At 37.7% G+C, this 63,802-nt stretch overlaps 1 protein-coding gene and 1 non-coding gene across 2 annotated transcripts; both read right to left on the bottom strand.

Annotated features, from left to right (window-relative positions):
* Positions 1 to 8,024: 8,024 nt before the first annotated feature.
* Positions 8,025 to 8,132, bottom strand: LOC130964796 (small nucleolar RNA R71). The gene has a single exon (XR_009080869.1). It is a non-coding gene; the product is annotated as a small nucleolar RNA R71 (small nucleolar RNA).
* A 15,106-nt stretch (positions 8,133 to 23,238) lies between these two features.
* LOC130961691 (histone H4) lies at positions 23,239 to 23,899 on the bottom strand. The gene has a single exon (XM_057887675.1). The coding sequence runs from the start codon at positions 23,812 to 23,814 to the stop codon at positions 23,503 to 23,505; it is 312 nt and encodes a 103-aa protein (XP_057743658.1). The 5' UTR covers positions 23,815 to 23,899; the 3' UTR covers positions 23,239 to 23,502.
* Positions 23,900 to 63,802: the final 39,903 nt, after the last annotated feature.

Raw genomic sequence — 63,802 nt, 5'->3', positions numbered from 1 at the left:
TTAAAAATATTTTTGGATTTTTAATAATCAAAGTGCAAAAGGATCAATTAACAATGCATGCAAGACACCAAACTTAGCAGTTTGTATACTACTGACACTAACAATATGAGAATGCATATGAGACACAAAATGCTTCAAGTCAATAGAATTCAAGATTAGAACACAAAAGTCATCAAGAATTACTTGGATCCTTAAGACATATGAATGAATGCATGCAATGACACCAAACTTAAGATGAAACACTAGACTTAAGCAGGAAACATCAAATATTTTTGGTTTTTTATGATTTTGCAAATTTTTTTTTGTGTTTTTTTCGAAATTAAGTGGGAAAAGGTATCAAAATCCTTGATGAGAATTCCAGGAATCAGTGCAATGCTAGTCTAAGACTCCGGTCCAGGAATTAGACATGGCTTCACAGCCAGCCAAGCTCTTAAAGAAAGCTTCGGTCCAAAACACTAGACATGACCAAGGTCAGCCAAATCTTAGCAGATCACTGCTCCAAGAGCAAAATTGATGAGAATCAACAAGCTCTTGTGGTGATAAGTTGAAACCTCGGTCCAATCGGATTAGACATGGCTTCTCAGCCAGCCAATTTCACAAATCATCATGAAACTCTAGAATTCATCTTCAAGAATTTCGAAAAAAATAATACCTAATCTAAGCAACAAGATGAACCGTCATTGTCCAAACTAGAACAATCCCAGGCATTGTTACCAAAAGCTTGCTCAAACTTGAACAATCCCCGGCAACGGCGCCAAAAACTTGGTGCGCGAAATTGTGAACAATACTTTTCACAACTCTCATAATCCCTGGTCATGAACTCCAAAAACTTGGTGGTTCAATTCCATGGCATTACACAACTTCGCACAACTAACCAGCAAGTGCACTGGTCGTCCAAGTAATACCTTACGTGAGTAAGGGTCGATCCCACGGAGATTGTTAGCATTGAAGCAAGCTATGGTCATCTTGTAAATCTTAGTCAGGCAGACTCGAATGTATATGATGATGAACGAAAAACATAGAAGATAAAGATAGTGATACTTATGTATATCATTGGTGTAGAGCTTCAGACAAGTGTATGAAGATGCCTTCCCTTCCGTCTCTCTGCTTTCCTAATGCCTTCATCCAATCCTTTCTTACTCCTTTCCATGGCAAGCTCGTGTAGAGTTTCACTGTTGTCAGCAGCTACCTCCCATCCGCGCAGTGAAAGCTAATGCACACACTCTGTCACAGTGCTGCCAATCACCGGTTTGTTCCCTCCCCTACCGGAATAGAATCACTCTTTTGCGTCTGTCACTAACGCCCAGTAGGTTACAGGTTTGAAGCACGTCACAGTCATCCAATCATTGAATCCTACTCAGAATACCACAGACAAGGTTAGACCTTCCGGATTCTCTTGAATGCTGCCATCAGGTCCTGCCTATACCACGAAGACTCTGACCTCACGGAATGGTTGGCTCGTTTGTCAGGCGAGCACTCGGTTGTCAGGCGATCAACCATGCATCGTGCAATCAGGAATCCAAGAGATATTCACTAAGCCTCAGATGCTTGTAGAACAAGAATGGTTGTCAGTCACCTTGTTCATAGGTGAGAATGGTGATGGGCGTCAATCATCACCTTCATCATGTTGAAGAACAAGTGATATCTTGGATAAAGAACAAGCGGAATTGAATGGAAGAACAATAGTAATTGCATTAATACTCGAGGTACAGCAGAGCTCCACACCTTAATCTATGGTGTGTAGAAACTCCACCGTTGAAAATACATAAGCATAAGGTCTAGGCATGGCCGAATGGCCAGCCTCCCAAAGGTCTAAGATAGCATAAAACAAAGATAGCTACCAAAAGTCCTCGATGTCTGAAGATGAAAATACAATAGTAAAAGGTCCTACTTATAGAAAACTAGTAGCCTAGGGTGTACAGAGATGAGTAAATGACATAAAATCCACTTCCGGGCCCACTTGGTGTGTGCTTGGGCTGAGCAATGAAGCAATTTCGTGTAGAGACTCTCCTTGGAGTTAAACGCCAGCTTTAGTGCCAGTTTGGGCGTTTAACTCCCAATTAGGTGCCAGTTCCGGCGTTTAACGCTGGAATTTCTTGAGGTGACTTTGAACGCCGGTTTGGGCCATCAAATCTTGGGCAAAGTATGGACTATTATATATTGCTGGAAAGCCCAGGATGTCTACTTTCCAACGCCGTTGAGAGCGCGCCAATTGGGCTTTTGTAGCTCCAGAAAATCCACTTCGAGTGCAGGGAGGTCAGAATCCAACAGCATCTGCAGTCCTTTTGAGTCTCTGGATCAGATTTTTGCTCAGGTCCCTCAATTTCAGCCAGAAAATACCTGAAATCACAGAAAAACACACAAACTCATAGTAAAGTCCAGAAAAGTGAATTTTAACTAAAAACTAATAAAAATATACTAAAAACTAACTAGATCATACTAAAAATATACTAAAAACAATGCCAAAAAGTATACAAATTATCCGCTCATCAATGGCCATGTGCCTTAAACACAAGGTAGTCCCCATTCAATTGAAGGACTAACTCACCTCTGTTGACATCTATCACAGCTCCTGCTGTGGCTAGGAAAGGTCTTCCTAGGATGATGCATTCATCATCTTCCTTCCTAGTGTCTAGGATTATGAAATCAGTAGGGATGTAAAGGCCTTCAACCTTTACTAGCACATCCTCTACTATTCCATAAGCTTGTCTCATTGACTTGTCTGCCAATTGTAATGAGAACAAGGCAGGTTGTACCTCAATGATCCCCAGCTTCTCCATTACAGATAGTGGCATAAGATTTATTCCTGACCCCAGATCACATAGAGCTTTTTCAAAACTCATGGTGCCAATGGTACAGAGTATTGAGAACTTGCCAGGATCTTGCTTCTTTTGAGGTAGAGTTCTCTGAATCCAAGTATCTAGTTCACTAATGAGCAAGGGAGGTTCACTTTCCCAAGTCTCATTACCAAACAGCTTGGCATTCAGCTTCATGATAGCTCCTAAATATTGAGCAACTTGCTCTCCAGTCACATCTTCATCCTCTTCAGAGGAAGAATAGTCTTCAGAGCTCATGAATGGCAGAAGGAGGTTAAATGGAATCTCTATGGTCTCTAGATGAGCCTCAGATTCCTCTGGATCCTTAATAGGAAACTCCTTCTTGCTTGAGGGACGTCCCAGGAGGTCTTCCTCACTGGGATTTTCGTCCTCCTCCTCCCTTGTGCATTCGGCCACATTGACTATGTCAATGGCCTTGCACTCTCCTTTTGGATTCTCTTCTGTATTGCTTGGGAGAATACTGGGAGGAGTTTCAATGACTTTCTTACTCAGCTGGCCCACTTGTGCCTCCAGATTTCTGATGGAAGATCTGGTTTCATTCATGAAACTGAAAGTGGCCTTTGACAGATCAGAGACTATATTGGCTAAATTAGAATTGTTTTGTTTAGAGTTCTCTGTCTGTTGCTGAGAAGATGATGGATATGGCTTGCTATTGCCCAGCCTAGTACGTCCACCATTGTTAAAACCTTGTTGAGGTTTTTGTTGATCCTTCCATGAGAAATTTGGATGATTTCTCCATGATGAGTTATAGGTGTTTCCATAAGGTTCACCCATGTAATTAACCTCTGCCATGGCAGGGTTCTCAGGATCATAAGCTTCTTCAGAAGCTGCCTCTCTAGTACTGTTGGATGCATGTTGCAATCCATTCAGATTTTGAGAGATTATGTTGACCTGTTGAGTCAACATTTTGTTCTGAGCCAATATGGCATTCAGAGCATCAATTTCAAGAACTCCTTTCTTCTGAGGTACCCCATTATTCACGGAATTCCTCTCAGAGGTGTACATGAACTGGTTGTTTGCAACCATGTCAATGAGTTCTTGAGCCTCTTCAGGCGTTTTCTTCAGGTGAATAGATCCACCTGCAGAATGGTCCAATGACATTTTCGAAAATTCAGAGAGACCATAATAGAATATATCTAATATGGTCCATTCTGAAAACATGTCAGATGGACATCTTTTGGTCAGCTGCTTATATCTTTCCCAAGCTTCATAGAGGGATTCACCATCTTTTTGTTTGAAGGTTTGAACATCCACTCTCAGCTTGCTCAGCTTTTGAGGAGGAAAGAATTTATCCAAGAAGGCAGTGACAAGCTTATCCCATGAGTCCAGGCTATCCTTGGGTTGTGAATCCAACCATACTCTAGCTCTGTCTCTTACAGCAAAAGGGAAAAGCATGAGTCTGTAGACTTCAGGATCAACTCCATTCGTCTTTACAGTCTCACAGATCTGCAAGAACTTAGTTAAAAACTGATAAGGATCTTCAGATGGAAGTCCATAAAACTTGCAGTTTTGTTGTATTAAAGCAACTAGTTGAGGCTTAAGCTCAAAGTTATTGGCTCCAATGGCAGGAATGGAGATGCTTCTTCCATCAAACTTGGACGTTGGCTTTGTGAAGTCACCAAGCACTCTCCTTGCATTATTATTATTTTCGGCCATCTCCTTCTCTTGTTCTAATGTTTCTGAAAGGTTGCCTTTAGAATAATTTAATTTAGCTTCTCTTAATTTTCTCTTCAGAGTCCTTTCAGGTTCTGGATCAATTTTAACAAGAGTGCCTTTATCCTTGTTCCTGCTCATATGAAAGAGAAGAAAACAAGAAAAGAGAGAGGAATCCTCTATGTCACAGTATAGAGATTCCTTTATGTTAGTAGAAAAAGAGGGGGGTAGAAGAATGAAGAAGGAGGTTCGGATTTTTGGATGAAGAGAGGTGAAGAGAAGTGTTAGTAATTAAATAATTAAATAGAAGAAGAAAAGAGAAGAGGGATTTCGAAAATAATTTTGAAAAGGGGTTAGTGATTTTCGAAAAAAAATAAATTGTAATTAAAATTAAAACATGAAACAATTAATTAATTAAAAAGAATGTTTGAAAAACGGATGAGATATTTTCGAAAATTAGAGAGGGAAAAGTAGATAGGTGGTTTGAAAAAAGATAAGAAACAAACAAGAAATTAGTTAGTTGATTGAAAAAGATTTGAAATCAAAATTAAAAAAGATAGGAAGATAGTAAGTTAGATAAGATATTTTTGAAATCAAATTTTGAAAAAGATAAAATTTTTGAAAAAGATCAAATAAAAGATAAAAAAGATTTAATTCAAAAATTTTGAAATTATTTACTTCACTAACAAGAAACTACAAGATAAGATTCTAGAACTTAAAGATTGAACCTTTCTTAACAAGAAAGTAACAAACTTCAAATTTTTGAACCAATCACATTAATTGTTAGCTAATTTTCGAAAATTAGATATAAAGATAAGAAAAATATTTTGAAAAATAATTTTTAAAAATTTTCGAAAATAATAAAAGAAATGAAAAAGATATGATTTTTGAAAAAGATTTTGAAAAGATAAGATTTTTAAAATTGAAATTTTGACTTGACTTGTAAGAAACAACTAATTTTAAAAATTTTTGACCAAGTCAATCCCAAAATTTCGAAATTTTGGAGGGAAATAAGGAAAAGATATATTTTTTATTTTTGAATTTTTAATTATGAGAGAGAAAAACAATAAAAATACTTTATGCATGAAATTTTTAGATCAAAACCATGAATGCATGCAAGAATGCTATGAATGTCAAGATGAACACCAAGAACACTTTGAAGATCATGATGAACATCAAGAACATAATTTTGAAAAATTTTTGATGCAAAGAAAACATGCAAGACACCAAACTTAAAAATCTTTAATGCATGGAAAATATGAATGCAAAAATGCACATGAAAAACAACAAAAGACACAAAATAAGAAATCATCAAGATCAAACAAGAAGACTTATCAAGAACAACTTGAAGATCATGAAGAACACTTTGAATGCATAAATTTTCGAAAAATGCAAGAAAAAATTTTTAAAGCATGCAATTGACACCAAACTTAAAATTTGACTCAAGACTCAAACAAGAAACACAAAATATTTTTGGTTTTTATGATTTTCTATTTTTTTTTTGAATTTTTATTAATTTTTTCGAAAATAAAGTTTAGAAAACGAAAAAGAAAAGAAAAATTTTGAAAAAGATTTTTGAAAAGAAAATTACCTAATCTGAGCAACAAGATGAACCGTCAGTTGTCCATACTCGAACAATCCCCGGCAACGGCGCCAAAAACTTGGTGGACGAAATTGTGATCCATGTTCTAATTATTTTGAGATGAAGGCTTCTAAGGGGCAACAGCTGAATTCACAACTCCGTTCAACTAACCAGCAAGTGTACTGGGTCGTCCAAGCAATAAACCTTACGTGAGTAAGGGTCGAATCCACAGAGATTGTTGGTATGAAGCAAGCTATGGTCACCTTGCAAATCTCAGTTAGGCAGATTAAAAAGTTATGGGTTTCGAAAATAGAAATAATAAAATAGAAATACTAAAAGGGATAGAATACTTATGTAGATTCATTGGTAGGAATTTCAGTTAAGTATATGAAGATGCTGTATGGCTCAAGGACGCCTGCCCTCCTACTGCTTCTACTCAATCCTTCTTAATCCTTTCCATGGCAAGCTGTGTATAGGGGTTCACCATCAGCGGTGGCTACTTTCAATCCTCTCGGGAAAATGGTCCTCTGCGGCTGTCACTCGCATGGCTAATCGTCTGGAGGCATCACCCATGGTTGATGGCTACATCCCATCCTCGCAGTGAAAACTACGCTCACGCACTCTGTCACAGCACGGCTAATCACTGGTTGGTTCCTGCGCCTACTGGAATCGAATCCCTTGATTCTTTTGCGTTTGTCACTAACGCCCAGCACTTGCAAGTCTGAAGCACGTCACAGTCATTCATTACCGGAATCCTACTCGGAATACCACAGACAAGGTTAGACTTTCCGGATTCCCAGGATCCTACTCGGAATACCACAGACAAGGTGAGACTTTCCGGATCCTCATAAATGCCGCCATCTATCTAGCTTATACCACGAAGATTCTGTTGGGGAATCTAAGAGATACACATTCAAGCTTGGTTGCATGTAGAACGGAAGTGGTTGTCAATCACGCGCATTCATAAGTGAGAAAGATAATGAGGGTTATTTACTCATCACATTCATCATGTTCTTGGGTGCGAATGAATATCTTGGAATAAGAATAAGAGAGATTTGAATAAAAGAAAATAGAACTTCATTAATACTTGAGGTACAGCAGAGCTCCACACCCTTAATCTATGGTGTGCAGAAACTCCACCGTTAAAAATACATAAGCAAAAGGTTCAGGCATGGCCGAATGGCCAGCCCCCTAAAACGTGATCAATAGCCTCTTAGGATGAAGAATAAAACAAAACTGAGACCAAAGATGTAACGTGGTCAAAAGACATCTAATACAATAGTTAAATGTTCTATTTATAATAAACTAGCTCCTAGGGTTTACATGAGTAAGTAATTGATGCATAAATCCACTTCCGGGGCCCACTTGGTGTATGTTTTGGCTGAGCTTGATCAATCCACGAGCTGAGGCTTCTCTTGGAGTTGAACTCCGAGTTATGACGTGTTTTGGGCGTTCAACTCCGGATCATGACGTTTTTCTGGCGTTTAACTCCAGACAGCAGCATGTACTTGGCGTTCAACGCCAAGTTACATCGTCATTATTCGAATAAAGTATGGACTATTATATATTGCTGGAAAGCTCTGGATGTCTACTTTCCAACGCCGTTGAGAGCGCGCCAATTGGAGTTCTGTAGCTCCAGAAAATCCATTTCGAGTGCAGGGAGGTCAGATTCCAACAGCATCAGCAGTCCTTTTGTCAGCCTTTTTCAGAGTTTTGCTCAAATCCCTCAATTTCAGCCAGAATTTACCTGAAATCACAGAAAAACACACAAACTCATAGTAAAGTCCAGAAATGTGAATTTAACATAAAAACTAATGAAAACATCCCTAAAAGTAGCTTAATCTTATTAAAAACTATCTAAAAACAATGCCAAAAAGCGTATAAATTATCCGCTCATCAAAAAGCTAGTCAATGCCTTCTTGGCAAAGTTCTTTCCACCTCAAAAATTGAGTAAGCTTAGAGTGGAAGTCCAAACCTTCAGACAGAAGGATGGTGAATCCCTCTATGAAGCTTGGGAAAGATACAAACAATTAATCAGAAAGTGTCCTTCTGACATGCTTTCTGAATGGAGCATCATAGGTATTTTCTATGATGGTCTCTCTGAACTATCCAAGATGTCTTTGGATAGCTCTGCTGGAGGATCTCTTCATCTGAAGAAGACGCCTACAGAAGCTCAAGAGCTCATTGAAATGGTTGCAAATAACCAATTCATGTACACTTCTGAAAGGAATCCTGTGAACAATGGGACTAATCAGAAGAAAGGAGTTCTTGAGATTGATACTCTGAATGCCATATTGGCTCAGAATAAAATATTGACTCAACAAGTCAATTTGATTTCTCAAAGTCTGTCTGGAATGCAAAATGCACCAAGCAGTACTAAGGATGCTTCATCTGAGGAAGAAGCTTATGATCCTGAGAATCCTTCAATGGAAGAGGTGAATTACTTATGAGAACCCTATGGAAACGCCTATAATTCTTCATGGAGAAATCACCCAAATTTCTCATGGAAGAATCAAGAGAAACCTCAACAAGGTTTCAACAACAATAATGGTGGAAGAAACAGGTTTAGCAATGGCAAACCTTTTCCATCATCTTCTTAGCAACAGACAGAGAATTCTAAGCAGAACCCCTCTGACTTAGCAACCATGGTCTTTGATCTAATCAAAACCACTCAAAGTTTCATGACTGAAACAAGGTCCTCCATTAGGAATTTGGAGGCACAAGTGGGACAGCTGAGCAAGAAAGTTACTGAACTCCCTCCTAGTACTCTCCCAAGCAATACAGAAGAAAATCCAAAAGGAGAGTGCAAGGCCATAAACATGGCCGAATCTGGAGAGGAAAGAGAGGAAGTGGACGCCACTGAGGAAGACCTCAATGGGCATGCACTGACCTCCTCTGAGTTCCCCAATGAGGAACCATGGGAATCTGAGGCTCAAAATGAGACCATAGAGATTCCATTGGACTTACTTCTGCCTTTCATGAGCTCTGATGAGTATTCTTCCTCTGAAGAGGATGAGTATGTCACTGAAGAGCAAGTTGCTAAATACCTTGGAGCAATCATGAAGCTAAATGACAAGTTATTTGGAAATGAGACTTGGGAGGATGAATCTCCCTTGCTCACCAAAGAACTGGATGACTTGTTTAGGCAGAAATTACCTCAAAAGAGACAAGATCCTGGGAAGTTTTCCATACCTTGTACCATAGGCACCATGACCTTCAAGAAGGCTCTGTGTGACTTAGGGTCCAGTGTAAACCTCATGCCTCTCTCTGTAATGGAGAAGCTAGGGATCTTTGAGGTACAAGCTGCAAGAATCTCACTAGAGATGGCAGACAACTCAAGAAAACAAGCTCATGGACTTGTAGAGAATGTTTTGGTAAAGGTTGAAGATCATTACATCCCCACTGATTTCATAGTCCTAGAGACTGGGAAGTGCATGGATGAATCTATCATCCTTGGCAGACCTTTCCTAGCCACAGCAAAGGCTGTGATTGATGTTGATGGAGGTGAACTGATCATTCAAGTGAATGAAGAATCCTTTGTGTTTAAGGCTCAAGGATATCCCTCTGTCACCATGGAGAGGAAGCATGAAGAGCTTCTTTCAAATCAGAGACAAACAGAGCCCCCACAGTCAAACTCTAAGTTTGGTGTTGGGAGGCCACAACCAAACTCTAAGTTTGGTGTTGAACCCCCACATTCAAACTCTAAGTTTGGTGTTGGGAGGTTCCAACATTGCTCTGAGTATCTATGAGGCTCCATGAGAGCCCTCTGTCAAGCTACTGACATTAAAGAAGCGCTTGTTGGGAGGCAACCCAATGTTATATTTTATCTATTTTCCTTTGTTATTTTATTTTTTTTTTTGTAGGTTGATGATCATAAAAAGTCACAAAAACAATTGAAAAAGCAAAAACAGAATGAAAAACAGGAAAAAAAATAGCACACCCTGGAGGAAGAACCCACTGGCGTTTAAACGCCAGTAAAGCTAGCAGTTGGGCGTTTAACGCCCAGTCTGGCACCATTCTGGGCGTTTAACGCCAGAAAGAGGCACCAGACTGGCGTTAAACGCCAGAAAAGGGCAAGAACCTGGCGTTAAACGCCAGGAATGGGCATCAGCCCGGCGTTTAACGCCAGAAATGGCTCAAAACGTGATTTTGAATGCCATTTGGTGCAGGGATGACTTTTCCTTGACACCACAGGATCTGTGGACCCCACAGGATCCCCACCAACCCACCACTCTCTCTCTTCTTCTTCACCCATTCACCAATCACCTCAATACTTCTTCCCCAAAAACCCTTCACCTATCAACACCCATCTTTCTCTTCACCACTCACATCCATCCTTCATAAAACCCCACCTACCTCACCCTTCAAATTCAAACCACTTTCCCTCCCAATCCCACCCATAATGGCCGAACCCTATTCCCCCCTCTCTCCTATAAATACCCTTCTTCACTCCTTCATTTTTACATAACCTAAACACCACTTCTCCCCCTCCTTGGCCGAATACATAAGCCACTCCCTTCTTCCTCATTTCTTCTTCTTCTACTCTCTTCTTTCTTCTTTTGCTCGAGGACGAGCAAACCTTTTAAGTTTGGTGTGGTAAAAGCGTTGCTTTTTCGTTTTTCCATAACCATTTATGGCATCCAAGGCCGGAGAAACCTCTAGAAAGAAGAAAGGGACGGCAAAAGCTTCCACCTCCGAGTCATGGGAGATGGATAGATTCATCTCAAGGGTGCATCAAGACCACTTCTATGATGTTGTGGCCTTGAAGAAGGTGATCCCCGAGGTCCCTTTTTCACTCAAAAAGGGTGAATATTCGGAGATCCGCCATGAGATCCGAAGAAGAGGTTGGGAAGTGCTTACCAACCCCATTCAACAAGTCGGAATCTTGATGGTTCAAGAGTTCTATGCCAATGCATGGATCACCAAGAACCATGATCAAAGTGTGAACCCGGATCCAAAGAATTATCTTACAATGGTTCGGGGGAAATACTTGGATTTTAGTCCGGAAAATGTAAGGTTAGCATTCAACTTGCCCATGATGCAAGGAGATGAACATCCTTACACTAGAAGGGTCAACTTTGATCAAAGGTTGGACCAAGTCCTCACAGTCATATGTGAAGAGGGCGCACAATGGAAGAGAGATTCAAGAGGGAAGCCAGTTCAATTGAGAAGGCATGACCTCAAACCCGTGGCTAGAGGATGGTTAGAGTTCATCCAACGCTCAATCATTCCCACTAGCAACCGGTCTGAAGTTACTCTAGACCGGGCCATCATGATTCATAGCATCATGATTGGAGAAGAAGTGGAAGTTCATGAGGTCATAGCCCAAGAACTCTACAAGGTGGCGGACAAGTCCTCTACCTTAGCAAGGTTAGCCTTCCCTCACCTCATTTGTCACCTCTGTTATTCAGTTGGAGTTGACATAGAGGGAGACATCTCCATTGATGAGGACAAGCCCATCACCAAGAAAAGGATGGAGCAAACAAGAGATCCCTCTCATCATGAGATCCCTGAGATACCTCAAGGGATGCACTTTCCTCCACAAGACTATTGGGAGCAAATTAACACCTCCTTAGGAGAATTGAGTTCCAACATGGGACAACTAAGGGTGGAGCACCAAGAACATTCCATCCTCCTCCATGAAATTAGAGAAGATCAAAGAATCATGAGAGAGGAGCAACAAAGACAAGGAAGAGATATTGAGGAGCTCAAGCACTCCATAAGACCTTCAAGAAGAAGAACAAGCCGCCATCACTAAGGTGGACCCGTTCTTTAATCTCCTTGTTCTTTATTTTCATGTTTTTCGAAAATTGTGCTTTATGTTTATCTATGTTTGTGTCTTATGATCATTAGTGTCTTAGTGTCTATGCCTTAAAGTTATGAATGTCCTATGAATTCATCACCTTTCTTAAAATAAACAATGTTCTTAATTGAAAAAGAAAAGAATTGCATGAATTTTGAATTTTATAACAGTTTAATTATTTTGATGTGGTGGCAACACTTTTTGTTCTCTGAATGTATGCTTGAACAGTGCATATGTCTTTTGAATTTGTGGTTCATGAATGTTGGCTCTTGAAAGAATGATGAAAAAGGAGACATGTTACTGAGGATCTGAAAAATCATAAAAATGATTCTTGAAGCAAGAAAAAGCAGTGAATACAAATAAAAAAAAGAAGCAAGCGAAAAAAAAAACCGAAAAAAAAAGAAAGAAAAAGAAAGAAAAAGAAAGAAATAAAGTTGTGATCCAAGGCAATAAGAGTGTGCTTAAGAACCCTGGACACCTCTAATTGGGGACTTTAGCAAAACTGAGTCACAATCTGAAAAGGTTCACCCAATTATGTGTCTGTGGCATGTATGTATCCGGTGGTAATACTGGAAGACAGAGTGCTTTGGGCCACAGCCAAGACTCAATAAGTAGCTGTGTTCAAGAATCATCATACTTAACTAGGAGAATCAATAACACTATCTGGATTCTGAGTTCCTAAAGAAGCCAATCATTCTGAGTTCCAAAGGATAAAGTGAGATGCCAAAACTGTTCAGAGGCAAAAAGCTAAAAGCCCCGCTCATCTAATTAATACTGATCTTCATAGATGTTTTTGGAGTTCATAGCATATTCTCTTCTTTTTATCCTATTTGATCTTCAGTTGCTTGGGGACAAGCAACAATTTAAGTTTGGTGTTGTGATGAGCGGATAATTTGTACGCTTTTTGGCATTGTTTTTAGTATGTTTTTAGTATCTTTTAGTTAGTTTTTAGTATATTTTTATTAGTTTTTAGTTAAAATTCACTTTTCTGGACTTTACTATGAGTTTGTGTGTTTTTCTGTGATTTCAGGTATTTTCTGGCTGAAATTGAGGGATCTGAGCAAAAATCTGATCCAGAGACTCAAAAGGACTGCAGATGCTGTTGGATTCTGACCTCCCTGCACTCGAAGTGGATTTTCTGGAGCTACAGAAGCCCAATTGGCGCGCTCTCAACGGCGTTGGAAAGTAGACATCCTGGGCTTTCCAGCAATATATGATAGTCCATACTTTGCCCAAGATTTGATGGCCCAAACCGGCGTTCAAAGTCACCTATAGAAATTCCAGCGTTAAACGCCGGAACTGGCACCTAAATGGGAGTTAAACGCCCAAACTGGCACCAAAGCTGGTGTTTAACTCCAAGAGGAGTCTCTACACGAAAATGCTTCATTTTCTCAGCCCAAGCACACACCAAGTGGGCCCGGAAGTGGATTTTTATGTCATTTACTCATCTTTGTACACCTTAGACTACTAGTTTTCTATAAGTAGGACCTTTTACTATTGTATTAGAGAGCTTTGGATCATGTTTTTATGATTGAACTCACTTTGGGAGGCTGGCCATTCGGCCATGCCTAGACCTTGTTCTTATGTATTTTCAACGGTGGAGTTTCTACACACCATAGATTAAGGTGTGGAGCTCTGCTGTACCTCGAGTATTAATGCAATTACTATTGTTCTTCTATTCAATTCCGCTTGTTCTTGTTCCAAGATATCACCTGTTCTTCAACTTGATGAATGTGATGATCCGTGACACTCATCATCATTCTCACTTATGAACAAAGTGACTGACAACCACTCTTGTTCTACAAGCATACGAGGCTTAGTGAATATCTCTTGGATTCCTGATACACGATGCATGGTTGATCGCCTGACAACCGAGTGCTCGCCTGACAAACGAGCCAGCCATTCCGTGAGATCAGAGTCTTCGTGGTATAGGCGAGAACTAATGGCGGCATTCAAGAGAATCCGGAAGGTCTAACCTTGTCTGTGGTATTCTGAGTAGGATTCAATGATTGAATGACTGTGACGTGCTTCAAACTCCTGAAGGCGGGGCGTTAGTGACAGACGCAAAAGAATCACTGGATTCTATTCCGGCCTGATTGAGAACCGACAGATGGATAGCCGTGCCGTGACAGGGTGCGTTGAACATTTCCAATGAGAGGATGGGAGGTAGCCACTGACAACGGTGAAACCCGTGCATAAGCTTGCCATGGAAAGGAGTAAGAAGGATTGGATGAAGACAGTAAGAAAGCAGAGAGACGGAAGGGAAGGCATCTTCATACGCTTATCTGAAGCTCTCACCAATGATATACATAAGTATCTCTATCTTTATCTTTATGTTTTATTCGTTTATCACTATACCCATTTGAGTCTGCCTGACTGAGATTTACAAGGTGACCATAGCTTGCTTCATAGCAACAATCTCCGTGGGATCGACCCTTACTCACGTAAGGTATTACTTGGACGACCCAGTGCACTTGTTGGTTAGTTGTGCGAAGTTGTGTTTATGCCATGGTATTGAGCACCAAGTTTTTGGATTCATTACCGGGGATTGTTTTGTGTAAAAGTAGTGATCACAATTTCGTGCACCACTATCCCGGGTTTTGTCAAAACAAAAAGATAAAGAAAGAGAGTTTGAGAAGGTCGGACATCCAATTCTTGACAGAACAGTTGGAAGATTTTTAAGAAGCCCCACGAGTTTGGGTGAAGCTGAGAAGGAGCTACGTTGCAGGTCCACAAGAAGTCGGTCTCAAAGGAATTAAAAGGAATGGTGATGTTCATTTGGATAAAAAAGTAGTCATACGCATAAAACAAGGGACGTTCCCCCTGAGTTAGAGAAGGAAAACAAACCCTCTCCTCGGGGTCAGGCACTATCAACTCGTAATTTTTCTCCTGATCTCTATTACCACAGATCCTATGATGCCTTCTAAGTCGCACGCAGTACTCTGAATCAACCACACTGACACACATCAGGACAAGAGAATCCAGCCAATCAGACATGCCCTCTAGGACCTTAATAGACATCTCGACAATATTTTTGCGGGAAGACATGGGCCAACTAGTCCTACAATGAGAAAAAGGAAAATGGGTTACTAATCAAACAGCTCAGACAAGTATGGATATAACTCGGACAAAAGCATACAAATGTTAGAAGTCAGATACAGTAGTGAAAGGAAACCCCAGGACTCACACCAAGGTCCAAGGGCATCCTTTGGAGGTAATAACAAAGTAAAAGCCCAGAAAAAGATGAAATCTACAGTCTATACCCCGACATCTCTCAAACAAGAAAACAACCCTCCTTTGACAGTCACACTCCACAAAGAAAGTCATAATTCACAAAAGAAGTCATCAAAAGTCATGATCTTTTTACAAATTTATCAGCAAAGGGATTTCGTCACATCTAAAGGAAATCATCCATACAAAACAGCAAACCATCTACATCAAACAGACCACGCAGAAATCATCAAGAAAAATCCAACCTTTTTGAAAGAAACAGTTCACTACTTCAAGCTACAAACAGAAAAAGATCAAATCATTCTCTGACAAAATGGCAATTCATGCAAATCAAAGAAACCCTCAGAGCACACATTCTAGAATAAACACAGAGAAAGATTCAAACTTTCCAACATAAATTCGAGCAAGATCAAAACTTTTCAGAATCAGAACAATGCAAAGCATGAAAAGAACGGCGTGGGAAGTAAAAAAGAAGAAGAAAGATAAGAAGAAAAATCAACCTGCAGTGGAGTAGGGACGGTAACTGGTCAAAAACTGAAAGCAACAAACGCCAACGATCACCTCTTCAAAGCAAGAGAGAACGCGAAAGTACCGAAATAGAAAGAGCAAGAGAAAGGGAAAAGTCGCAGTAAGCAAAGAAAAGAGAAACTAAAAAAAGAGACTTTGAAATTCAAATGAAGATACAAAGAGGGAAATAAAAGGAAACGGAGAAGAGTTTAATGAGCCTTTAAAGCTTTGCACGTTTCCAAAGGAATGCAAAACACCTATCGCAGTTAAAAAGGGGGTGAGACAAAAATGCTCTGCAACCTATTAGGAGCTCTACAAAATGGATCGACAGAACAACAAATGCTCGAGCTCGACTTTTCCAAAATGGGTCAAAGCCTAGCAAAGACACGACCTCGAAAGAAAGACCGAGCTCAAGCAAGGGCACTGTTCATGCCTTGGGTCGAGCTGTATGACCCGGGCTAATTAACGACAAAGTCGACCGACCTCTGCAGGTCAGGATTACCCGACCTCTTCTCAAAGAGCTCGGCCAAATCGCCAGAGAAGCCCAAAGAAGGCCCAAACAAAGGAACCCAGCCCAAATCTAAAGGCAACTAAAGCCTAGAAAGATAAAGGCAGTTTCCCTAGAAAGATAAGATGACTTCACTCAAAGATAAGATAAGATAACTATCTTATCTCCAGAAAGGTCACTCCACACTATTATAAATACACTGGAGCACCCAGGTATAACTCATACTCTGATTCTACAAAAAAATTGCCTAAAGCACGTGCTAACTTAAGCATCGGAGTCTCTTGCAGGTACCACCACCCTCCGGTGACGAAGGTTCAGCAGCACCTCCAAGTCCAACAAGTCGGACACAACAGTTCCGACCACCACCGCAGATCTCGTCTGAGATCGACCTACAGTTTCAGGTAACCCTCGAAACAATATTCCAACATCAGAATTATATGTTATAAATAAACCATGGTCGTTTAGAGGTTGGACTTTAGATTTGGTTGGGCATATTCATCCATCTTCTTCTAAAAGTCATAAGTTTATTTTTGGTTAGTATTGATCATTTTTTAAATGGATATAAGCTATCCCTTTGAGGGAGATAACTCACACTAAAATAATAATTTCATTGAGGAGCATAATGTGTTTAGATTTGGAATTTCTTAATTTATTACTGTTGATTAAGAAACTATGATCATTGAAAAAAAGTTCATAGAATATGTCAAATTTAGGAATATAAAAAAACTTTTTTCTACACCTTGTTATGCCCAAGTTAATACACAGGTAGAGATAGCGAATTAGATTTTGATCGCATTAATTCAAAAGTACATTGCAAGTGCTAGAAGAACACCATTACAAGTGAGTGTTGTAAGAGAGAAGAGCATTAGGTCAAAGAATGAGTTCTTCTTTTTTTTTCCAAAGGTAAGTTAAATTTTATTTCTTCAAAAAAGAAATAACAGTGTCCAAAAAGGGATAAACAAAAAGCAATTGAAAATTCCCACTAGAGATGACACAACAAAAATAGATGGCTAATGAGGAAAGGAACGAAACATAAAGATATGTGCCGAACCCTTAGTTTCATCTCATTGGTACCGCGATACTGCCTCAGTTATCTCCTCCACCGTTGTCTTCCTTCCTTCAAAATCTTCTCTATTTCGAGCTTTCCAGAGTTCCCAGCATACAATCACAACTCGAGCAAGTGTCTCAACGCCACCCTGGTTTTTGGTGGTGACCCGCAGCCACCACGATGCGAAATCAGGAGACCCATTTCGAGCAACAGTGTCAGCAGAGAAGAGGGCGTTCCAAGTCGCTACAGCAGGGCCACAGTGATGGAGGCAGTGGGTGATTGTTTCATCTTCTACTCTGCATCTTAGGCAAAGGGGCAAGGTGTTTTCAAATCTGTGGTGGATGACATGCATCACAGGTAACCTTTCATGAATAGCCCTCCATAGAAAAATCTGTAGCTTAGTTTGAATCTTTAATCCCCAAACCTGCTTCCAAATTACTTGATTTTGCAACAAAAGGGGAAACTGTGCTGTTGGAACATGATAGAAATTGTAGGCTATTGTATGCCCAGTAAAGACATCATATTACTTTCTTTTGTTCCAGATCCACTGTAGCTTGTTGATGAGCGGATAATTTGTACGCTTTTTGGCATTGTTTTTAGTATGTTTTTAGTATGATCTAGTTAGTTTTTAGTATATTTTTATTAGTTTTTAGTTAAAATTCACTTTTCTGGATTTTACTATGAGTTTGTGTGTTTTTCTGTGATTTCAGGTATTTTCTGGCTGAAATTGAGGGACCTGAGCAAAAATCTGATTCAGAGACTAAAAAGGACTGCAGATGCTGTTGGATTCTGACCTCCCTGCACTCGAAGTGGATTTTCTGGAGCTACAGAAGCCCAATTGGCGCGCTCTCAACAGCGTTGGAAAGTAGACATCCTGGGCTTTCCAGCAATATATGATAGTTCATACTTTGCCCAAGATTTGATGGCCCAAACCGGCGTTCAAAGTCACCCTCAGAATTCCCAGCGTTAAACGCCGGAACTGGCACAAGAATGGGAGTTAAACGCCCAAACTGGCACCAAAGCTGGCGTTTAACTCCAAGAAGAGTCTCTACAGGAAAATGCTTCAATGCTCAGTCTAAGCACACACCAAGTGGGCCCGGAAGTGGATTTTTATGTCATTTACTCATCTCTGTACACCCTAGGCTACTAGTTTTCTATAAGTAGGACCTTTTACTATTGTATTTGTATCTTCTGATCTTTGGAACCTTTTTCTTTAGATCTTTTGATCACTTTGGGAGGCTGGCCATTTCGGCCATGCCTAGACCTTGTTCTTATGTATTTTCAACGGTGGAGTTTCTACACACCATAGATTAAGGTGTGGAGCTCTGCTGTACCTCGAGTATTAATGCAATTACTATTGTTCTTCTATTCAATTCCGCTTGTTCTTTGTCCAAGATATCACTTGTTCTTCAACTTGATGAATGTGATGATCCGTGACACTCATCATCATTCTCACTTATGAACAAAGTGACTGACAACCACTTCTGTTCTACAAGCAAACAAGGCTCTAGTGTTTATCTCTTGGATTCCTGATACACGATGCATGGTTGATCGCCTGACAACCGAGTGCTCGCCTGACAACCAAGCCAGCCATTCCGTGAGATCAGAGTCTTCGTGGTATAGGCGAGAACTGATGGCGGCATTCAAGAGAATCCGGAAGGTCTAACCTTGTCTGTGGTATTCTGAGTAGGATTCAATGATTGAATGACTGTGACGTGCTTCAAACTCCTAGCAGGCAGGGCGTTAGTGACAGACGCAAAAGAATCACTGGATTCTATTCCGGCCTGACCGAGAACCGACAGATGATTAGCCATATGCTGTGACAGAGCATAGGAACGTTTTCACTGAGAGGATGGGAGGTAGCCACTGACAACGATGAAACCCTTGCATAAGCTTGCCATGGAAAGGAGTAAGAAGGATTGGATGAAGACAGTAGGAAAGCAGAGAGACGGAAGGGAAGGCATCTTCATACGCTTATCTGAAGCTCTCACCAATGATATACATAAGTATCTCTATCTTTATCTTTATGTTTTATTCGTTTATCACTATACCCATTTGAGTCTGCCTGACTAAGATTTACAAGGTGACCATAGCTTGCTTCATACCAACAATCTCCGTGGGATCGACCCTTACTCGCGTAAGGTTTATTACTTGGACGACCCAGTGCACTTGCTGGTTAGTTGTGCGAAGTTGTGTTTATGCCATGGTATTGAGCACCAAGTTTTTTGATTCATTACCGGGGATTGTTTTGTGTAAAAGTAGTGATCACAATTTCGTGCACCACTTGTCAACACCATCAGCATTCAACGGAGTGGAGAGGATATGGGTTGGTGTCTCCGGAGGAAAAATTTCTTCTATCTGCTCTTGCTTCCATTGCCGATCCACTGTAAGTAAATCCTTGACTCATTAGATATCTGTATCTATGTTGTTGCTGCAATTAGGAATAAATGGGTATGGGGGAGGTAACCAAGGGTCATACTATATACGAACATTAGAACCTAGCCCTATGCTCCAGCTAATACCTTTTCCCGCAACTTTTCTTCCTTCTAAAAGATTTTGCCAACCCCAAAAAGATTGTGATCCTTTATCAGCTGTGAGTGTGGTTGCATAACGAAAATATTTTTCTTTTAGCATTTTAAACAGTAGAGAATTTGGGTTAATGGTGATTCTTCAAAATTATTTTTTGAAAAGTGCCAAATTATGTACTCTTAGGTCTTTAAAACCCATTCCTCCTAAAGAAGGAAGTCTTCAATATTTTTTTTACTGAAAATATCATTTTCTCTTTCTTACAAATTATTAGATAAAATATACCCTATATACTATCATCTATACTAGATTATTATTATTGTTGTCATCATTGTAGTTTTTTTTTTGGGTTAAGTATTCTTTTCGTCCCTAAGGTCTGAGGCCAAAATCAAAATCGTTTCCGACCTTTTTTTGTTATTAAAATCATCCTCAACATTACAAAACGTTATAAAATCATCCTTTTCTACTTTAATTTTATTCTTTTTACCAAATTACCCTTAATAATATAAATAATATTAAAAAATAAAAACAAACTCTTCTCTTCCTCCCCCCCCCCCCCATCATTATCTCTTCCCTTTCTTCTCTCTCCATCTCCTTCCTCATACCCCCTCCTCCGCACCCCACTTCCTCGTACCCCCTTTCTCATGGCACAATATTAATCATCTAAAGAAACTTCAAAGCTTGATGTTTTTTGGGTCTAGATAATAAGGCTCTATTGAAAGTTGCTGAGAAATTGGAGTTATGAGAAAATAACAAGCATTGATGATGTTTCTACGGTGTTCATTTGTCCAATTTTACTTGAGCTAATGCAAGAGTCAGTAACACTTTCAACTGGCCAAACCTATGAAAGATCCAACATCGTCAAACGGTTCTCACTTTGCCACAGAACTTGTCCCATAACATTGGGATGATGATGATGGTGATAATTCTCTCACATCAAACAATACTCTCAGCCACTTGATCCTTACTTGGTTCTCTCACAAGTACATAGCCATGAAGAAGAAATTAAAAAATGTTAAAAAGTAAGCTGAGCTTTGAGGGATTAGGGAAGGAGATGGGATGCCAGGGGGAGGGGTGTTACGAGGAAGGGGGATTGAGGAAGGGGATGGAGTCGGGGGGTGTTATAAGGAAGGGGGAGTGGGGCAACACGTGGAAGGAAGGGTTTTTTAATATTATTTTTATTATTTATATTAATTATTAAGAGTAATTTAGTAAAAAAAATAAAATTAAAGTAAAAAATGACGATTTTATAATGTTTTGTAACGTTGAGGATGATTTTAATAACAAAAAAGGTCGATGATGATTTTGATTTTGGTCTCAGACCTTAGGGACAAAAAGAATACTTAACCCTTTTTTTTTCTGTTTAAGTAATAGATGAAAATTATTAAAATAAAAGAGTACTCTTATTTATTTTAAAATAACACTCCAAAGTATTTTATTTTGTACTGTTCAATATTTGTTTTCTATCGAAATGCATATATAAAGTATATATTAAAAAATTATATATAATAATATTATTAAAAAATATAATAAAAAATAATAATATTAAAAAACAGTGATAATAAATGAAAAAAGTATGCATATTTATATGAACCGCTTTTGTTTCTAATAAACAATAAAGTTTTTTCACTTTTAATAATAATATATTTTTAAATGAGAAATTTTAGAAGCATTATTATGTTAAGCAAAAAATATTATTTAAAAATATAATATAAGAAAAAAGTTATATATTAGTGTTCCTGTATATTTAGCATATGGTATTTATTTTTATTTAAGTCATTTGACCGTCTAATTAATTTTAAAACTTTCAATTGATAGTTAGGGGTAACAACATATATCCTATTCGTAGGTACTCAATCCGATCTACTTCGATCAGGTAGGGTTGCCAACTCGATTCGCAGCGGTTAGGATAAGGTGCGGGTAGAGTTTTTCTACGGGTCGGGTATGGTGAGAGTTGAGCTTCAACCCTATCCGACCAATCTGCACCCTATATAACTATATATTATATACTTATATAAAAATAAGATGTTAAACTAGAAACCTTTCACTAAATGAAAAAATTCTTAGTCATTAAGAGAATATCATTAATTAAAAATTGGGTTTAATATGTTTTTTAACATAAAAGTAAGTTCTATTTTAAATTATCATCAAATTATATGTTGCATCTTTTTTGTAATCAACGAGTAGAGTCGGATACTCGCAGATTAAGAACAAATAAGATTAAGGTTGGAATATTTTCAACCCGCGGATAGAATTAGGGTTGGATCCGAATTCTATCCTACCCTACCTATTACCACTCCTACAGCCAACCAAGAGTGCGAAAACGGTTGCGAGTATAATTCGAAAATGCTAAAAGTGACGTGCAAAAGTGTAACCGTCACTTGACATAGAAATTCTATAAATAGAGTCTTATATTAACATTGTAGGAAGTTCAATTTATTTTGAAAAATTCTTAAAAATCCAAAAAACTCTTAGTTCCTTGGCATCATCGAATAAAATTAAAAAATCTTAAGTAAATCATAAACTTAAATATTTGTAATTTACTTTTTTTAATTTCCTTTTTAATAAAATTTATTTGCTTTTATACCTTCTTTTTCTTTACATTTGCCTTTCCTTTTTCGTCATTTTTTTAATTCAGTTTCTTTAATTTTTGCAATTTAATTATTGCCTTTGGCACGCTACAATTCTTCTTTTTATCTTTTAATTTCGTCTTTAATTTTTATTACCGCTACAATTGAAGGATTAAGATACCCATGTTTTTTCATAGAATAAAATTTAAGTAAAACAATAAAAAAATATAACATTTTTACTTAAGAAATAGGATTAAGATTACAAACCTTGTAATTCTTATTCGTTTAAAGTCTGATAAAAACCTAAAGATAATTTTTTTATTAACTACAGGACTAAAAGCCCAAGGACAACAGAAAAAATTACATCGAAATAATGAAAAAACAAAAAACTGAAAAGCAAATGCCTCTTTTAATCAGCATCAAACTGGACAAAAGAGGTAAAGAGGACATCTAACTGATTTTGAAGATGAATGGCTAAAATATCAGCGCATCCGAAGGAAATGGTTTATAAACATGATCCAAGAAATCCAAAAGGAGCTCCAATTTCATACACAAGGGGGAAGCAGGCACGAGTTGAAGTTGCATTTTTAAATAGGCTCCATTTCATTCATTAAACACATTTTCGCATGAGGTACTTACTAAATTTGCGCTGGCAGCAACAAAACATCCATCTTCAATGTGGATAATAACACAAGTAGTGTTTCCAGCATTAGAACTATTTGACCCATTGCAATTCAACTTGAAAAAGTTGGTCACTGGAGCCTTCCAACCGATTTGAGCATATACTGATTTTTAGCTTTTTGAGCCTCCCTATAGCTTTTTTTTTTTGTCATACACAGTCGCACCCTAAAACATCGCAAGAGCTTTAAGCAGCACCAGTAACAGAGACGTCAAGCCATAGCTCGCAGCCCGTACGTAACTTATTAAAAATAAAAAGTTACGAAAAATTTGAAGTGCACTGAGTCCATTAATATATAATATATATTTTTCATAATTCAGATAAACGATTAAAACAACTGAAACATCCATACATAAATATTTTTGATACACCTAAAACTCTTCTTAAAAGTTATATACGTTACTTATTCAGGTTAACAGTTTATAGAATAATAACATAAGATTCCAAAACAAGAAAAGTATTTATTTCCATTTCCTCTGGATCCAAACTACACTTCAACGAGCTCAATAATCCATGAAACATTTACAACAAGGAGCATATACTAAACCCTAGAATGAATCAACCACCGAAACCGTAGAGAGTCCTTCCCTGCCTCTTGAGAGCATAAACAACATCCATGGCAGTAACGGTTTTGCGGCGAGCGTGCTCGGTGTAGGTAACGGCATCGCGAATGACGTTCTCCAAGAAGATCTTGAGGACGCCACGCGTCTCCTCATAGATGAGGCCACTGATTCTCTTGACGCCTCCCCTGCGAGCCAAACGGCGAATGGCGGGTTTCGTGATTCCCTGAATGTTATCACGAAGCACCTTTCTGTGCCTCTTCGCTCCTCCCTTTCCCAATCCCTTTCCTCCCTTTCCACGACCTGACATTTTCAAACACTAAAGAGAAAGAGATGCGCGGAGAAGCTTTTTCTGTTGAGATTTGATTTTGAATTTGATGTCGTTAGGACAGAACTTTAGTCGCTTTTACATTGCGGACTGAGTGTTTTGGGTCTGCTATATAGGTGGGAAGTGTGGTATCTGGGTCGTTGATTATGGGAAAATGGACGGCTTGAGATTGCGATCCTCGTCTTGTGGTTTTTAATGGTTTGATCGTTGATTAATTTCGATCGACGGTATGAGTATGCGACTGATTTTTGCGGATTACTGACGTGACGTGGCATCTTTCTCGACGTGGTAAGTATTCTTTGTTAGTTTTTATTTTTCGTATACGTCTTTGTTAGATTGAGGTGGAGAAACAAATTACATAAATAAATAAAATGCATTCCAAAATTATTTTTATTATAACATTTTTAAAATAAGTATATTTTAATTTTGAACTTATTTTATACAAATTATTACAAAAGGTAGATATTTCAAAATTTATACAAAAGTGTTAGAGAATAGAGATGTATAAAGTTCGATTCGGTCCAATGACAAAGTCTAGAATTGATGCATTTTTTAAGGTTTTGATTCGCGGTGAAATGTCTCGGGTATGGCCTGAAAAAAAAAAATCTGGGTCATGCTCGGGCCACCCAGTCTAGTCCGATGAGTAGTTAATGCTTCAAAATTTGAAATATATTTAGGGGCTAAAACACGAGTAAATATTCATAGTAGTTCTTGAGATTCCTGCAAATACTTAATGTAATCCTCAATATTTCAATTTTTTCATTGTAGTCCTCCAGATAGAGCTCTGAGCACTCAAAGCGGTCCTTGGGCATATTTCTGGTGATGAGTCATCACCGGAGCGCTGACATGGCGTCGTTTTGCCAGGTTGGAGCTGAGCTGGCTCATTTTCAATTTATACCCACATTGGTCCCTCGCAGTTGGTGTTATTGTACAAATCCCCACTCCTGCACGCTTCGCTCTCCCTCTTCCTCGCGTTCTTCATCACATTGTTCAAGCTCCCAATTCTCTTCCTCTACGCTCTCCAAACCTACATCCACCCCAATGCCCAACCCTCCACCTCCAACAGTCTTCATGCTGCCATTCGCCGCCCTAGCTCCCCCAAAGGCCCTGCTCCCGACCTCAGAAAGCGTCCCAAGAATAAGGACAAGCTCGATTTCGACGAGAAGAATGCCTAGATCTTCAGGCTCAGGCTCGACCATACTCACCTATGCATAATCACTACTTGTGCATAATTACTACTTGTGCCTTGTGGTTTTGCAATTCCTTGGTCCACCTGTGCTGGTACTTCTCAAATGGGTACCTTCCAAAGACTTTTTTGGTCAACACACTACTCAATATGTACGTTAAATTCCACCTTTTGGAAGAGGCACACAAGTTGTTCGATGAAATACCCAAACGAAATGTTATTTCATGAACGACTTTGATATCTGCTTATTCTCAAGCTAAGTTAGGGATGCAGGTGGTGCGGTATTTTACAACCCACAAACTAACCAGCAAGTGCACCGGGTCGTACCAAGTAATACTTTACGTGAGTAAGGGTCGATCCCACGAGGATTGATGGATCAAGCAACAATAGCGTTTGATAGGATTAGTTAGGCAAGCAGAAAATGGTTTTGAGATATTCAACGAGCATTAAACAGTACTTTAAAAATTTCAGAAAGCAAGCAGCAATGAGTTGGGAATAAAATATTTGAGAAAGCAGTTAAGGTTTCAGAGTTATCTAATTTCCAGATTAACTTTTATTACTAATTAATTTAATCATGCAAGATTTAATTTCATGGCAAACTATATGTGACTAGACCCTAATTCCTTAGACCTTTCTAGTCTCCTCTAAAATTTATTAATTGCCAATTCCTTGGTCAATTAATTCCAATTAGAGGGTGATGATCAATTTCTAGTTTATATGCCAAAAAGAATCCTAATTATCCAAAAATAAGGGGATTATATATCACGTATCCTATTAAATACAAACAATTAGAAATTTAGTATAATATGTTTTCAAGTTATTGTTCAAGTAAAGAGCCTTTCCAAGTTTTACAAGAACTTAATTAGAACATGGGTCATATTTTCGTTCCACCCATATTCATAAAATAAAGAACGAAAACAATTATTGAAATATAAATCAAGACATGAATTAAATTAAAAAGCTCAAACGAATCAATCCATGAAAATAGACAGAGCTCCTAACCTTAACAATGAAGGATTAGTTGCTCATGGTTCAGAAAGGAAAAATAAGAGTTCTGATAACAATGTGTCGTGTCTAAATGTACAGAGTTTCAATATGATGGCATCTAAATTCCTATTTATAACTAATATTAATAGATTTAAAATCTAATTATCTAAAATTAAAAATAATATCTTTTCCTAAAAGATAAGATTTGAATTTAAATTTGAATTAATTAACAAGTCTTCAGCTGATGGGTGGGGACCACATCTTTTGTCCATTCTGCAGCTTCCAATCTGTGTTTTCTGGACTAGAAACTGGGTCAAAACGTGGCCCAAAATCCACGCCAGTGATTTCTGTAAATTCTGCAGATCGCGCACATCACGCGTACGCGTCAGTCACGCGTACGCGTCAGTCACGCGTACGCGTCACTGGTCTTCTTCGCAAGTCACGCGTACGCGTCGGTCACGCGTACGCGTCGGTCACGCGTACGCGTCGCCATGGATACTTCCAGATCACGCGCACGCGTCAGGCATGCGTGCGCGTCGCTCCTTGCAGCCATCTCCTTTGATTCTTGTGCTGCAGAAACTCCGGCAAATTCCGCCGAATGCTACCTAAAATAAATAAAATTACATCCATAGTGGCTAAAATATAATTAATTCTTAATTGAACTCAGCAATTTAAGTGCAAATTCACTAGGAAAATATAGACAAGATGCTCACGCATCACAACAGCAAACTTAAGCTGTTGCTTGTCCTCAAGCAACCAAAACTAACATAAGCTTAGGATGTAAATTTGCATGAGAATAAGAGTTCGATTAAGCTTGTGTCTCTTCTTATAGTGGGGTTTACAACTGCAATCCTGAATAGGTTTGGCATCTCACTCTCCTTTGAATCAGAAGAATGTTAATGTCATTCGGAATTAGAATCCGGATAATATTATGAATTCTCTTATCTTTTATATTTCAGTTTAATCCTTGAATACAGCAAAATTTACTTTAATTTATTTTTCTTTGGTGCTTTGCACCTTGAGCCTAGCCGTGACTTTAAATGTTTTGTCTCAAGAGTTACTTGACACAGAAACACCATAAGCACTTAACTGGGGAACTATCTTTGAGTTCTGATTTTTCTTTCAGTTACTCCCAGACAGTGGTGCTCAAAGCCTTTGGCATACTCTGTTAAACGCACTTGGTCTCGACTCTAAGTGTTCTGTCTCAAGGATTACTTGACACAATCACACCACAAGCATATGGCTAGGGAAACAACTCTTTGCAGTGGCGGAGCTTGAAACAAAATTTTGGGGGGGCCAGATAGAAGATAATTGTCAAGATGCTTTTGATATAGACCTTATTTAAGATAAGCTCGTTTAACCTCATCTCTCTGATTTTGGTGATATTGCCAAATTTAAAACAATTTTTCAGGGTATCGTTTCAAAAAATTAAGGTCAAACTCATCAGATGCAACACTTTGAACTTTTGAAGGTTGTATCTCACTTTCTTCGTGATTCATTAAAGTAGAAGAGCTATTACAGGTGTTGATATTGTAAAAGTTATATGTTTTCCTTCTTCAATATTAGCCTTCCTCTTAAAAATGCATCAATTCTTTGATTTTTCATGATTATTTTATATAAAAATTTGAATATATATCCTATAAAATATGTAAAAAAGAAGTTAGAAAGACAAATATTAAAATTTATAATATTTATTGAATTTTTTTATCAATTTATACAAATACAATAATATCAATACTTATTGAATATTCTAATATTTTTTATCATATAAAAAATTAAATTAAATAACCGGTAAAATATAAAATAATATTAAATTACATAAATAAAAAATACCTAATTTTTTATACTTGAACTCAAAAGTAGAGGGAGTGTTGCTTTTTGAATAGAGAGTTGTGAACTGCGAATACACTCAATTTAGTCCAAATCCAACAAGGTTTGAATGTTTTAAACTAAAAACTATTGTGCAATAAAAGTAAGAGATGAATATTGAACTTTGGTATTTTAAGTTATAGTAAAATATTTGAGCCAACTGAACTATTTCTTAAGAAGTACTACTAATTTTTTTAACAAAAGTTTGGGGGGGCCATGGCCCCCCTTGTCTTAACTAAGCTCCGCCCCTGACTCTTTGAGCTTTTAATCATGTCTGACCTCCCTGGTCATTGATGCTCAGAGCCTTAGACCTTGCTTTTATTTATTAATTATTATCTATATTTTTTTTGCTGTTTCTCTTGCTTCAAGGATTAAATTTTTGCTTATTTCAGAGAAGTCATAATAATTCTCTAAATTCCTATTCCTTATACATCAACATCCCTTGATTCAATTCAAATATGCACTGTTCATATTATACATTCAAAAATCACAGAAAATACCACCACCTTTAAGTAAATCAGACTATTCTTAAAATTAACTCAATTTCTCATGCAATACATCACTTCTTTTTCTTTTCTTTTTAGATTCAAGTTCAGTGAGTGGTACATGAAACATCTTTTCAGCATTAAAACAATTAAAAGAAAACTAAACTAGTCATAGGATTCTAACTAATAAAGGATCATGCAACAAATAATGCACAATAGCAGAAAGCCGGAACATAACATAGAAAAAGATGGGAGGAATAAAAAATGAAAGGAACTCAACCACCTTAGTTATCCTAGCGGTCGTTTTATTCTTCAGGTTGTGCTCCTCAGTGAAGATGATTCGCCTCCCTTTTGGTGCTATAGGAATAAACAAAAAACTTCTAAGCGAAGTGTCAACACCAAACTTAAAGGTTTGCTTGTTCTCAAGTAAAGAAGAACTGAAAATAGAAAGAGATAAGTTATTGTAAAGAAAGAAAAAGAAGAGGATAAAATAATAAGAGAAAATAAGGATTGGGAGAGAGAGAGAAAGAAAATTGGGCGGAACTAGTGCGGCGAAAGCGACGCGGAAGCGTATGGCACGCGATCGCGTACGTCGTGCATTCTTCATAATAACGTGTTAGCATCAGGCACGCGTCCGCGTGCCCTGGATTTTGTGCAATTCGCGCGAAGCCAGCCGCGCGCCCGCGCGACTTTCTTTTCGCATGGCTTGGGAGCCAATTTTTCATACGATGCATTCGCGTCGTGAACGCGCTCGCGTGGATGGTCATACGTGCAACTGACGCGAACGCGTCAGTCACGCATCCGCGTGCCCAAATTTGTGATTTTACAACACTTCCTGCCCCAAGCCAGCACAACTCTCTGCCCAAACACTCTTTTACATCGAATTTGCAGGTCACGCGTTCGCGTCGGTGACGCGCCCGCGTAAATGGCGAAAATCACAAACGACGCAAACGCGTGGGTTACGCGATCGCGTGGGATCGTTTGTGTGAAAGGCTCCATTTTGGCGCCACTCCTGCGCAACTCTCTGTCCAATTTATTTTTTACACACATCCATCTGACGCGTACGCGTCGGTGACACTTGCGCGTCATGTGCTCTCTTTTTTTTTGAAATATAGCTTGAGGTGTTCGGTTTCTGTGATAAAATAGCTGCATGATCAGAAAATTAGTAAGAACTTAATAAAAATCTAACAAGTGAGAAAACTACTACTACAAAAAACAAATAAGGATACGAAATTATCGGGTTGCTTTCCGACAAGCGCTTCTTTATCGTCACTAGCTTGGCGGTCAGCTCCTCTAAGGAGGAGGATCATAGGGGCTCAACTCTTCACCGCTTACTTTGAACTTCTTTCCTGTGTCTCCATAACGTATATCAATATGCTCCAGAGAAAGGATTCTGATAACTGTATAAACCCATGCTAGATTGCTGGTCGACACCACCTTCATTCCTGGGGAGAAACCTTCAGTGGGGATTTTTTTGTTTCTCCATCATCTGGGTACTTTCTTCTTTTTGGGAACCTATTCCTTGGTAGATGATGCATTCCCAACACCAAACTTAGGTTTGATGTCAGGAGGAATTTTATTGATTGTTTCCAAGGAAGGTTTGAGCTGCAGATTTTGCTGTGTATCATCAGAGGGGGTTTTTGAAGGTTTGGATCAATAAGCTCAGCCTGCATGCACCTCTCTTCTTCACCTATTGGATGTATATCTTTGAAGACATGAAAGACCAGTTGCTCATTATGTACTCTAAGCACTAATTCACCCATTTCTACATCAATCAGAGCTCTTCCAGTGGCTAGAAATGGTCTTCCTAAAATTATAGAGGCATTCTCATCCTCCCCCGTGTCAAGAATCACAAAGTCTGCTGGGAGGAAGAACTTACCCACTTTGACCAAGATATTCTCCACTAATTCGTATGCAGACTTCATAGATTTGTCTACCATCTGTAATGCTATCTTTGTAGGTTGTGCCTCTTGGATTTGTAGCTTCTTTATCACGGATAAGGGCATTAGATTTATGCTTGCCCCCAGATCGCATAGGGCTTTCTCAAAGGTTGTGCTCCCAATGGTGCATGGAATTTGAAAGCTCCCTGGATCTGGCATCTTCCTTGGCAAGTTATTCTAAATTACAGCACTACATTCCTTAGTCATGATTACTGTCTCATCTCCCTTTAAACGCTTTTTCTTTGACAACAGCTCCTTCATGAACTTGACATAGATAGGCATTTGCTCCAAAACCTCAGCAAAAGGAATATTGATTTGTAACTTTCTGAAGATTTCCAAGAACTTTAAAAACTGCTTGTCCTTTGTCTCCTTTTGAAGTCTTTGAGAATACGGCATCTTAGGCTTGTACTCAGGAGCTTTTGGCAGTGTAGGATAAGTGTCAAGAGAGTCTGGGAATGGGTTGTCTGCATACTTTGGAGGGGCGTGCTTTACTTCTTCCTTTTTCTCCTCTGGAGCTTCTTTTTCAACTAGCTCTTCATTGGCCTTGGTCTCAGAGCCAGCTACTTTACCACTTCTCAATTGAATAACCTTGCAATATTCTCTTGGGTTCACCATTGTATCATCTTGAAATGTACTTGCAGACCTCTCAAGTATTTGCTTGCTCAGTTGGCCTACTAGCACCTCTAAATTTCTAATGGAGGCTTTGGTTTCTTGCATAACTTGTGCTTCTGTACTTGTCACTTGTCCACTTATCAAGGTGATACCCTTGTATTCCTCTCTTGGATTTGGAATTGTGTTACCAGGAAGGCTATTAGTGGTCCTCTGATCAATTTCATTAACTCTGGTGGCTATTGACCCATTTGAATCTCCAGGTTCTTGATGGATGCTCTGGTTTCCTGTCTAAAACCTGTCAATATTGCTTCCAAATCATTGATCTGCTAGACACCGCCTTGAGAACTATTGTTAAAGTTCTGAGGTCTCTGAGGTTGGTCCCTCCATCCAAAATTTGGGTGATTTCTCCATCCCTGGTTGTATGTCTTAGAATATGGATCATTATTGGGATTCCTAGGACCATTCCCCATGTAATTTACCTGTTCAAAAGAAGGTTGAGCATAATCATAATTATCATTTTGTACAAAATTACCTGCAATGTCATAGGAGACTTCCTGTGGTGGATTTTGGATGTTGATAGCTGAGACTTGCATGCCACCCATATGTTGAGTAAGTAGATTTATTTGCTGAGACATAAGCTTGTTCTGAGCAAGAATAGCATTAAGAGCATCTACTTCTATGACACCCTTCTTCTGAGGAGCCTCAGAGTTCACAGGATTCCTGTTAGATGAGTATAAATATTGGTTGCTTGCAACCAATTCAATAAGTTCAATAGTCTCCTTCGGTGTCATCTTCTTATGCAATGAACTCTTGCAGAATTGTCTAAGCACATCTTGGACATTTCACCCAAGCCTTCATAAAAGATGTCTAGTTGAGTCCTTTTGGAGAACATGTCTGGAGGGCATTGCCTAATCAGTAGCTTGTATCTCTCCCAAGCTTCATACAGAGTCTCACCATCCTTCTGCCTGAAGCTCTGAACCTCCATCCTAAGCTTAGTCAGCTTCTTTGGTGGGAAAAATTTTGTGAGAAACTCAGTAACTACCTTGTTCCAAGTATCCAAACTCTCCTTGGGTTGGGAATCTAGCCATAACTTTGCTCCATCCCTCAGAGCAAACAGGAAGAGCATGAATTTGTACACATCTGGGTTTACTTCATTTGTCTTCACAGTATCACAAATTTGCAAAAAACTAGAAATAAATTGATTTGGGGGAAAGATCGTGATACTGGCAATTTTGTTGTACCAGGGTGACCAGTTGTGGCTTTAACTCAAAGTTGTTTGCAGCTATAGGAGGTACCACAATGCTCTTTCCATACAGATCTGCTGTAGGAGCGGAGAAAGAACCAAGTACTCTCCTTTGTTGTTCATTCCCATTCGGGTTTGTCGCATTGACATTATTAGTATTATTTGGATCCATAGTGGATTCTGCAACCTTGTAAAGTCTTGCTTGTTGTAAACGCCGCCTGAAAGTCCTTTCAAGTTCAAGATCAAAGTCTAAGAGATGTTCTTTGTCTCTGTTCCTGTGCATAAACAAGCAGAAAACAAGAAAAGATGGGAATCTCTACGTCAGAGTGTAGAAAATTCCCAGTGAGGTAATCTGTTTGTAAAATAATAAAATAAAAATACTAAATAATAAATCACAACACCAAACTTAATTTCAGAAATTAAGAAAAATATTGGTGCTATTTATTTATTTAAAAAAAAATATTTTTCGAAATATATTTTTTTCGAAATATTTTTTAAAAAAATATATTTTTATAAAATTAAAATTAAAATGCCTAATCTAAGCAATTAAACAACTAATAGTTGTTAATCACAGTCAATCCCCGGCAACAGCGCCAAAAACTTGGTGCGGTATTTTACAACCGGCAAGTGCACTGGGTCGTACCAAGTAATACCTTACGTGAGTAAGGGTCGATCCCACGAGGATTGATGGATCAAGCAATAATAGCGTTTGATAGGATTAGTTAGGCAAGCAGAAAATGGTTTTGAGATATTCAACGAGCATTAAACAGTACTTTAAAAATTTCAGAAAGCAAGCAGCAATGAGTTGGGAATAAAATATTTGAGAAAGCAGTTAAGGTTTCAGAGTTATCTAATTTTCAGATTAACTTTTATTACTAATTAATTTAATTATGCAAGATTTAATTTCATGGCAAACTATATGTGACTAGACCCTAATTTCTTAGACCTTCCTAGTCTCCTCTAAAATTTATTAATTGCCAATTCCTTGGTCAATTAATTCCAATTAGAGGGTAATGATCAATTTCTAGTTTATATGCCAAAAGAATCCTAATTATCCAAAAATAAGGGGATTATATGTCACGTATCCTGTTAAATACAAACAATTAGAAATTCAGTATAATATGTTTTCAAGCTGTTGTTCAAGTAAAGAGCTTTTCCAAGTTTTACAAGAACTCAATTAGAACATGGGTCATACTTCCGTTCCACCCATATTCATAAAATAAAGAACGAAAATAATTATTGAAATATAAATCAAGACATGAATTAAATTAAAAAGATCAAATGAATCAATCCATGAAAATAGACAGAACTCCTAACCTTAACAATGAAGGATTAGTTGCTCATGGTTCAGAGAGGAAAAATAAGGGTTCTGGTAACAATGTGTCGTGTCTAAATGTACAGAGTTCCAATCTGATGGCATCTAAATTCCTATTTATAACTAATCCTAATAGATTTAAAATCTAATTATCTAAAATTAAAAATAATATCTTTTCCTAAAAGATAAGATTTGAATTTAAATTTGAATTAATTAACAAGTCTTCAGTTGATGGGTGGGGACCACTTACTTTGTCCATTCTACAGCTTCTAATATGTGTTTTCTGGGCTGGAAACTGGGTCAAAACGCGGCCCAAAATCCACGCCAGCAATTTCTGTAAATTCTGCAGATCACGCACGTCACGCGTACGCGTCAGTCACGCATACGTGTCGCTGGTCTTCTTCGCAAGTCACGCGGACGCGTCGGTCGCGCGGACGCGTCGCTGAGAAAATCTTCAATTCATGCGTACGCGTCAGTCACGCGTACGCGTCGCCACGGATACTTCCAGATCACGCGCATGCGTGTGCATCGCTCCTCGCAGCCATCTCCTTTGATTTTTGTGCTGCAGAAACTCCGTCAAATTCCGTCAAATGCTACCTAAAATAAATAAAATTTCCCAAAACTCAAAATAGCATCCATAGTGGCTAAAATATAGTTAATTCTTAATTAAACTCAGCAATTTAAGTGCAAATTCACTAGGAAAAGATAGACAAGATGCTCACGCATCAGCAAGCCCATGTCCATGTGCCGAAGTATGATCAAGATCGTATCCTTAACAATGCATTGTTAGATATGTATTGCAAGTGTGGAAGATGCAAAGTTCATTTTTAATAGGATGGCTGAGAAGGATGTTATCTCTTGTTGCTGTTTCTTAAAAAGCCTAACATGTTGTACAGGCTTATATATGCAATTATGCATGCTATGTTTGAGCTGTGACTTTTTAATGGCATTCTAGAAGCCTAGTATTTCCTATGGTATTGTTGAATTGATGATTTTCATGATAATAATTGAAAATAGCTTGAATTATCTTAGGCAAGTGGGTGGGATAGTGTGGCAGGTTATGGGTATAGGTTGTGGTCCTGATTTCCTTAGAAAGAACTTAAAGAGTTATTATTATTTTAACTTTAGCTATTGGCAATAATTTTCTGTGTCAATGGTGATTGTCTCTTGAGATAATTATTTCTGTAGTACATCTTCATGTATGTTCTTTCTGCTTTTGTAGAATTTTCACCTTGCAACTTGATGTATTAATTTTTGTTTCACTTGTTTTCAGGAAACCATTGATTAAATGGGTGCCAATATGCCTGCAAGAGCAAAGCGCATGGCCCGACGGAGTGATTTCGATCAATACACAACCATCGGAATCAGCCATTTGACCCTTTATCACAATGGAGAGACTAGCGATGTTGTTCTATATTTTGGAATTATTGACATCTTGCAAGACTATGATATCAGCAAGAAGCTGGAGCATGCGATGAAGAGAGCGATGAACAAGAAGAAGAGATAAATTTTATGAAAATTTGGAGATTTAGGGTTAAATATAATGGGAGGGACCAATGTGGGTACAAATTGGAAATTAGCCAGCTTAGCTAGTCATTGGAGCCCTCCAGCGTGGCAAAACGTTGTCACGTTAGCGCTCCGGTGATTACTCATCACCACAAATATGACCAGGGACCACTTTTAGTGCTCAGAGCTCTATCTAGAGGACTACAATGAGAAAATTGAGATATTGAGGATTACATTGAGTATTTGTGCGAATCTCAGGGACGACTATGGGTATTTACTTGCTAGAACACGGTAGAAGAAGAAACTGTTTCATCCTCTCTCTCGATTAGGGCACGGCAGCCCCCTCTCTGTGTCTTATCCCACCTTGTCGCAGTCGTAGAGTCATGCCGACAGTGCTGCCCTGCTTCACGGTGCTTCTCTGCTTCTCAGTGCTCTCTGTTTCATATTGACGGTGCTGCGCTGCTTTAGTAACGACAACAACCCTCATTGGCTACAACGACCCTTAAAGACAACAACGATTTTCATGACGACTACTTCTCGATGCTTCTCTCCTACTTTTTCCAGCACTGTTGCCCCTACACTTCTTCTTCTCTGCTCCTTTTCCCTGATGTTGCTGCCCTTGTTCTTCTTCTTCTGTGCTCAATTGAGCCTTTTCCTGTTCTTCTTCTTAAGTAAACTGATATCTCTTTTTTGTTTAAAAGAAATCATTAATGTTGATCTTTTGGATTGGTGTTCTCCTTCTCAGTGAGCTGGAATTTATTTTTTTTTTTTGGAAAAAATTAAATAAGGCTAAGTTTCTGATTCTGAAATTTAGATTACTATTCTAATTCTAATTTTTTTTATTATTGTTCTGATTATTAATTCTTGTAAAAAAATAATTACTGTTCTTATTTTTTTCTGATTTGTTCTTATTTGAATTAATGTGGCTATTATTGTTTTTTTTATTCTTGTTATTGTAAGGTTTCTGATTGTTCTGTTCATTGTGCTGATTATTGATCTAAATTTCTAATTTGTTACTGATTACTATTGAACAATATCTTATTTTTTCTTGAACAAATATATGAACAGTCCGTTTTTCATCCAATTTTTACCTAGTGCTCGAATGTGTATAAACTTCATCAGATTTAAGGTTGGATTAAGATTTCATAAATAGATCCGATGTAAATTTAGGGTCGAGTCTGAGATAGTACAAATTTGATTTCACCTGATTCATGAACATCCTTTTAAGTGTAGAAATTTATATGAAAGTTGACTAAGTTTATAAGTTACTAAGACTGTATTTAAAAAAGAGACTGAAGTTGAAAAACTGAGACTGAAAAACAAGAGATTAAAAAATAGTAACTTATAAAATTGACAGTTTATGAAAAACAACTTCAACAGAAAAACTATAATTGACTGTTTAAATTTTATATCCAAACCTAGTAAACACTAAACACATAAAAATTAGATAAATAATTTTAAATATCAAAATCTAAATATTAAAAAATTATTTAAATTTTAAAAATATAATATTTTAAATTAAAGTGTAAATAACACCTAACTTTTTTTAATTTCACTTTAATTTAAATGAACTTTAATTAATTACACTTTAATTTAAAATTTTATATTTTTAAAATAGTTTTAGATTTTTTAATATTGAGATTTTAATATTTAAATTATTTTATATGAAATTACAGATATAATATAACTCCTTACAAATCTGTAAAAACTCTTAAAATTATATTAAGAAATAATTATTAACTTTATAGAAATAATAAGGAGTTATATTGTTATTAAATTTGTGCTTCCAAAAATAAAATTATAGTTAATATTCATCAATAAACACTACAAACATATCATGTTATACACATATTTCAACTATTATATATACACAAAATTTTATTCTCTTAATCACCGTATCACATATGCCAATTTACACAATATAATGTAAAATTTCTTCGTACATCTTAATCTTAATATTTTTCAAAATTAATATAATTTTAGATGAAAATAAATTATATAACTTTTTTAAGCCAATATCAATCAATTGGATAAAATGAAATAAAAAATTAGCTATTATTTACACTTTAATTTAAAACATTATATTTTTAAAATTTAAATAGTTTTTCTAATATTTATAATTTTATCAATCATTTTACCATCATAAATAATAAATTAGTATTTATGTGTACAAATTATATTGATTCATGTTTACAAATTCTGATAAATATAAATGTAAATTATATATTTTTTGTGTACAAGATGCAAACACTTGTAAATATAGATGCAAACTATTGCTATTAAATGTTACCCCAAAATTATGTGTTTAAACTCTATAAAATATATATATGCAAATTATGTTGATTCATGTGAAAAAACTCTAGTAATTATAATATAGTTGTAAATGATATGTTTTTTGTATGTAAATACATATAAATATTGGTACAAATTATTATTGGTCAAATGATAGCTAAAAAGAATAAATTTTAATGGTACTCTAACATTTTTCTTATCTAATTTATATATATATTTCGTAAATCTAGATATAAACTTTAAATATTTTCATAAATAGCTACAACCTATTGTGGTTTACGTGTTAAAGTTGTGTTTTTATAAACCGCCTCTAGCGATTTATGGCATCAATCAATTTTCATTTAAATATTTATACCATGTAGTAATTTATCTATAAATTTTAAAACCTCTACATAGCAGTTTATATAGAGTAAAAATGATCCGAAATGTAACTATTTTGAAAATGTAATAATTGAGTAATTTTGGCCTCCACTTTGTGTATCTATGTAATTTGCCCATAATCAAGAATTCCAGATGATTAAAAATTGAGTATTTTTGCTACACGAGTTTAATATTTTAAGCATATTACAAGTGCATTAAAACTTAATATTTGTAACAAAATATGTACTAAAAATATAAAATTATAACTAAAATAAAGATTCTTTATGTATATTAAAAAATTTAATTATTTTATTGGTCTTTATAGTTTCGTAAAATTTTTAATTAAGTTTTTATACTTTTTTTTTTAATTGGGTCTTTGCACTAATTTTTTTAATTAGGTCCCTCTTAGCAGTAATTGGCTTAATTTTATAGGGACTCAACTAAAAAAATAATTGGTGCAGGACTCCAAATAAAAGAAAAAAAAGTTTAGGGACCCAATTAAAAAAAAATTGGTGCAAAGACTCAATTAAAAAGAAAAAAAATACAGAGACCTAATTAAAATTTTTGCGAAACTACAGGAACCAATAGAATACTTAAACCTATTAAAAATTAAAATAATAAAACATTTTAAATTATAAATTTTAGAGAGTTAAAATTTATTTATTAATAAAAAAATGTAATCCTTTTACTTAATAAATAACATTTAAAGATTACAAACCCTGTAATTCTTGTTCATTTAAAGTGTTATATAAACCTAGAGATAATTTTTTTTTATTCACTATAGACCTAAAAGTGCAACAATGATAATAAAAAAATTACATAAGATGATAGAAAATTAGGAATAATGGGAACAAGCTGAAAGCAAATGCCCCTTTAAATAGCATCAAGCTAGACAAAAAGGTAAAGAGGGCATCTTCTAACTAATATTGAAGATTATTGGCTAAGAAATCATCAGTGCATCCATTTCCTTAAGAAGGAAATCAAGGAATGATTTATAAGCATGATCCAAGGAATTCAAAAGAGCTCCAATTTCATACATAAGGGGGAAGCAAACATGAGTTCGAGTTGCATTTTTAAATAGGCCGCATTGCAATCAATAAACAGATTTTCGTATATGAGATACTTCCTAAATTTGCATGGGTATGATAAGCACACTCATTTTGAGTATTTGTGATGTGCATAAATTAATCATTCTAAATATGACCCTATATAGATTTAATAGTAATTATTAATTTCTCACATATGGCATAAATATTTCTAAATTTCATTTGGTGTAACCCTAATTTCTATACTTTATAACTTATACTATATTCTCATCTCTTTTTACAGAATTACTATCTCTACTTCTCTCTAGTCTCTGCCATTGTCGTCCAGTCCAGTAATCGCTGTCTTTCTCCCAGCGTCGTTCTTAGTCAATCTCTCCATGTCGTTCATTTTCAGTATCTCTCTTTATATCATTCGTTTTCAGCCTCATCAGAGCGCCGTCGTTCTCTCTACCATTGTCATGGCACCCGCGTCCTTTTGTCACCATTCAGCGTCGTCGTTCTTACTTTTTTGTATATTCATTTATGCGGATTCATGCCCCAATTTTGTTTGGCACCCCCTCTTATGAACATTGGTAAGGTCAATTGCGACGGGAGTGTTTTTACTTATTGGTATTTGGCTAGCTTGGTTGTGCCATTTGTCACGGTGGCAATAGATCAATCAATGGTTGTTTGGATTGCTATCACAATATTAATGTCTTCCATGGTGACGTATTTTCAATTTGAAGAAGTTTGGTGCTGGCTTAGCTTGGGAGTCTGGGATGGGGAGAATCTGGTGTGAAAGACATCAATGATGCTTTCTTTTTGGTTGATAGTACTGAAGATACATGAGCTCTTATGTAGAGAATGGAAGGTTATCATCAAGTTCATTCATCCCTCCACTGCATGCTTAGGACGGCTAACGGATTCCATATGTAGCTCAGACTATGCTGCAGAGGCTCGTGGCTAGTGATCTGGCCTCTTTGGAATCCCCTAATCTATTTCTTTTCTATTCTAGCTTGGTATACTGCACACCATCCAATGTTGATATGGTGATGAATTATAATTTATAAGCGAGTATACAACAAATGGACATCATATCATTAGGCTTTTTATTAATGCTATACAACGTGCAATATTGTTATTTATCGTAAGGGATATTTATTCATTTTTACATAAGACCATTATGTCTGTTCATCTATAATTATAGTTAGTTTATTACAAAAATGGATATTAAAATATCTTCCAAGTGACACTAACCTCACATCTTCCCTTACAAAAGAATACCGACATATAAGAGGCAAGAAACCAGAAACTCATCAAACCAACTTTGATACCACTAAAATTAACAATGTATACTTCATATGCGAATGCCCGTAAAGTGCCAACCATTAAAATTAATAATGTATACTTCATTGGAAAGCCAGTACATCTTCCAAATTCAACTAGAATCTAGATGAAGCTACTGTCAAAATTTAGAGTCGCTAAAGTGTTGCATCATTGTTATAGGCAATATTGAGTAACGTAAAGACTTGCCCAAACAAAGCAAGGTTCTGAACCCATTCTCTCCAATTGCTTTCTCAATAGCAAGAAAATTCTTGTTTCCTTCCACAAGTTTCAAAATCCACTCACGAGCAAAATATCATGCAATTAAAAAAGCAACACTTACTGCCACCTGCAATCCCTTCAAGTATTAGATTCAAAGCAGCACTTGCTGCCATTTATATAAGTAACTATACTAACAAGTATTTTATGAAATAGCATGATTCTTAATTAATGATTAGTATACTTATGAACAATAGTACGTTAACTTGAAACAAGAAAATATCGATATAATTACATATATTTGTAGTAAATACTATCAAATGATCCAACACAAATGAACTGTAAAAGAAATTTACTCACCGCCCACTAATGGAGATTATGATTGTGCCAGTAATAGATCCAAAAGAAAGTCATGCCGAAATTATTAAAGGAATAGCAGGAATTGCAAGTATTTGAGACAACATCAAAATGTAAACACAAAAAGTCAAGTCAAACTAACATCTATAGCAGAAGACAAAAACAAAAATAATGATAGAGACAAGAAAGACAATATAACTTGAAGGGAAAAAACTAATATGCACATAACAACACCGAATTTGTATATGAAGCATTAGGCATTGAAGTTGATGAAAGAAAAATGATATCTCAAATCCTGCTTGCATCGTTCACAATTTTAATAAAGCACGTGATAGGCAACTGACACGATTCATATTGTGCAGAAATTTTTTCCTCGTCCTTCAATTTCACCTCTTTAATCCCCTTCCTTGCTCCTTCATAAGAATCCATCATCGAGTAGAACCAAGGTTGTGAGAACCGAAAAAGAAAATAGAAAATTATAATTTAACCAAAAATAAAATGGAAAATTGTGGATTTATAGAGAGGAAGTGGAAGGAACGGCAGAAAACAAGAGAGGAAGAACCAAAGAAGGTCAATAGATATTCGCTGGTCGTTTTATTCATTGTCGACAATCCTAGAAGTAAGAACCAGAGAGGAATAACCATCGCCGGAGGACTTCCACGATTTTGCCCATAGGGTTTCTTTGCTAGAAAAGGTCTTTCGATAACAACTTTAGTTGAAATGGGGCCTTTATTGCTGAATTTGTCCAATTTTATCATAGGACAATTTTTAAATATTAAAAGACTTGTTATCTTTGGATTTTTTTAAATACAACAACAACAACAAAGCCTTGTCCTACTAAGTGGGGTCGGCTACATGAATCAAACGATGCCATTGTGCTCTGTCATGTATCATGTCTACAGAGAGACCATTTACATGTAGATCTCATTTGACCACCTCATGGATGGTCTTCTTAGGTCTTCCTCTGCCTTTCGCCCTTTGTCCATCTTCCATCTCATCCACCCTCTTGACTGGATGTTCTATCGGTCTTCTTCTCACATGTCCAAACCACCTGAGACGCGATTCAACCATGTTTTTCACAATGGGTGCTACTCCAACTCTCTCCCTTATAATATCTTCATTCCTTATTTTATCCAATCGCGTATGACCACTCATCCATCTCAACATCTTCATCTCTGCCACCCTCAGCTTATGTTCGTGCTCTCCTTTAGCTGCCCAACACTCTGTACCATACAACATAGCCGGTCTTATAGCAGTGCGATAGAATTTACCTTTAAGTTTTAGAGACACTTTTTTGTCGCATATAAAACCAGATGCACTCCGCCATTTTGACCAACCTGCTTGGATCCTATGATTTACATCCTGTTCAATCTCTCCATTATCCTGTATGATGGACCCAAGATACTTAAAACTTTTAACTTTTTGTAGGATGTTTTCTCCAATCTTCACCTCTATATTGGGGTTTTCCCTTCTCAGACTGAACTTACATTCTATATATTCCGTCTTGCTACGGCTTATGCGCAGACCATACACTTCTAAAATTTCTCTCCATAACTCCAACTTCTTATTTAGGTCTTCCCTTGACTCTCCCATAAGGACGATATCATCGGTAAAAAGCATGCACCATGGCACAGGCTCTTGGATGTGCTCTGTGAGTACTTCCAAGACTAATGTGAAAAGGTATGGACTTAAGGATGATTCCTGGTGCAATCCTATACCAATAGGAAATTTCTCTGTCACACCACCTTGAGTCTTCACACTAGTTGTGGCCCCATCATACATGTCTTTAATTGCCTGAATATATGTGATCCTTACTCTCCTCTTTTCTAAAACCTTCCATAAGACCTCCCTTGGTACTCTATCATACGTTTTTTCCAAATCAATAAACACCATATGTAGATCCCTTTTATTACTACGATACCTCTCCATCATCCTTCTTAATAGGTATATCGCTTCAGTGGTAGATCTGCCTGGCATAACTCCAAATTGGTTCTCTGTTACTTGTGTCTCTTTTCTCAACCTCCGTTGTATCACCCTTTCTCATAACTTCATAGTATGACTCATAAGCTTAATCCCTCTATAATTTCCACAACTTTGTATATCCCCCTTATTCTTGTAGATAGGTACCAAGGTGCTCTTTCTCCACTCATCAGGCATCTTCTTTGACCTTAAAATCTCATTAAAAAGCTTGGTTAACCAGTTGATACCTTTTTCTCCAAGACCCTTCCAAACCTCAATCGGAATATTATCAGGTCCTACTGCCCTGCCATTTTTCATCTGCTTTAGAGCCTCTTTTACCTCGAAGTCTCGAATCCTTCGATAGTAGTCAAAGTTTTGATCTTCTTCCCTTGTGCATAATCGACCAAGGCTCGGAAGAGTCTTCTGTCCCTCATTAAATAACTCGTAGAAGTAGCTCTTTGGATTTTTTTAAATAAATAAATTAAATATTTTATTCACAGATATAGGTAATTTCTAACATATTTATCGATTTGTGTTGCATAACTTATCTCATTTATAGTATAAACAAAATAAATTTGTGTATATCTCGTTTTACTATAAATGAGATAAGACATGTTTGTCGTTGAACATATCATGTTTGCACACGTGATACGTAACGGGGCTTATCTAGTTTACTGTGTAAATGAAATATATACAAACTTATTCATTTACACTGTAAATGAGATAAGCAAGTCTGTGCCTATATAAACAAGTCGTTTATAGCGTGAGTGTTGTCACTTTCAAACCATTTTTTACTTCCTCTCTCGCTCCTCAAGACATTTCTATTAATGTTGTTGAGATACTTGGACATTATGGCATGCGCAGATACTCTAGATGATGACATCAACTACCTGAATACGACATGACATATTGTTGGGACGATCGACTTTCAGGTTAGTGTTATTATTTTTCTATTTTAGTTAAATAAGCATATAATAATAGTTAGAGTACTTTTATAGATTTAGTATCTATTAGCTAGTGTAATGTACTTAGTAAGTGTTAATTAATTAATTTACTTTAACTTAGTAGTTAATTTAATTTATTTAGTAAATATTTATTACATTTTTTATTTCTTTAATTCGAATTTTATATTTTTATTTTAGTTTTGAATATGCTAGATAACTTGTTTTACTGTTTATTTGTGGCAATATTGTTAGATAAATTTTTTAGATGTTTGTTTTTTAAAATTAATTAATTTCAATCCAACTAAATTTTAAGATGTGAAATAATTATTTATTATCATTTTTATCTTTTATTTTGAAACAAAAATTTTTACAAATGAAATAGATTTGTTATTGGTTTTATTTTTTAACACAAGCCTCGCCTACTACTCCCTCGGCGAGTGAGCCACACTCTTGCACTATCGGACGTCATTCTCCCTTACTTGAGGGAGGTTGGGTTTGGCGACACAGTGCAACTTAGGGACTTTGAGTTTGACAACTCCCTAATTACTATATTCATTGAGCATTGACATCTGGAGATCCACACTTTTCACTTGTCTTGGGGCGAGTGCACCATCACCATGCAGAACGTTGCATACCACCTTGGGTTATGCATTTATAGAGAGTCAGTGGGTGGGTGCTTACGTGACTTTCAAACATGGTACCAACACTTGACTTGGGAGTGGGTAGAGGAGCTCCTCAGTGCTAGACCTCCTCATGCTCAACAGTAAGGGGGTGTAAAGGAAGGAGTCATTCTCAATCAAGCTAACATGGTAAATTGATACATTGTAATTCAATTTTTTATTGCATAAATTGATACATTGTTATTGTTGCATATTTCCACATATTGATAGGTATGTCCTAGTAGAGCAGGGATCAGTTTGACCAGATAGTCCTCTGATGGCATCTTTCGTTGGATCGGTTGCAATTGCATTAGGTACGAGAAATTGTATTATTTAGTTGTCTCTAAACGATTAGTTCTCGTCTGTAATGAAGGTAACTCTGTGATTATATCACACTTTATTTTGTAGTTCCTGTGGATACCGTACGACAACCTAGCCTTGCAGGCCATCAGTCCGGACTTGTTGAGGAAGAAGGCAGAGTGGGGGACATAAATGACTGTAGTGCCCTTGATCTGTTTTAACATTTTTGAGTTTTACCATGTTGATCGGGTGAAATGCCAATTCGGAGGCATGCAGCCAGTGCCTAGAGCCCCATTTAATGTCGTCAGGTTTCTGACCACCATAGGACGAAGAGAAGAAGTGCGGTGGCCCACTCGCCATTAGGAGTGGTATGACGGATGAAGGTCTCAATTTGAGGGAGGTCACAAGATCTCCATCCATTCACAAACTACCATCCTACCATTTACAGCCCTACCTGGTTAGGTGGATCTTGGTGCATTAAGCAGTCGTCATGAGAGATACATGTTAGACAAGATCCAGTTCGACAAGGCATATCAAATTCATACCACTAACCAGCAGACCATGCAATGTCTTACAGACCAGTTCTGCACAGATAGAGAGTAGAGTGTCAGATAGGGTCTTCATCTACTTTAGTGTGGGTTCCTTACTTGTCACCGAGGCCCAGCTCCTCGTACGACACAGATGTCCGCCTTGGTTCTCAGTATGTGACACCGCTGATAAACCACTATTTTAGGGTTTATCCTGTGCATAATCTAGTGGATTTTATCCATTATTCTCACACTTATTCATACAATTCGCATGTTTTACGTTTTCCTTCCTGATTTTGTGCTATGATTGAAAACATGTTTCTTTGGTTTTAATTTAGCTAATTTTAATCCTCTCTTATTACCATTCGATGCCATGATATGTGTGTTAAGTGTTTTTAGAGATTACAGGGCAGGAATGACTTAGAGAATGGAAAGGAAGCATGCAAAAGTGGAAGGAATACAAGAAACTGAAGGAACTGCTAAAGCTGTCTAGCCTGACCTCTTGGTACTAAATCGACCATAACTTGAGCAACAAAGGTCCAAATGACGCGGTTTTAGTTGCGTTATAAAGCTAACGTTCGAGGCTTCGCAACGATATATAATTTGTTATAGCTGCCCCGAAGCCAGGCGACGCGCACGCGTGGATCACGCGGATGCGTGACCTGGCAAAAACCCAATCCACGCTAACGCGTGGATGACGCTTCCGCGTGACTTTGCAGCGACCTGTACATACCAGAAATTGTTTGGGGCGATTTCTGGGCTGTTTTTGACCCAGTTTTAGGCCCAGAAAACACAGATTAGAGGTTATAAAGTGGGGGAATACAACAATTTATACAACATTCATAATTCACAATCTTAGGTTTAGATGTAGTTTTTAGAGAGAGAGAGGCTCTCTCCTCTCTCTTAGGTTTTAGGATTAGGATTTCTCTTAGGATTTAGAATTTCATCTTCTTCATTCTAGGTTTAATGTTTCTTTAATTTATTTTCTACTTTTATTTATTCTATTACTTTAATTCTTATTTATCTTTTCAATTTGGCTTACGAACCTTTTCCATGTTAGATTTGATTTCTTTTATTAATACAATTTGAGGTATTTCAGATATATGATTTTGATTTAGCTTTCTATATTCTTGGCTTTGGTTGAGTAATTAGAAACTCTTGAGTTATCAAACTCTTTTGTTGATTGATAATTGGAAGTTGCTAATTGACTTGAATTCCACTAACTCCAGTCTTTCTTTGGGAATTGACTAGGACTTGAGGATTCATATTGATTTATCCACTTGACTTACCTTCATAGTTAGAGGTTGACTAAGTGGGAGCAATGAGCAATTCTCATCACAATTGATAAGGATAACTAGGATAGGACTTCTAATTTTCATACCTTGCCAAGAGTTTTCTTAGCTATTGATTTATTAATTCCTGCAATTTATTTCTCTTGTTCAAACCTTTCAAAAACCCAAAAAGGCTATTTTTCATAACCAATAATAAAACACACCTCCCTGCAATTTCTTGAGAAGACGACCCAAGGTTTAAATACTTCGGTTATAAATTTTATTGGGTTTTGTTACTTGTGACAACCAAACTTTTGTACGAAAGGATTCTCTATTGGTTTATGAACTATACTTACAACGCGATTATTTTTGTGAATTTCTTTACCGATAGAAAATCCGTTCATCAAAATGGCACCGTTGCTGGGAAGTTACAAATGTGTGCCTTATTATTGGTTATTGTAAATATTTGCTTGGTTGTTAGTTTTTGTTAGTTTTAGGACTTGGTTGCTTATTTTTATTTGTTTTGTTTTTATTTTTCTCTTACTACTATGAACTCTCACCCCTTTGGCTATGAGTTTGGTTATAATCATGTTGCAGGAAGAGGAGATTACAATAAAAACATGCATCAAGGATGGGAGAATCAAAGGTGGGAGGAGCCACAGGGATTTGATCAACCCTCTTGGCAACAGCCTCCGCCAACATACTATGACCAAGAGCCATTCCAGGAAGTATATCAAGATAATGGCTATGGTAAGCGCTCTTTTGATTATCAACAACCACCATCATATGCCTATGAACCCTCTTCTCAACATAGCTTTGAACCACCATACTCACAAGCTCCTTACCACCAAACACCCCCATATGACCCTAACCCTTATCCACCATACCAACCACACTATGAGCCAAACGAACCATACATAGATCCACCCCAATTCCAACCCAATTACTCCTAAGAACTACCACCCCCATATACACCGCATCCATATCCATCAATCCAAGAGCCTTATGGTCCTACTTATGATATCCAAGCAGAACAAGAGTCAAGGGGTCGTCTCAAGGAAACAGTGGATCAATTTCAGGCAACCCTTTGTCAATTGAACCGAGCGGTAAGCCGAATGGCACCCGAAGCTCTCATGGCTAAAGAATCTCAATTTGAGAACAAGGAACTGAAGTGTGTGGTGCAACAAGTGGAAAAGATGGAGAGTGAGGAACCACCCTCTTATCATGAACCCTTCCTCCCAAGTAATGAACCCTCATATCCACCTCAATCTCTAATGGATGACATCCTTCGTGGTCTTCTTTAAGGGCAAGCGAAGATGAAAAGGGATGTACTAGAATTCGCGACTGCCTTAACCGAGGTAGTAAATCGATTACATTCCCGACGTTCAGACACTCAAGGAACCCCATGGCTTCATGTGAAGAATCTACTAAAGAACATAGCATGAAGGAGAAGCTAGAAACTCCGGTGGACGGTGAGCAGCATGACTTTGTATTAGAACAATTAGAGGAAGATGTAATCGTTGAAGAGGAAGAAGTAGTCGAAGACTTAGGAGATGCGGAACCTCTATGGAAAACTCAAGTTATAGAGCCTCCTTCAAAGACGTTTGAAATTGATGTTGAGGAGGGTGTACAACCTCCATGGCACATCATGGTTGAAGACTTTAAAGGGGATGATCAAGAGATGGATTTAATCATTGATGAATTCTTATCTATATTTGAATCCTCTTCCATTGGACTTGATATGGAGTTTAAAGAAGAAGAAGCACAACCTCCCATGCTCTTGGTGAACAATGAAGAAGAGATCCAATTGGAAGAAATCTACCAAGAGAAAGAGGTTGATATTGAAGAAGCTTGCAAAGAGGTGAAAGTTGTCAAAGAAGAGCACAAGGGAGTGGAGCTTGCAAGATCATTAGAAACACCTCTCCTAAAGCCATTACCATCCAATAAAACATTCAAGTGGGTAAAATTCTTATCCTTAACCTTTACTTTCCCACTTGAATATGGGTTTCTAGAGATGGATGGTCAACTTAGAGCTCTTTGTGGCATTAAGAGCAAGAGGAAAAATGGTTAGTGGTTGGAGTTGTCCTGTAAGGTTCAATATGGTTGTATGCTCCAAGTTGAAATGCAAAGGTTGGTGTAGACCTCGATTGAATAGGTCTAGGAAGTTATTTGGATGCTTCAGTGAGAATTTCAATTACGTGACACCCGGATGGAATCATGATGATCAATAAGAAGACGGGTGCAAAAGCAAAGTTTGGGACCCCGGAATTCATTCTAGCAATCAACACTCTTAGGGCCTTGTCACTTGCTTTAACTTGCTTGAAGGCTCTTTGCGTCTAGTTTGGGATCCCAGAGGCCATTGAAGTTACAAACATTGGTGGAAATTCTTGGATGAGTTCAAGCATAAGCAACCATGACAGGGAGCTCACCAAATGTCCAACTTAAGGACTTTAACTAAAAGTGCTAGGTGGGAGACAACCCACCATGGTATACTCATTCTTGTTTAGTCTTAGTTTTATTTTGTTTTGTGTTATTCTTATTTTCATTTTATTCTATTTTTTTCTTAAGTGTTCATCCATAATTTTTGCATATTCACCTGCATTTGCATTTGCATTCTGCATAAAAAAGGGAAGCACGTGACGCGTCAGCATCGTTGACGCGTATGCGTCATAGGTGCATTCTGAAGAAAAGAGAATTGAACAGAAAGTCACGCGAAAGCGTGGCTGGAGGCGTGCCTTAGGCACAAATATGCCCACGCGACCACGTCGCTGACGCGTTCGCGTCGTTTGCAAAATATGGCCATTCACGTGATCGCGCCACCCATGCGCATGCGTGACCTGCAAAATCGACGTAAAAAGGTGTATGGCAGCAAGTTGTGATGGAGTGGGGCTGGAACCATGCTAGAAGCACAAGACCTACCACGCGAACGTGTACCCCACGTGTCTGCGTCATTTTAAAAGAAAGGCCATTCACGCGTGCGCGTCACTTACGCACACGCGTCACCCTGAATTTTGGCAATATGCGTTGGAGACAGAGAGTTGCGTGAATGCGAAGCTGCTCTCGCGCCACTAACACAAATCAAGTCACGTGAACGCGTGACCCACGCGTCCGCGTCACTTGAAAATATCGCCAATCACGCGAACGCGTGACCCACGCATCCGCGTCAGCTGCGCCGCACATCTTATTCAGATCAGCGCCAAAAATCTTATCTTTTCTTTCCTAATCCTAATTCTTTCTCCCTCCTTCTTATTTCTTTCCTCTTCCTTTCTTCCTTTATTTCACTTCTCATTCTTCTTCACTTTCATTCTATTTTACTTAATTTATTTGCATACTTTCATTCATTGCATTTTAATTTTGTGCATATTTTTATTTATTTTTCCATTGGTGTTAAAATTTTCTTATTCAACTGTTATATCTTTTCCTAAATTATTCTGATGCTTCATGACTTGTTTTATTCTGATTGGGTATTATTATTCATAAGTCAATGCTATTCTTTTATGATATTTGCATTCCATTTGTATTGATATGCACTTATACTGTCTTTCATTACCCACACTCCTCCTAATTGTTGCAAATTTTGCACCACTGGTATGCCATGTGCTTATACTGTTTTCTCACTTGCATGTTGTAGCTACCATGTAATTGAGACTCTCATTCTTTGGCATTAACCCAACCATATTTTATTTGTTTCCTATCTTTGTTTTTGGGTTACTTTTCTTCCCTTTTCTCTTCTTTCAGGCTGGCCACCGGGAAGAGAACCGGAAGACGTCTAAATAGGGAGATAAACAAGTCCATGTGCACAATTCTCGTAGAAAAGCGTCAGTTGGAGAAACCCGTCCACTTGCACATCTTAGCATGCACCGAGGACGGTGCAATCTTTAAGTGTGGGGAGGTCGATACCGACTTCCGTTGGTTAGTTACTTACTTTTTCAATACCAATGTTTAATTTTCTTTGTTAAATTAGTTGTTGCATTTGCATGTTTGTTTGATTTTGTGCATATTTTACCAACTACTTGGTTGAAGTAATATTTTATTTTTCAAGAAACTTTTTAGAGTATTTCACTAATTTGAATTAAAATTTTTTGTTAAACTTGTTTGAAGAAATTTTATTTTGGAACATGGTTTAGAGCTCGAACACACAAAACCCGTGAGATTTTGAGCCTACTTGATTGGTTGCATCTTATCAACCAATATATTATTTTTTTGGTGTGTGTTGTTCTCTCTAAAATTGTGATCTTTGTCTTGTTTGATTCTATATTTTCATTGTTTAATGTATGCATATACTTATATGATTGAGGCCTTGTTTCACTAAGCTTACATACTCATATGGTCTTAACCTTTCGTTATCCTTTGCAAACCAATTTGAGCCTATTTTACCCCTTTTATTCTTTACTTTAGCACATCATTAACTCTAAGCGGAAAATAATAATGTCCTTAATTTGAATCCTTGGTTAGCTTAGACTAGTGAAAGTGCTCATGAATTAAGTGTGGAGAAAGTGGGTTTGGAAACATTTGGTTTCGGAATTGAGTATGTTAGACTTTGTGTGAAAATGTGAAAAATCTTAAGAACATGTTTATGCATTCAATACCTTAATCATATGCATTGAAAAAGAAAAAAAAATAGATTAAGAAAAGAAAAAAATAAATAAAAAAATAAAAAGAGAAAAAGAAAAGAAAAAGAGCAAATAAACAAAAATGGGACAAATGTCCCAAGTTAAAGTAATAATATCAATGCATATGAGTTGTACTTAAATTTGGAATGCATGAATATGTGGTAAACATAGTTAATGGGCAGTTAGATCTTGTATTGTGACTACATGGATTGTCTTAAGTTAGGTGGGAAAAGTTTAGGTTAATTAAGGATTTTGATTTTAGTCCACTTGGCCAAATACAATCCTACATTGACCCTAATCCCATTAAAACCCTTAAAAGACCTCTTGATATGTGTATCTGTGTATTAATTCTTTGTTGATTGTTAGATGAAGAGCAAGTCTTAGAAATCAAGATTAGTAGAGAATTGAGAGATCGAACCTTAAACACCTGAGCGATTAGAGTGCATACACTTCTAGTGAGGGTTCGATGCTCGATTCCTTGTTCCCTGCTTTCATGAGCTATTTTCTTCTGCAAGTTTACTTGTACTTTATTTTGTGATTTGAATTAGTGAAATCCAGTTCATATTTGTTCTTGAAAGATTTATTTACTTTTTCACCAAGTAGGTAGAATCATTTTTGCATGTAGTTGCATTCATATAGATAGGTTGCATTTCATACATTCTACCATTCCCCTTCACTCTTTTAGTTCTCTTGAGCTTAGCATGAGGACATGTGATGCACGAATTTGTGATTCGCACAACTAACCAGCAAGTGCACTGGGTCGTCCAAGTAATACCTTACGTGAGTAAGGGTCGATCCCACGGAGATTATTGGTTTGAAGCAATCAATGTTTATTTTATTAATCTTAGTTAGGAGGTCAACAAGGTTATTTGGATTTAATTGTAAGAAGTCAAAGTATTTAAAATTGTAAGAAAAATAATAGAGAATAATAACGTTACTTGTTGTGCAGTAATGGGGAATATGTTGGAGTTTTGGAGATGCTTTGTCCTTTGACTTCAACTCTTCCTTGAAATCCTTCAACACACGCAAGGCTCCTTCCATGGCAGGCTCTATGTAGGGTGTCACCGTTGTCAGTGGCTACTTCCCATCCTCTCAGTGAAAACGTTCCTATGCTCTGTCACAGCACGGCTAATCATCTGTCGGTTCTCAATCAGGTTGGAATAGAATCCATTGATTCTTTTGCGTCTGTCACTAACGCCCAGCCTTCAGGAGTTTGAAGCTCGTCACAGTCATTCAATCCCAGAATCCTACTCGGAATACCACAGACAAGGTTTAGACTTTCCGAATTCTCATGAATGCTGCCATCAATCTGGCTTATACCACGAAGATTCTGATTAAGGAATCTAAGAGATATTCATTCATTCTGATGTAGAACGGAGGTGGTTGTCAGGCACACGTTCATGGATTGAGGAAGGTGATGAGTGTCACGGATCATCACCTCCTTCATAATTAAGCGCGAACGAACATCTTAGATAAGAACAAGCGTGTTTGAATGGAAAACAAAGGAATTGTATTAAATCATCGAGACGCTGCAGAGCTCCTCACCCCCAACAATGGAGTTTAGAGACTCATGCCGTCAAAAAGTATGTAATTCAGATCTGAAAATGTCATGAGGTACAGAATAATTCTCTAAAAGTTGTTTAAATAGTAAACTAGTATCCTAGGTTTACAGAATATGAGTAAACTAAGATAATTGGTGCAGAAATCCACTTCTGGGGCCCACTTGGTGTGTGCTGGGGCTGAGACTAAAGCTATCCACGAGTAGAGGCTTTTCTTGGAGTTGAACTCCAAGTTATGACGTGTTTTGGGCGTTCAACTCCGGATCATGACGTTTTTTTGGCGTTTAACTCCAGACAGCAGCGTGTACTTGGCGTTCAATGCCAAGTTACGTCGTCTATCTTCGCGCAAAGTATGAACTATTATATATTGCTGGAAAGCCCTAGATGTCTACTTTCCAACGCCGTTGAGAGCGCGCCAATTGGACTCTTGTAGCTCCAAAAAATCCATTTCGAGTGCAGGGAGGTCAGGATCCAACAGCATCAGCAGTCCTTTTTCAGCCTAAGTCAAATTTTTGCTCAGCTCCCTCAATTTCAGCCAGAAAATACCTGAAATCACAGAAAAATACACACACTCATAGTAAAGTCCAGAAATATGATTTTTGCCTAAAAAATAATAATATTTAACTAAAAACTAATTAAAACATGCTAAAATCTACATGAAATTACCCCCAAAAAGCGTATAAAATATCCGCTCATCACAACACCAAACTTAAACTGTTGCTTGTCCTCAAGCAACTAGATAAATAAAATGGGATGAACAGAAATTAAGAAACAATAATATCTCAGAGTTTCAAGTGAAGCTCAGATTCTAATTAGATGAGCGGGACTAGTAGCTTTTTGCTTCTGAACAGTTTTGGCATCTCACTTTATCCTTTGAAATTCAGAATGGTTGGCATCCATAGGAACTCAGAATTCAGATAGTATTATTAATTCTCCTAGTTTAGTATGTTGATTCTTGAACACAGCTACTTTATGAGTCTTGGCCGTGGCCCTAAGCACTTTGTTTTCCAGTATTACCACCGGATACATAAATGCCACAGACACATAATTGGGTGAACCTTTTCAGATTGTGACTCAGCTTTGCTAGAGTCCCCAATTAGAGGTGTCCAGAGTTCTTAAGCACACTCTTTTGCTTTGGATCACGACTTTAACCACTCAGTCTCAAGCTTTTCACTTGGACCTGCATGCCACAAGCACATGGTTAGGGACAGCTTGATTTAGCCGCTTAGGCCTGGATTTATTTCCTTGGGCCCTCCTATCCATTAATGCTCAAAGCCTTGGATCCTTTTTACCCTTGCCTTTTGGTTTTAAGGGCTGTTTGGCTTTTATTCCTTTTGATCCAAATATTTTTTTTTTTCGCAGAATTTTTTTTTTCACTGCTTTTTCTTGCTTCAAGAATCAATTTCATGATTTTTCAGATCATCAATAACATTTCTCTTGTTCATCATTCTTTCAGGAGCCAACAATTTTAACATTCATAAAATTCAATATAAAAAATATGCACTGTTCAAGCATTCATTCAGAAGACAAAAAGTATTGCCACCACATATAAATAATTAGAATTTTCCTTATTAAGAACTCGAAAAAATTAAATTGCCTCTTTATTCTACAAATCTACTATTTTATTCATGTTTGATGATGATGAGAAAAATAAGTTATAACTTAATTGGAAATAAAGCCAAAATAGATATGCTAATTACTACTAATCCTATATAACTTCTAAGGTAAAATCCTATAATAATACTATCACAGAGTTAAAGCTAGAATTAGAACTTAACAACCTGTATTTTGGGAAGTGGATGTTCCTCTAGTCTGTGGGGTGCCTTCAAGAATTAATTTCTGACACTTCAGCTCCCTTAAGTTCACATCCTTGCTCTTCCTGTTCTCTTAGGTGCCATGATCTTAATGAGTTTTAGCTCAGTGATCATGGCAAATCACACCAAACTTAGAGGTTTGCTTGTCCTCAAGCAAAAGAAAGGAAAGGGGAGGAGTAGAAGGAGAGGCAGTTTCGAAAAAAAATAAGATGAGTTGAAAAAGATATGAGAAGAAATTAAAAATATTTGAAAAAGAATTGGATTGGAAAAAGATTTGTGTTTATGAATTAAGATACATTTGATATTTTTGAAAAAGGGATTTTAGAAATTAGGGTTCTTAGAAAACTAATTTGATTTTGAAGAATGACATTTTGAAACATGTTTATGCAAGAAATCATGAATTGAAACATAAAAATTTAGAAAAAATTGTAAAGAAAAACGAATTTTACCTCCTCCCCACCATCCTGGCGTTAAACGCCCAAACGATGCATGTTTTGGGCGTTTAACGCCCAAATGTTGCTTCTCCTGGGCGTTCAACGCCCAGCTGATGCTTCTTTCTGGCGTTGAACGCCAGGAAGTCCTTTGTCACTGGGCGTTTTTCTGAACGCCCAGGATGCTAACAATCTGGCGTTAAACGCCCAGAAGGTGCTTCTTTCTGGCGTTCAACGCCCAGAAGATGCTCCTTTCTGGCGTTTAACGCCCAGATGGCTACCCTTACTGGCGTTGAACGCCCAGTGGGTGCTTCTTTTGGGCGTTCAATGCCCAAAATGTTTCTTACTGGCTTTTTCACGCCAGTGAGCTTCCAAATTTCCCTGTAACTCTGTGAATTCAATCAATTGCTATTTTTACCCTTTGAAGATACTTGGACACATACCTGTAGAAAAAGGAAATTTATTTAATTAGTAAATAAACTTTGTAAATGGCTGGGTTGCCTCCCAGCAAGCGCTTCTTTATTGTCTTTAGCTGGACTACCACTGAGCTCTAATCAAGTCTCAGTTTTGAGCATTCTTGCTCGAAGTTACTTTCAAGATAATGTTTAATTCTTTGTCCATTAACAATGAACTTTTTGTTAGAGTCATTATCCTGAAGCTCTACGTATCCATATGGTGATACACTTGTAATGACATATGGACCTCTCCACCGGGATTTTAATTTCCCGGGGAATAATTTGAGCCTAGAATTAAATAGCAGAACTTTCTGCCCCGGCTCAAAGACTCTGGATGACAATTTCTTATCATGCCATCTTTTCGCTTTCTCTTTGTAAATCTTTGCATTCTCGAAAGCATTGAGTCTAAATTCCTCTAGCTCATTTAACTGGAGCAATCGTTTTTCTCCAGCTAACTTGGCATCAAGGTTTAGGAATCTGGTTGCCCAGTAGGCCTTGTGTTCCAGTTCCACTGGCAAGTGACATGCCTTTCCATACACAAGCTGGTATGGAGAGGTCCCTATAGGGGTCTTGAATGCTGTTCTGTATGCCCACAGAGCATCATCCAAGCTTCTTGCCCAATCCCTTCTACGGTTAATTACAGTCCGTTCCAGGATTTTTTTGAGTTCTCTATTTGAGACTTCAGCTTGTCCATTAGTTTGTGGGTGATATGGAGTAGCTACCCTGTGGCTAACTCCATAACGCACCAGAGCAGAGTAAAGCTGTTTATTGCAGAAATGAGTGCCCCCATCACTGATTAACACTCTAGGGATACCAAATCTGCTGAAGATGTATTTCTAGAGGAATTTTAACACTGTTTTAGTGTCATTGGTGGGTGTTGCAATAGCCTCCACCCATTTGGATACATAATCCACTGCCACCAGAATATAAGTGTTTGAGTATGATGGTGGGAAGGGTCCCATGAAGTCAATGCCCCATACATCAAACAACTCAATCTCCAAGATCCCTTGCTGAGGCATGGCGTAACTGTGAGGTAGATTGCCAGATCTTTGGCAACTGTCACAATTAAGCACATACACTCGGGAGTCTTTATAGAGAGTAGGCCAGTAGAAGCCACATTGGAGGACTCTTGTGGCTGTTCGCTCACTTCCAAAATGTCCTCCATACTGTGATCCATGGCAGTGCCATAGGATCTTCTGTGCTTCTTCCTTAGGCACACATCTATGGATTACTCCGTCTGCACATCTCTTAAAGAGATACGGCTCATCCCAAAGATAATACTTTGCATCCGTGATCAGCTTCTTTATTTGCTGTCTACTGTACTCTTTGGGTATAAATCTCACTGCCTTGTAGTTTGCAATGTCTGCAAACCATGGCACTTCCTGGATGGCAAAGAGTTGCTCATCCGGAAAGGTTTCAGAGATCTCAGTGAGAGGGAGGGACGCCCCTTCCACTGGTTCTATTCGGGACAGGTGATCTGCTACTTGATTCTCTGTTCCTTTTCTGCCTCTTATTTCTATATCAAACTCTTGCAGAAGCAGCACCCATCTTATAAGTCTGGGTTTTGAATCCTACTTTGTGAGTAGATATTTAAGAGCAGCATGATCTGTATACACAATCACTTTTGATCCTACTAAATAGGATCTGAATTTGTCAATGGCGTAAACCACTGCAAGGAGCTCTTTTTCCGTGGTTGTGTAATTCTTCTGTGCGTCATTTAAAACACGGCTGGCATAGTAAATGACGTGCAGAAGCTTGTCATGCCTTTGTCCCAACACTGCACCAATGGCATGGTCACTGGCATCACACATTAATTCAAATGGTAATGTCCAGTCTGGTGCAGAGATGATTGGTGCTGTAACCAATTTAGCTTTCAGAGTCTCAAATGCTTGCAGACACTCTTTATCAAAGATAAATGGCGTGTCAGCAGCTAGCAGGTTGCTTAGAGGTTTGGCAATTTTTGAAAAATCCTTTATAAACCTCCTGTAGAATCCTGCATGCCCCAGAAAGCTTCTGATTGCCTTAACATTGGCAGGTGGTGGTAGTTTTTCAATTACCTCTACCTTAGCTTGATCCACCTCTATCCCCTTGTTCGAGATTTTGTGCCCAAGGACAATTCCTTCAATCACCATAAAGTGACACTTCTCCCAGTTTAAAACCAGGTTAGTCTCTTGGCATCTCTTTAGAACAAGTGCTAAATGGTTAAGGCAGGAGCTGAATGAGTCTCCAAACACTGAAAAGTCATCCATGAAGACTTCCAGAAAATTTTCCACCATATCAGAGAAAATTGAGAGCATGCACCTCTGAAAGGTTGCAGGTGCATTGCACAGGCCAAATGGCATCCTTCTGTATGCAAATACTCCAGATGGGCATGTGAATGCCGTTTTCTCCTGATCCTGGGGATCTTCTGCAATTTGATTATAGCCTGAATATCCATCCAGGAAGCAGTAGTATTCATGACCTGCTAGTCTTTCTAGCATCTGGTCTATGAATGGTAAAGGAAAATGATCCTTTCTGGTGGCTGTATTGAGCCTTCTGTAATCAATACACATACGCCACCCAGTAACTGTTCTTGTAGGAACCAGTTCATTTTTTTCATTATGAACCACTGTCATGCCACCTTTCTTAGGGACGACTTGGACAGGGCTCACCCAGGGGCTGTCAGAAATAGGATAAATAATCCCAGCCTCTAGTAATTTAGTGACCTCTTTCTGCACCACTTCCTTCATGGCTGGGTTCAGCCGCCTTTGTGGTTGAACCACTGGCTTGGCGTCACCCTCCAGTAAGATCTTGTGCATGCATCTAGCTGGGCTAATGCCCTTAAGATCACTGATGGACCACCGAAGAGCTGTCTTGTGTGTCCTTAGCACTTGAATTAGTGCTTCCTCTTCCTGTGGCTCTAAGGTAGAGCTTATGATTACAGGAAAGGTATCACCTTCTCCCAAGAATACATATTTTAGGGAAGGTGGTAATGGTTTGAGCTCGGGTTTAGGAGGTTTCTCCTCTTCCTGAGGGATTTTCAGAGGTTCTACTATTTTCTCTGACTCCTCCAGATCAGGCTGAACGTCTTTAAAGATGTCCTCTAACTCTGATTCGAGACTCTCAGCCATATTGACCTCTCTTACCAGAGAGTCAATAATATCAACACTCATGCAGTCATTTGGGGTATCTGGATGTTGCATGGCTTTGACAACATTTAACTTGAACTCCTCCTCATTGACTCTCAAGGTTACTTCCCCTTTTTGAACGTCAATGAGGGTTCGGCCAGTTGCTAGGAAAGGTCTTCCTAGAATGAGAGTTGCACTCTTGTGCTCCTTCATTTCCAGCACCACAAAGTCAGTAGGAAAGGCAAATGGCCCAACCTTGACAATCATGTCCTCAATCACGCCTGATGGGTATTTAATGGAGCCATCAGCAAGTTGAAGACATATCCTGGTTGGTTTGATTTCTTCAGTTAAACCAAGCTTTCTGATAGTAGATGCAGGTATTAGGTTGATACTTGCCCCAAGATCACATAAAGCTTGCTTAGTGCAAGTGCCCTCTAATGTGCATGGTATCATAAAGCTCCCAGGATCTTTAAGCTTCTCAGGTAAGCTTTTCAGAATGACTGCACTGCATTCTTCAGTGAGGTAAACTTTTTCAGTTTCCCTCCAATCCTTCTTATGACTTAAGATCCCTTTCATGAACTTAGCATAAGAGGGTATTTGCTCCAGTGCTTCTGCAAACGGAATCTTTATTTCAAGAGTCCTGAGATAGTCTGCAAAGCGGGCAAATTGCTTATCCTGTTCCGCTTGGCGGAGTTTTTGAGGATAATGCATTTTGGCTTTATATTCCTCAACCTTAGTTGCTGCAGGTTTATTACCTACAGAAGTGGGTTGGGAAGCCTTTTTAGAAGGGTAGTCATCAGCACTTGTATGTGACTGATCCCCCACTAGCATTTGAATGCCAGAGGTGGAAGCTGGAGTGGTGTTAGACGCCACTTCCTTGTTTGTTACTGGCATTTGAACGCCAGAACCATGCTCCCCTTGGGCGTTCAACGCCGAATTCATGCTTGTTTCTGGCGTTGAACGCCAGGAATGAGCATGAGCTGGGCGTTCAGCGCCAGCTTTATTCCTCTCTGGGCTCTGATTGTCCTCAGAGGGATTTTGAGTAGCCATTTGTTCATTTCTTGGTTTCCTGCTGCTTTGAATTGAGGTATTTAATGTTTTCCCACTTCTTAATTGAACTGCTTGGCATTCTTCTGCTATTTGTTTTGACAGTTGTTTTTCTGTCTGCCTTAATTGTACTTCCATATTCCTGTTAGCCATTCTTGTTTCCTGTAATATTTCCTTGAATTCGGCTAGCTGCTGAGTTAGAAAATCTAATTGCTGATTGAATTCATTAGCCTGATCCACCGGACTGAGTTCTGCAGTTACTGTTTTAGCTTCTTCTTTCATGGAAGATTCACTGCTTAGGTACAGATGCTGATTTCTGGCAACTGTATCAATAAGCTCTTGAGCTTCTTCAATTGTTTTTCTCATATGTATAGATCCACCAGCTGAGTGGTCTAGAGAAATCTGAGCTTTTTCTGTAAGCCCATAGTAGAAGATGTCTAATTGCACCAACTCTGAAAACATTTCAGAGGGGCATTTTCTTAGCATCTCTCTGTATCTCTCCCAGGCATCATAAAGGGATTCATTATCTCCTTGTTTGAAGCCTTGGATGCTTAGCCTTAGCTGTGTCATCCGTTTTGGAGGGAAATAGTGATTCAGGAATTTTTCTGACAGCTATTTCCATGTTTTTATGCTGTTCTTAGGCTGGTTGTTTAACCACCTCTTAGCTTGATCCTTTACAGCAAATGGAAACAGTAATAATCTGTAGACGTCCTGATCTACTTCCTTATCATGTACTGTGTCAGCAATTTGCAAAAATTGTGCCAGAAACTTTGTAGGTTCTTCATGTGGAAGACCAGAATACTGGCAGTTTTGCTGCACCATGATAATGAGCTGAGGATTCAGCTCAAAGCTACTAACTCCAATGGAGGGTATACAGATACTACTCCCATATGAAGCAGTAGTGGGGTTAGCATATGACCCCAGAGTCCTCTTGGATTGTTCATTCATACTTACTTCCATGATGGAATACAAGAGATAATTTATATGTTGAATTTTTTTATTTTATAGAAGTGGAATAAATAAAAATGGAATATATAAAAAAAAATTTAAAAATATTTTATGAAAATTTTTTTCGAAAAATTTTGAAATTGAAGTTTGAAAAAGAGAAAAAAAAAATTCGAAAATGTAGTTTTAAAATTAGTTAGAAAATAAATAAATATATATTTTTTTTAAATTTTGAATTTTATGATGAAAGAGAAAGACACACAAAAGACACAAGACTTAAAATTTTTAGATCTAATGCTCCTTATTTTCGAAAATTTTTGGAGGGAAAACAACAAGGAACACCAAACTTAAAAATTTTAAGATCAAGACACAAGAAAAACTCAAGAACACCTTGAAGATTCACAAGAACACCAAGAACAAAAGGAAGAACACCAAACTTAAAATTTTTAGAAAACTTTAATAGAATTTTCGAAAATTATAAAAAGATTAACAAGAAAACACCAAACTTAGAGTTTGGCACAAGATTCAATCCAAGAAAAATTATTTTTGAAAAAGGTTCCAAAGGGTATAACCAATTATCAAGAACAACTTGAAGATCAAGGAAGAACCAAGAACACTAACACGAGAATTTTAGAGAAGATATAAAATATGCAATTAACACCAAACTTAGAATAAGACACTAAACTCACGAAAAATTAACAATTAATTAAGAAAAATAATATTTTTGAAAAGAAACTATCCTATCAAAATTTGATGACTCTATAACAACAAAAATAAATTATTCCTAATCTAAGAAATAAAATAAGCCTTCAATTGTTCAAACTCAATAATCCCCGGCAACGACGCCAAAAACTTGATGCACGAATTTGTGATTCGCACAACTAACCAGCAAGTGCACTGGGTCGTCCAAGTAATACCTTACGTGAGTAAGGGTCGATCCCACGGAGATTATTGGTTTGAAGCAATCAATGTTTATTTTATTAATCTTAGTTAGGAGGTCAACAAGGTTATTTGGATTTAATTGTAAGAAGTCAAAGTATTTAAAATTGTAAGAAAAATAATAGAGAATAATAACGTTACTTGTTGTGCAGTAATGGGGAATATGTTGGAGTTTTGGAGATGCTTTGTCCTTTGACTTCAACTCTTCCTTGAAATCCTTCAACACACGCAAGGCTCCTTCCATGGCAGGCTCTATGTAGGGTGTCACCGTTGTCAGTGGCTACTTCCCATCCTCTCAGTGAAAACGTTCCTATGCTCTGTCACAGCACGGCTAATCATCTGTCGGTTCTCAATCAGGTTGGAATAGAATCCATTGATTCTTTTGCGTCTGTCACTAACGCCCAGCCTTCAGGAGTTTGAAGCTCGTCACAGTCATTCAATCCCAGAATCCTACTCGGAATACCACAGACAAGGTTTAGACTTTCCGGATTCTCATGAATGCTGCCATCAATCTGGCTTATACCACAAAGATTCTGATTAAGGAATCTAAGAGATATTCATTCATTCTGATGTAGAACAGAGGTGGTTGTCAGGCACACGTTCATGGATTGAGGAAGGTGATGAGTGTCACGGATCATCACCTCCTTCATAATTAAGCGCGAACGAACATCTTAGATAAGAACAAGCGTGTTTGAATGGAAAACAAAGGAATTGTATTAAATCATCGAGACGCTGCAGAGCTCCTCACCCCCAACAATGGAGTTTAGAGACTCATGCCGTCAAAAAGTATGTAATTCAGATCTGAAAATGTCATGAGGTACAGAATAATTCTCTAAAAGTTGTTTAAATAGTAAACTAGTATCCTAGGTTTACAGAATATGAGTAAACTAAGATAATTGGTGCAGAAATCCACTTCTGGGGCCCACTTGGTGTGTGCTGGGGCTGAGACTAAAGCTATCCACGAGTAGAGGCTTTTCTTGGAGTTGAACTCCAAGTTATGACGTGTTTTGGGCGTTCAACTCCGGATCATGACGTTTTTCTGGCGTTTAACTCCAGACAGCAGCGTGTACTTGGCGTTCAACGCCAAGTTACGTCGTCTATCTTCGCGCAAAGTATAGACTATTATATATTGCTGGAAAGCCCTGGATGTCTACTTTCCAACGCCGTTGAGAGAGCGCCAATTGGACTCCTGTAGCTCCAAAAAATCCATTTCGAGTGCAGGGAGGTCAGGATCCAACAGCATCAGCAGTCCTTTTTCAGCCTAAGTCAGATTTTTGCTCAGCTCCCTCAATTTCAGCCAGAAAATACCTGAAATCACAGAAAAATACACACACTCATAGTAAAGTCCAGAAATATGATTTTTGCCTAAAAAATAATAATATTTAACTAAAAACTAATTAAAACATGCTAAAATCTACATGAAATTACCCCCAAAAAGCGTATAAAATATCCGCTCATCAACATGCTAATGTTTAAGTGTGGGGAGGTTGATAAACCACTATTTTATGATTTATCTTGCACTCAATTGAGTGATTTTATCAATTCTTCACCCACTTATTTATATGAATTGCATGGTTTTACAATTCCTTCCTTATTTTATGATATATGTGAAAATATGTTTCCTGTGCCTTAAAAATGTTAAATTTAATTATCCTTTTACCATTCGATGCCGTGATCTGTGTGTTGAGTATTTTCAGGCTTTATAGGGCATGAATGGCTTAGAGGACAGAAAGGAAACACGCAAAAGTGGAAGGAATACAAGAAACTAAAGGAACTGCTAAAGCTGTCCAGCCTGACCTCTTGGTACTAAATCAACCATAACTTGAGCTACAAAGGTCCAAATGATGTGGTTTCAGTTGCGTTGGAAAGCTAACGTTTGGGGCTTCACAAAGATATATAATTTTCCATAGTTTCTCTGAATCCAAGTGATGCGCACTCGTGGATCACACGGACGCTTGACTTGGCAAAAACCCAATCCACGCTAACGCGTGGACGACGCTTCCGCGTGACTTTGCAGTGACCTGTACGTACCAGAAATTGCTGGGGGCGATTTCTGGGCTATTTTTGACCCAGTTTCAGGTCCAGAAAATACAGATTAGAGGCTATAAAGTGGGGGAATAGAACAATTCATACAACATTTATAATTCACAATCTTAGGTTTAGATGTAGTTTTTAGAGAGAGAGGCTCTCTCCTTTCTCTTCGGTTTTAGGATTAGGATTTTTCTTAGGATTTAGGATTTCATCTTCTTCATTCCAGGTTCAATATTCCTTTAATTTATTTTCTACTTTTATTTATTCTATTACTTTAATTGTTATTTATCTTTTCAATTTGGCTTACGAACCTTTTCCATGTTAGATTTGATTTCTTTTATTAATGCAATTTGAGGTATTTCAGATATATGATTTTTATTTAGCTTTCTATATTCTTGGCTTTGGTTGAGTAATTAGAGACTCTTGAGTTATCAAACTCTTTTGTTGATTGATAATTGGAAGTTGCTAATTGACTTGAATTCCACTAACTCCAGTCTTTCTTTGGGAATTGACTAGGACTTGAGAATTCATATTGATTTATCCACTTGACTTACCTTCATAGTTAGAGGTTGACTAAGTGGGAGCAATGAGCAATTCTCATCACAATTGATAAGGATAACTAGGATAGGACTTCTAATTTTCATACCTTG

The sequence above is a fragment of the Arachis stenosperma genome, chromosome 2 (genome assembly GCF_014773155.1).
Source record: "Arachis stenosperma cultivar V10309 chromosome 2, arast.V10309.gnm1.PFL2, whole genome shotgun sequence".
Lineage (NCBI taxonomy): Eukaryota > Viridiplantae > Streptophyta > Magnoliopsida > Fabales > Fabaceae > Arachis > Arachis stenosperma.
The sequence above is the reverse complement of the archived record's forward strand: the minus strand, read 5'-3'. Positions and strand labels throughout refer to the sequence as shown.

Coding starts and splice junctions, on each gene's coding strand:
- LOC130961691 (XM_057887675.1), bottom strand. CDS start 23,814: ATGTCAGGTCGTGGAAAGGGAGGAAAGGGATTGGGAAAGGGAGGAGCG.